The sequence below is a fragment of the Henckelia pumila genome, unplaced genomic scaffold (assembly GCF_033568475.1).
Source record: "Henckelia pumila isolate YLH828 unplaced genomic scaffold, ASM3356847v2 CTG_466, whole genome shotgun sequence".
In the NCBI taxonomy this organism is placed as follows: domain Eukaryota; kingdom Viridiplantae; phylum Streptophyta; class Magnoliopsida; order Lamiales; family Gesneriaceae; genus Henckelia; species Henckelia pumila.
In genome coordinates, this window is record NW_027331833.1 from 2,101,377 (window position 1) to 2,169,607 (window position 68,231).

Sequence of the window (68,231 nt, forward strand, 5' to 3'; positions counted from 1 at the left end):
TCTATCCGCTTAGGGCCTTTTCATCAACCTTCTTATTATGAGTATAAAGATTTGCTTGCGCATGTAAATATTAAAAGTGTAAAATCTCCTGCAAAGAATAAGGGTTAATTGTTCATGTCACTGCTGGGTGTTTCCCAGAATCTGCAAGTGGATAGGAAATCAAATAGTTTCAGTAATCAAGAAAACACATCAAAATTTTATATTCTTCAATAGGATACTCAAAAGTTGATTTATTTGTACAAATTTTTTGAAGCAAACAAGAGAATTTGATACAAAAGACTTGTGTTTTTCAAGTCTTTATGCTTTTTTCAATAAATTTGCAGTACCTTCTGACATAAATGAAGAAATAATAGAAAGTTTCCTATCATGATCAATCCTCGTGCTGATCTTCATCTTCAGAATCTGCACATGGCAAAAGGGACATGGATTATCGTTTAGATTTCTTGTCAACAATTAAAAGGCTGAAATATGATGTATAGTGATGTTATTTTATTTTCCTTCTACTTGATAACAACGTCCATATTCGAGTATCTGAATATGTTTTTTAACTTACCAGATCGAACATCTTCACTGATTTGGCCCCTCGCTTGGACTTGTTTGACAAGCATCCGAAACATCAAAATCCACCAGTAGATATGAAGAACAAGCAATGAGAAAAGAAGAAAATTGAAAATGTAGTAGTAAATCGGTCCATCTGATTTGTGTTTCTCTTTATCCAACATCTGGACAACTTCGTAACTGCGTATTAAGGTAAAGAAAAAAGGGGGGAAAAAAAAAGCTCTGTTTTCAAAATTTTGAGGTACAAAATGAAGAATACATGGAGCAAAAACAGAAACTTGGCTACTTTACGTGGACCGTAAATTATTTCATTGGTATTTTAACATACCTTGTGCTCCACAGAATCCAGAAAGGGTAGTAGATGAGACGAAGTAGGATCCACGATAATACAAAAAGAACAAATGAAACACTAGCAAGTGCTTCCGCACCACTGTATTTAGACATCTTCCCTACTTCAAGAAACACATCACTAGCATCATGAATTGCTAAAACAATTGAACCAACACGTGCAAACCTGAAACAAGCCGAAAAAGGTCTCATGGAACAAGTTTCTAGGAAATTTATTAGTTCATAAAAGCATAATATTGGTTCGACTAGATGCTATTATTTCTGTTGCGGTGTCAATACACTTGCAAAATGCACAATCCAGACAGATAATATCCAGGGAATAAACAATAGGCTCCGAGCATTACTCCGCAGCCATTCTCGCTTTACTACACGTTAACCCAAGATGTTGGAGGATTCATACACAGAGTCTTACAATGCCATTACTAACTGTTCAAAGACACTAGAATAAGTTTTTTTCATCTCTCGAATAGACTATTAATTCGACATTTAAGATCCGATTTCTCATATGATTGAACAATATCTAGCCAAATTATTTTCAGAAATAGCAAACCTTAGGGCTATTCTTTTAAGCTTTCTTCCTCCAGCTAAGCATACCTCCAAGTCGATCTTTTGTATTTAAAATAACTGTCTCACAACTACAAAAACAAACCTGGATACGTAAGAAAGTACGATGAGAATGCAAGTTGCAACATGGTGACCCATAGAAACCCCAAAGTCAGACCGCCTCGTTTCCCAAAATAAAAGAGCAAAGATGGAGTATGTGTAGAATCCACCAGCATACATATAGAGAGCCTTCAGTTTCAACCTGAACAATAGAAGACAGTAATATATTAAATAAAAGTTGCACAAATATGGAACTGGGAATAATAAAATGAAAAGAGAATCGTACTTGTATCTCTGGTCAGGCCATGTTTGATTTCCTGGTCCCAACCAAAAGTACTTGGTATTTTTGAACCAAGGCTCGTCATGCGTCACAGCTAGCGCTAAAATCTCTGCTGAAAGATAGTAAATGAATTTCCAGGCTGACTCCTTGAACTTGTGCACTCTATTTTTTTGTTGTTCTGACTCATTTTCCACAACTTGCAGTCCCTTTCCAATTATCAGTCGCCTTCCAGCTTTCTGCAACATGTGAATTTAGGATATAAGTTCAGGAAATGATCTTCAAAGCAAGTTAGAAAAAATATCGAGTTATTATCTATTACCATTTGCAAATTGTCTCAACCGTATGTTGACAAACAAACACTAGAGAAACTAATTCTCAAACTGTAGCCAGAATCACATCAATAATGCCAATAATTATAAAGAACACATGTTTGTGACAACTTGAATATGAAACCAAAATTATAGTTCTCCAGAGGAATTATATGTTAAGTTCACACAAAAATTTAAGATTGGTAAGTAATCTAGATATACTAATAACAGATAAATGTGAGCGCAAGATCATTAACAGATTTAATGAAACTATGCTTATGGATGCATAAAAATTACAAAGGGAACTAAATAATAGTGTTTCTATTAAAAATAATAAATATCATAACACTAAACATTTACAAGTGAATACAAAAGTTAATTCCCAGGAAATTAAGCAGAGTCACTTATAGACTAATATATAACTTGAGAATAGAAAAATAGCAAACCTAAGCTAACAAATGTTATCAATGACATCCTGGAACTCCAAATTGAAGTGAGATATGTTAATCATTTGAAATAAAAAAGGAGGTAACAGAAGTTAATCCCGAAGATGTTTAAGACAATAAAGCACTCTATTTAGAAAATTGTACGAGTTTAGCATGCTACCCAAGGTTGACATTCTTAAGATTCTAATCAGAATTTCACAATAAAGTCAAGCTCACGCATCAGAATGCCCTAGGATTACTTATTTGGCCAAAGCACGTCACTTGCATTTGACTTTCATATTATGCTAGTTTCTTTCATGAATTCGTGGTCATTACTCATTTTCATCTATCTTTCATGTGAACTTAACTCATGGCTGAGAAAAATTGCATAAAAACACTCAATAACCCAAACTCATTTGCCTGTGATAGACAAATCATGATCTTCAAGTTATGCTATCGTTCTAGAAGAGTCTTCTGAAAACAATAGTTCCCCAGGCAGTATGCCACGTCTGCTTAATTTGGAGGGGTAAAGTGAATGACTTGTGCACATTTATCAAATATGATAGCAAATTAAGTGCACCATTGTCAGATCCGACATTACCAATGTCGCTTTTTCTATGTGAATTTTTACTACCAGACGTTCTAGACAACATATACGTATATGAAGGCATGACAACAGTTTTAGATACATATGATGCATTAGGGTGCTGATCATGATTTCAATCTAAATGGCATGCCACATTATAATTATAATAGAAGAAAATAACAGAAAGGGACCAGGCTCAATCATATAGGAAAACTCACACAAATTTTGAGCAAACAAAAGAAGCACAAACTTCATAGAGTGAAAAAATCAATGCTACAACATGGCATAAAAGACCAACGGATGCATAAGCAAATCCAATGTCACAAGAAATTAATAAAGGCCCTCACTTTCCCAGAGGACCTTTTCCCCGCACAGAGCACAATGAAGCAAAATTTTCTTTAGCCAGTCCCATTCGCAAAGCACTAGGAAACATAAGGTTCTTTAAAAATTCCTAGAGATAAAATGGTTTCCTTAAGAAATCAAAGACGCCGCTTTAGATGGTACCGCTGCAGAAAAATCTGTTTTCTGTCAGCTCGACATGTGTTTTGCATGACATAACTAAGAACTAATACGCATTTAATCATTCAACTTCAAGCCAAAACCTTCCTACTTTACCAGTACTACAATTTGATCCTTAATGGTTCCCTTATTCCTCCTAGAAAAATTAAATGAGCAAGCCATTCACATAGTTGTTATCATCTTAATCCCAACTACGAAATTCCTTCAAAATCCAGACATTAGTTGGGACCCTCCAATATTCCTACAATTCTCTGAAACATGTAGAGAATATTTTTATGTTCAGAATTCACAGAACCATTAAATAACGTCTGCCCAACATTCTTGAAAAGTTCAAAACCGGTATTACATAAACATAGCGCTCACATCACTATCAGAGAAACCAACACAAATAAAAAAAAAATGGCAAAAAAAAAAAAAGGAAGCAAAACACGGGCCAAAACAGAACATTTATAAAAATACATCCGGCTATACATCCGGCAACGAAATCAGAGTAATGCGCGTAGGATTCTTGCTCCCAGTCCGCAGATTCCATCAATTCCAGAAAGCCCATCTCGAGAATGAGAGTAACACAAATTCTATATTTATGGTGTAATTGTGTGAATACATAAAAAGATTCGATATTTACATAATAATTTTCTCATCAGTGTTTGAGATTTGAGAAGCAAATGTGAAATGCCACTAGCTCGGCGATTGAGTTTGAGTTGTCGTCTCGTTGGCTTATTTAAAGGATGGAACGTGGGCTTATTTTATATACACGTATATTAAAACAGAAGGTTGACATGATATTGCATTCTCATGTATGCGGAATGAGTAGATTTGATTTCGATACAAAAAGTATACATCAATTTTTATGAGATTGTTTAACAGGTCAATTTTATTTTTTTTATTTATTTTTTTTGTGACGTGAGAACCAAGGGCGAAGCTGTGTATAGCCCGGGCGGCACAAATTTTTTTCAAAATTTTTTATATGTAAATTTTGACTAATTTTGGAATAATTTGATATTAGTTCGGGTAACTCAATTCGAAAAATTAAAGCATTGGAGGGCTTGAAATTCTAGCCCGGGTAGAATGATAATCATGGCTCCGCCATTGGTGGAAACTCGCAGCCGTTACCTTTCAGTGCGCTCTGGGTAAACACTCGAACTAACGCAATAGCCTACAAACTACGCTAGTCAGGTAAACTATACTAGGCAAGCCCTGTGACAGGCTAGTCCAAGAAGGTGTTGGCAGAGGAAATCGAACTCCTGACCTATGTCCAAGAGTTCACCTACTCCACCAACTTGGACACCCCCTTAAGGGCAATAGGTCAATTTTATTAGACGAACCTCTTACTTGACCTATGAAAAAAATATTATTTTTTAATGTAGATATGAATCGGATGAACCCGTATATCGTGACACCGTTTCATAAAAAACCTGCTAAAAAAGTAATATTTTTCATGAATAGATTCAGACCGAAAATCTGTCTGACAAATTGGCAGGTGAAATAATCTATTAATTAGGTATCGTTTGAAGTGAATGATAAGATAAATAGATGATAAATTTAGGATTCAAAGTATAAAAACATAGATGATAAATAATATTGTGTTTGTTTGGATGATAAAGTATTAGATTAAAATGTCTTATACAAATAAAATATCATAAATACCCTTGAACAAATAAATCATTTTTATTTGGTTCATTAGGGAAACAATAAGAAAAAGGTTTATTAGTCCCCTCTCGCCTCCGGATGATAAACTATATACGAAAAATAATAATGAAAATAATATAATAATTTTTAACTTCAATTATTATAAAATATAGATTATAAAAAAATAATGTAATATTTTTAACTTCAATTATCATAAAATTAGAGACGAGCATGGATGTATATAAAGAAAAATTTAACTTTGGTAAAGAACTAATTGTATCTCTATTTTTGAAGGCCAAATCAAAACTTTATCTATCTATTACTCGTATAAATATACCCGTTTTGAATTATGAATTTATTTCATTATCCTTGTCTATTTATTATGTTTTGGTTTTCTCTCCTCGGTCATGTCTTTATGATGGATTAATTTTATTTATTTCTCCCGTGTGTCTTTCAAACTACTGATGCATATTGCATGCATCATGTCATTTGAGTGCTTCCATTTTATTTATTTCTCCCGTCGTTCAAACTACCGATGCATGCATCATGGCATTTGAGTGTTTCAATTTCAGGCTCACATTCACAACATATATATTCGGACATCCTGTTAAAAATTAACTTGAACCTAACTCACCTCAAAAGCTAACTCAGGAGGGGAGGTTTGTCCTTGTCTATATATCAAACTCTCAGGTTATTTAACCAACCGATGTGGGACAAACTAAACATACCAACACACCCCTCGCACGTCCAGGAATGAAACGACTGAAATGTGGAGAAATTAATGGGTGACCCAATTATGGGACGGGCAAGACCAACTATGGGCTGTCTAACACATAAAGGTGGAACCCGGGCTCTGATACCATGTTAGAAATTAACTTGGACCTAACTCGCTTCAAAAGCTAGCTCAGGAGGGGAGGTTTGTCCTTGTCTATATTAAACTCTCAGGTTATTTAACCAACCGATATGCATGGGACAAACTAAACATACCAACACATCCCAATATCCAACTCCAAAATACACCTTCATTCAAATGGATAATGCAGCTTCAATGTTTGCCTTTTGTTTCCTTCTGGAAATCCACATTTCTAACTCCTCAGGTAAGAATTATAGTTTGATTCTTCTGTTTCTTGATTTAGCATATAAATGAGATTTGTTTGTGTATGCAAGTATTTGATTCGGATCGACCCAAATGAAATTTCACAATTGGATGTGTAGAATCATTTCACGTTGATGTTGACATCAATCATCACGTGAAAACTCGTCTTGGATGTATAGGGACAAGCTAGCACTCCATCTTAAGCTTGTTGCAATTGGGTCAGTTTTGGGTGTACAGTTTTTACAGAGTCAAGAATTGGTCTTATCAGTAATTCAATATTAGATTTTTAGATGTCTCAAACCCAAATCCCATCGCTAATTTAGGACAGGAGGTCACCGCTCTCGATCACCTTAATTAGCATGTGAACTTGTAATTAAGTGGTTGATACGATTAAGACAATTATACACCCACATCAAAATGACAAATATCATAATTCTGGCATGATGATTCCATTAATTGTAAAATTTGTTCAAGGTGACGTGTGTATGTATACTATAAACTATGTACGTGCGTTGAACGTGAAATTTTTTTATTTTACTTTTCTTTAGGGATGTTGATTACAATTTTCCGTTTTATTTTTGTAGTAGAATATCTAATGTGTTTTTTTGCTGTATTATTTTTTATGTGGTGTTGATTTTTTTTAGAAGAAAGGAAAAAAATCCATTGAAGAACGAACAAAACCGTCTATACAATTCTGAGAAACTGAATTATGATTCTTGAAATTTACATGGAAGCTTCCTCACTTTATATACTATACCTAATACAGTTGTCACTAATTTGACAGCTAATCTCCAGCTAACTATATAACTAAACAACTACAAATAAATCATCTCTAATACTCCCCCTCAAGATGAGGAATGAATGTTATGTGCTCCCATCTTGAATAGAAGAGTTCGAAACTGAAAAGGCAGCAACGCTTTAGTAAACAAATCTGCAAGTTGTGACTCTGAAGAAACATGCATGAGTTTAATGATCTCAACTTGAACCTTTTCTCTCACAATATGTCAATCAATCTCAATATGTTTAGTCCGTTTAGAAAAAATGGGATTAGATGCAATATGGATTGCAGCTTGACAGTCGCAAAACAAAGCAACCGGCTCTTGACAATGAACTCCAAGATCTTTAAGAAAAGATATTATCCATAAGATTTCACAAGTGGCTGCAGCCATTGACCTATACTCAGACTCAGGTGATGACCTCGCAATGGTTTGTTATTTCTTTGATCGCCAAGAAACCATAGATTTTCCAAGGAACACACAAAAACCAGTTGTGGAATTTCGTGTGTCTAAACATGCTCCCCAATCAACATCAGAAAAGAAGCTAAGCTTAAGATTTGAATCTGAACTATAAAAGAGGCCTTGTCTAGCCGTTCCCTTGATATACTTCATCACATTGATTGCAGCCTCCATGTGAGGAATTCGGGGCTTAGACACATATTGGCTTAGTTTATTGACTGAATAAGCCAAATCAGGCCGTGTAATTGTTAGATACAACAATTTCAATCTTCTGTAAGACAATGGATCAGATAATAATTCTCCATCCTCCTGACTTAGTTTCATGTTAACATCCATAGGAGTGGTTCTTGGCTTACTTCCAAGAAGGCCTGCTTCATTAATCAGTTGTAATGCATAGTACCTTTGACAGATAGAAATTCCATTCTTCGAACGTGCAACCTCTATCCCCAAAAAATATTTCAACTCTCCCAAGTCTTTCAAGCAAAACTTACTGTTGAGAAGAACCTTAAAATCTGCTGCTTCTTCTTTATTATTTGTAGTTATAACAATGTCATCAACATACACCAACAAAGCCAAGAAAACATCTTCACGAATATGAATAAACAATGAATTATCTGCATTTGATTGCACAAAACCAAGGTTTATCAAGGTAGAAGAAAAATTAGCAAACCATTGGCGAGATGCTTGTTTAAGTCCATAAAGAGATTTGTGGAGTTTGCAAACAACATCTCTAGGTAAAATCTCCCCCTCTCTGCAATATCCCGGAGGCAAAGATATATAGACCTCTTCAGATAAATCTTCATGTAAGAACGCATTGTTCACATCTAGTTGGAACAAGAACCAGCCTCGGGCTGCTGCAAGAGCTAACAGAACCTTAACAGAAACAAGTTTAACAACAGGGGAAAAAGTTTCAAAGTAATCAATACCCTCTTGTTGTGTGTAGCCCATAGCAACTAGCCTAGCTTTGTAACGTTGCAAAGAGCCATCAACATAAAACTTGGCCTTATAAACCCAGCGACAGCCAACCACAGTTTTACCCGGTAGCAAGGATACAATAAACCATGTATGATTGTTTTCTAAGGCTCGAAGCTCTTCAGTCATGGCTTGTCTCCACTCGGGCAACACAACAACCTGAGAGAAATTTTGAGGCTCGACAATAGAAGAAACATTTGATTTAAAAGCACGAAAAGAAGGGGACAACTTTTGATATCAAGAACTGAAGATAATGGATGTGCAGTAAATGTGTTGAGGTGATGATTAACAGCATAACACTGATAATCACGAAGGTGAACGGGTCTGGAAGAAATGCGTTGAGAACGAGCCGAACCAGGTGCATTGGTTTGAGTAGAATCATGGCCAAGATTTGCAGGAGTAAAATATGTATGTAACACCCGATCAGAGAATAGATCAAGGATATCCAAATGTTCCAAGGATTTGTCAGGTTTGTCAAGAAATGGGAAAGTATTTTCATGAAATGTAACATCCCGATAAATATACACCTCATTTGTATCAAGATTCAATAGCTTGTAGCCATTATATCCTGGTGGATATCCAAGAAAAATAGATTTGATGGCTCTAGGGGAAAACTTGGAGCGAGAAGAGACAAGAGTAGAGCCATAGCACAAGCATCCAAAATTTCTTAAATGTGAATATGCTGGATGTTTGTGATACAATATTTCAAAAGGTGTCTTGTGAGAAAGAACTGAAGAAGGAGTTTGGTTAATAAGATACACAGCTGTGGTAATACACTCATTCCAATACAACAAAGGGATGCCAGATTGAAATAAAAGGGCAAGAGCAACATTGAGAATATGTTGGTGTTTTCTCTCTACAACAGAATTTTGTTGTGGGCATTCGACGCAAGAGTGATAATGAACAATGCCTGTGTCCGAGAAGAACTTAGTAAAATTAAATTCTGGTGCATTATCACTTCGAACCGATTTGATTTTTGTATTAATTGAGTGTGAACTAAGGAGTAAAAATTTTGAAATATGGTAGACACATCAGATTTCGATCTCAACAAGTATATCCAAGTAAACTTGTGATCATCCACAATAGTAAGGAAATACTTGAACCCTTCAAATGTAATTGGAAGAAAGGGACCCCAAATATCAATGTGTACAAGATCGAAAGCATTGTCACAAATTGTGTTATTTGATATAAAAGGTAATTTTTTTGTTTAGAAAGATGAAAAACAGAACAATATGTTAAATCCTTATCAACTGGATTGAAATGTAACTCAGAACCTATTTCAGAAAGTTTAGTGAAAGATGGATGCCCTAATCTAGAATGCAACAATGCAGTTTTGGATAAGTAAACATTACAGATAACTGCATGAACATATGAATTGGTGAAGACATATAGATTGCTGACTCTTTTACCCATCCCAATCACCTTGGTCCGGTTGATATCCTAAATTTGAAAAAAATCAATCATAAAATAAACTATACACATATTCTGCTTTGTGAGAGAACTTATAGAGAACAGATTAAAATGAAAATTTGGGACAAATAATACGTCACTCAATATGAGGTCTCGTGAAAGATTAACGCTACCTATATGAGTGACTGGAACAGAGAGATTATTTGGTAAATGACTTTAGATGATATGGATTTATAAGAATGAAAAAGTTCTAAGGTGCAACATATATGGCGAGTGGCTCCTGTGTCCATCACCCAATCTGAACGCAAGATTGAGGAAAAAGATTTAGATAAGGAATGAATACCATTGAAACAAGACACCATAGGCTCTTGCTGTTGTGATGTCAAAGTAGGTTTTTCCACAACGTGGAGCTTGGAGTTTAGAAACTCAATAAGTTGTTGACATTGATTCGAAGTTAAATCTTCTGCAAATACACTTGCCACACTACGTGATCCAAGTTCCTGATTGACTTGCAACTTTCCTTGACCTTGATTATGCCTTTGGTTATAATTATGATGTCCAGGTGGATAGCCATGCAACTGAAAGCATCTTTCAACCGTATGATTTGTGAATCCATGGTGCGAACAAAGAAGTTCGTTCTTTCCTTCCTTAGCTCCTCGATTATTTTGGTACTTTCTCACAGCGGCAACAGTAGCCAAAGGAGCAGAGTTATTAGATTGTCGATCCATGAATTCTTTAGACACATTAAATATATTTTGATGGATGGATCTCTGTCTTTCCTCTTGCACAACTAGAGAAAATGCCTTAGAAATCGTAGGCAGAGGATCTGTCATCAATACTTGTGCTCGAACTTGAGAATACGATTCATTAAAGCCCATTAAAAATTGCATTACACACTCTTGACTATGGTAATTCATCCACTCCTTCATTGTACCACAATTGCATACTGATACTGGCTGATAATCCTTCAATTCATCCCAAAGTGTTCTCAAGTTTGTGTAGTAAGAACCGACGTCCATCGATCCTTGTTGTAACACACTTAGCATCTTTTTTATTTGAAAAATTATTGGTGCATTTCTTTGATGAAACCTCTCACGTAGATCTACCCAGATTTCTCGAGCAGTTGTCATATACATCAAGCTATCTGCTATTTCTCGACTTACTGAATTCAGGAGCCATGAAATAACCATACTGTTACATCGATTCCATGCAGCAAATAACAGACCACCAGATCTTGGTCGAGCAATAGTATCATCAACAAAACTCAATTTGTTTTTCGCGGTCAAATCCATGGACATAGCTCTGCTCCAAGTGTTGAAATTTGAATTCGTGAGCTGATGAGATACGAGAATTAACCCTGGGTTATCTCCATTTTGGATATAATATGGACTACTCAAATCCTCCATTAACGCTCGATGAGCTTGATTAGCATTTGCTCCCTTTGCCATGGAAGGATGTGAGAAGAACAGAGCACGAAATCTAGCTCTCTGATACCATTTTAGAAGAAAGGAAAAAATTCCATTGAAGAACGAACATAACCGTCTATACAATTATGAGAAAATGAATTATGATTCTTGAAATTTACATGGAAGCTTCCTCGCTTTATATACTATACCTAATACAGCTGTCACTAATTTGACAGCTAATCTTTAGCTAACTATATGACTAAGCAACTACAAACAAATCATCTCTAATAATTTTTTTCCTAACTTTGCATTATAGTCACCTGTGGAAAAAATGATAGGATGATATCGTGTGTTAAGACTTGAGCTTAAGCGAGTCACAATTCATCTTAAAAAGTCATTTTCACTGTATCAAAAATATTGTTTCTTTTTCCCATGAAGGAATTTGCACCCGATACACAAAGTAATAATCTCTTGAACAATATGAATAAAGATGATTGTAAGTTCTTGTTCAAATTCGACAAATCAATAGACACATGCAAAGACATATTGACTATGGTGGTTGATGGAGTCCAAAATCTAGCCAAATAATTGAAAAACGAAAAAAACGCTACAAAAAGGAAAAACGTACGAGCTATAAATGCAGTGAACATAGGGATAATTATATAATAGAAAAGGTAAAAGAAGAATACACTCATGTACATGTTCTTACCAACAAATTTAAATAAAAAGAAAAAGATAATAGATACACAAGACACCTATGGAGATATTACATAAAGAGAACAAAAAGAAACAGTGCATCAAATAAAGACATTGTATTTGACGCAAACAAGATCATTGTGACGTTCATTTTGCGTTACACGAATCTTAACAAATTGAGTTTGTCATTTGTATTATTTTGATGATATTATATTATATAAGATTATAAAAAAAACAAGATTACTCGTTTAAAGCCACTTTCTAGTTAAACTAAAATAGAGTCACTACAATAGAGTCAAAATTACTTCATCGTCAATTTTGTCTTATGTCTGTTAAATATCTACCATTAATGCACGTTTAGAGTCTTATCCTAAGAATACTTTGAAATTTTTCCTTTCTCAACGCTGTCGTCACTGCTTCTTAATATATATATATATATATATCAAAATAAATTATATCTCCTGGTTCATGTTGATTCCTATGAACACAAAACTATATGAACTCAACTGGGGAAAATCCCGGTTCATTCCTAAATATTTGGATACATTTTCGGTTCAGTCCTAAATATTAGGACACATTCTCGGTTCAGTCCTAAATATTTTTACGTTCCTGGTTTCGTCCCAAATATTTCACAAAAGTTCTCGGTTTGCTCATTCCGTCTACTCGTGGGTTAAAACTAACAGAATACATCACTTGTCATTCACAAATTGTAAAAGACCCAAAATCCCAAATTGAATTCTCTGACTTTCTTTTCACTTGTTCCATAGTTTTGTTTCTCACTCTGTTCACAATTCTCTGTGTCATGGTTGTCTTTCTGGCTGCTCCTACACCGCAAATGACTATCATATGAACATGGTCATCATTCAAAGACTCCATGATTTCTTCCTAGCTCGACCTATCTTTTGGATTCAAACTCCATAGATGGTTTGTCATAGATGGACACCATGGATGGTGGAGGGGCGGGACAAACATAAACGATGGAATTCCCATTTTTTTGGAGTTTTTCAATGCCTTGTGCAGTCCTCTTGGCATTTTTGCCCACCGAGTACCGCACGATTATACTTCAAATATTAAGATCATCGTACCATCGCAAGATCCCCGTGGCCTCCTCGAGATTCAGAGTTCATTCATTTGACCAATAGACGATAACATTCGTATCTCTGTTCACACATTGTAAAAGACCCAAAATCCCAAATTGAATTCTCTGACTTTCTTTTCACTTGTTCCATAGTTTTGTTTCTCACTCTGTTCACAATTCTCTGTGTCATGGTTGTGTTTCTGGCTGCTCCTACACCGCAAATGACTATCATATGAACATGGTCATCATTCAAAGACTCCATGATTTCTTCCTAGCTCGACCTATCTTTTGGATTCAAACTCCATAGATGGTTTGTCATAGATGGACACCATGGATGGTGGAGGGGCGGGACAAACATAAACGATGGAATTTCCATTTTTTTGGAGTTTTTCAATGCCTTGTGCAGTCCTCTTGGCATTTTTGCCCACCGAGTACCGCACGATTATACTTCAAATCTTAAGATCATCGTACCATCGCAAGATCCCCGTGGCCTCCTCGAGATTCAGAGTTCATTCATTTGACCAATAGACGATAACATTCGTATCTCTCTCCGCATGAAACCAAGCCTCTTCAAGCTTTTGATCCATATCATGCTTTCCCTCCATATCGTGCTTTCCCTCTCCAAATAACGGATTTAATCTCGCAGTCCTTGAATGTACGTTGTCTCCGAAGGACCACCAATAACCAACATGGCGCTTGACGAAAGTTCAGAGGCCATATGTAACTTGAGATTGTTTGACTTCTTTGAGAAAGAAACAAAATATACAACAAGTTAAACGAAAGTCAGAGATTTCAATCTGGGTTTTATGGCTTTTACAACGTGTGAATGACACGTGATGTAGTCTCTTAGTTTTAACCCACGAGTAGACAGAAGGACCAAACCGAGAACTTTTAGGAAACATTTGGGATGAAAACGGGAACGTAAAATATTTAGGACTGAACCGAGAACTTTTGGGATACATTTGGGAAAAAACCGAGAACGTAAAAACATTTAGGATTGAACCGAGAATGTGTCCAAATATTTAGGACTGAACCAGAATTTTTTCCGAACTCAACTTGATGAAATTCATGAATCATTAATAATCTCGTACTCGTAGAATTTTTTCCAAAATTCAAAACATTAACTATAATAATGAAAGATATCTTTTCGTGCTCACTCATCTATTCTCTTACCAGATTTTAACCCTGGTAAGCATTACCAAATCATGTCCATAACTTTTTTATTATTATTAATCTTATGGACGAATTACAGTTTTATCATTCTCCTATGATAACTAATCTTATGTTTACTTTTATATTCATAAAATTTGGATTGGATTATTTTTGAGTAATACCTAGAAATATGAAGTAAATATGAAGTAATACCTAGAAATATGAAGGATGGGCTATCACGTCAAATAAGGGTAAATAGAGATGGAATGATGGGCTTTGAAAGTAAACAAAGGATAATATTGGATTAGTAATCGCATCCTACCTTTATCAAGGCAAGTAAACGCAGCATAAATCCCAACAAGATTCATCACTTAATTGCATGTCCCAAAAACAATAATTAAAACTAGTCGTGCTTGCATATGCACGCATTGTGTGTGTGATTAAAATATAAATATATTATTTATTTCAGACATATTATATGTTTGTTTCAAATTAATTTAAATTTGAAAATAAAATGAGTTGCGTATGTGATTAAAATATGAATATTTTTTATTGTATATATGTATTATATTTTTGTTTCAAATCAATTTAAATTTAAAAATAAAATGAAAGCACAAAAATAGAGATTATAATGGACAAATGAAGTTTAAAATAGAGATAGAGATTTTTTTTGCTTCTTTTATTTTATTTTATTTTCGTTTTGTTTTGTTTCGTTTTTTTTTTTTTTTGCTTTTTGAAGGGTATTTTAGATATTTCGTCTTTGGTTTCACCAAATTAATTTTAATTTGGTTACTACGTGGTGCTCTTTTTTTAATAATATAGTAAGTATAGTAAGATTAGACAAAAGATATGAGATCAAAATTTTTTTTTTTTGGGTTATTTTCAAGCTTACCGATCTAATCTTTTTTTTTTTTTTTTAGAGAACTTACCGATCTATTTTAACAAAGAGCAAATAAATCCAACCTCATATCCTCAATAATCAAGGGATTTCGATGCACGCAATTAAGAAAATGCTAACTTAATCTTATTTAGATTTCTATGCTTTTAAAACTTAATTCAAAATATGATGTTTGGCAGGAAAAAAATTACGTCATTACATAAAAAAACACATAAATATCGTTATAAATGGATTTGAAGTAAAAATTTTGTATGAGATGTATATAACATTAATGTTGGAAATCCTAACACAAAAAGAGTTAAGAAACCAAATTAAAAATATTACATTATTTCGACGACAAACCAAAATCCACGATTAGATTCCATTTTCTCTCAAGTTCATCAAACATATATACCCACAAAACCGAAAAATTCTTTTACATTGCATATTATTTTTTCTATTCACTTCTCTCTCTGATTTTGTTTTGCCCAAATACATAAAAGCAGTATTTCCTGAGATTGAACCTTCGCTTAGATCGTGAAATGCAAATGAAGTTACATCAGTGAATTAATAATTGAAATGAAAGCTTTTTGAAACAAAGAATAGCCCGTTTGGATTTTGTAGAGATTTTTTAAAATAAGTGCTTTTAAAAGCTACAATTTTTTGCTTTTGAAAAAACTCTAATTTTGACTTTAAAAAGTGCTTATTTAAGCACTTTTTTGGTCAATCAAACACCTTGTGTTGAAAAACACTTTTTTTAAAAAAAAAAAGTGTTTTTTTGGCCTGACTTTTGAAACCAAACGGGACCAAAGTTTTCTTCAAGTAACGTTGATGTGGGAGAGTATCAGTAATGGGGACAATCTTACTGATAGATCACCCACAAAACAAATTCTAAAATAAACATAATTAATGCATGGACAAAAATGGATAAACACATTTTGATGTCTTTGTCATGTCAAGACAATTTCTATCGTGTGCTCAACTTTTCAAAACAGAACATAATAGATTTTAAGAATGGTAATAATTAAAAAATTATTTTGGGTACGTTGTTCAAACTATTTGCATGTGTTTTAAGTAGGTCTCTTGTGAGACGATCTCACTGATATTTATCTGCAATACAGGTTAATCTTGCTCATTTTTATAATAAAAAATAATACTTTTGGTAGAAAAAAATATTAATATCTTTCATGGGTGACCCAAATAAGAGATCCGTCTAACATAATTAACCCGTGATATTGTCTCATACACTACAAAAAAAAATGGTTTTTAGAAGTGGTTTTTTAGGGGCGTTTGCAAAACCACTCTTGAAAAGCAATCAACAGAATCAGTTTTAAAACAACCGCTTCTAATTTCAAACTTTTAAGCACGGTTTTTTAAATGCTCTTGTTGAACATATTTTATCACCGGTTTGTATAAACCGCTGCTAGAAAGCGCTCTTAAAGTCTTACTTTTAATCGTGGTTTCTTAAACGCTCATGTTGAACATATTTTAGCATCAGTTTGTATCAACTGCTGCTGGAAAATGCCCCTAATGTCGTACTTTTAAGCGCGGTTTCTTAAGCACTCTTGTTAAAAATATTTTAGCACTGATTTGTATAAACCGCTACTATAAAGTGGTCCTAATGCCTTACTTTTAAATATGGTTTCTTAAACGCACTTGTTGAGTACATTTTAGCACCGTTATGTATAAATTGCTACTGAAAAGCGCTCTTAATGTCAAACTTTTAATAGCGGTTTTGTTGACGCTCTAGTTGAACACATTTTAGCACCGATTTGTATTAACCGCTGCTAGAAAGTGCCCTTAGTGTCTTACTTTTAAGGGCGATTTCTTAAACACTCTTTGTTGAATCCGACATTTTGGTGATAACAAACAACAACTCATTGTATAGGAATGTGCTGCCAATCTTTTGTATTTCAGGAATCTACTACAACTCCTACCGCAACCGTCTAAACCCTTCAAGTTATCTACCGGAAGCTTGTCAACCGCCTTTGTCTCTTGACCGGTTGCAGTCACAAGCCTATCGACTGGTTATTCAAACCAGCAGAGGATAAATCTATCTACCGGAAGAATGCCAACTGCTTATCAAGATATCTCAAGACAAATACTTGTGACAAGACGTTCTTTGCAAGATCTTTTATCAAAATCAGAACCGGCGTATCAGAAGATCTGTTGACTCTTGCATCGAGACAGCAGGTTGCACTAAAATGGCAAAAACGCAGAATGGCTACAGATAAAGCATTCGACCGTTTATACCAGTTTTGGACCCTGAAAGTTGTCTGCATTTAAAGAAGTGTACGATCTTCATGCAGAATCATCAATGCATTTATGAAGCATTAAATGTGCATTCAATGCAGCATCAGAACGTTCAAAATAAAGACGTTGATGATTGACCTATATAAAGGGAAGATTGCTCAAGAAGTGACAAGAAGACAAGCAACACGAAAAATCTCAATCAACTCAATCACTTGAATACTATCAGAAGTCCTCATCTGATATACTGAAGCAATACTTGAGCACACTTACAAGATCATTCACTTGCTGCTCAAATAAACCCTCGCCTACAGTTTACATATCTGATCTTCAAGGATCATCCTAGGGTTTCCAAGCCTCTCGGCCGCTCTGCAGTTTGAAAAGCTCAGCCGGACTGTATTCATTATTGAAGAGACTTGAAGCTACTCTGAAAGCTTCCACCAGTCTGATAAGAACTGAGAATCTTATCTGTGTAAATCTAGGAGTTTCGGATTAGGCATTGGATAAGTCCTAAGTCTGAAGTGGGTGTATTGCAAGACGTTGTAATAACCAAAGTCTTCTAGTGAATTCCTTCCTAAGTGGAAGAAGGGGAGACGTAGAAGGATTAAGCCTTCGAACTTCCATAAATCGTGCCTTAGTCTTTACTGCATATTTATCTTATATATTGCTCATACATCGTGTTATAACTTACCTTTGCATCACTAAAACCTCTGAACTATTTCCGCACTATTTTAGTTGTTCAAACCGTTTTAGAAGTTGAGAAAACAGATTAAGTGAACTAAACTTCACTTGATCATTTTAAAAAGAAAGAAAATAAGTTTCAGAGTGTATTCACCCCCCCTATACCCTCTGAACTGATCCCAACAAGTGGTATCAGAGCGGGTTCCTTTCTCAACTGCTGATCTAAAGTTTTAAAATCATGACTTCTTTCAACAAAATTCCTATGTTTTCTAAAGAAGATTATGATGACTGAAAAATTCGCATGCAGGCACATCTTGCAGCACAGGACGATGACATGCTATATGTCATAACAGACGGTCCTATCAAAATCATGAAGGTCAACCCAGCTCTAACCGATGGTGCAGGACAAATGATTGAGAAGCCAAGAGCTGAGTGGACTACTGAGGACAAAAAGAAGGCCAATCTTGACAATGTGGCCCGGGACATCCTATACAAAACACTGGACAAGAACATGTTCAGCAAAATCAAGTCATGCTCCACAGCAAAGGAGATTTGGGAGAAGATCACTCAGCTGTGTGAAGGAAATGACCAGACCAAGGAGAACAAGCTCACCATGGCCATTCAAAAATATGACAATGCCAAAATGAAGCCAGGGAAAACCATGGCTGAATTTGATGAACGGTTCAGTAGTATCATTTGTGATCTTATTGCTTTAGGAAAAATTTATACTAACCGTGAAATTGCTGTGAAGGTTATGAGAGCTTTGCCCAAAGAATGGGAGATCAAGACAGTGGCCATGAGGGAGTCAAAAGACTTAAGCAAGGTTGAACTTCATGATCTCTTTGCAGATCTCAAAGCCTACGAGTTCGAGCTCAACATAAGGACAGAAGATGAACCATCTACCTCTCAACCAACCAAGGCCTTAACCTCAACGATGATACATCCACCGGTCGAGGAAGCTCCAAAGAGATCAGCTGAGCAAATCAGCAACGAAGCCATGACACTCTTTGTCAAGAAATTTGGTAGATTTATGCGTAAAAACAATTCTAAATTTAAAAATTATCATAAATCGGACCATACAGACGATGGTCCTACTTGTTTTAACTGTGGCAAGCCAGGCCACTTCATTGCAGATTGCACCAAGCCTAAGAGCAATGATCAGAAGCAATTCTTCGAAAAAAGAAGGGGCAAGGAGGACAAGAGGACGTTTAGAAAAGGAAGAGACCAAAGGGTTCTAGTAGCAGACGAAAGCAAAAGCAAGTGGGCTGAGTCTGACTCTGACAACCCCAATACCGGAAGCTCTTCAGATGACAGCGATGATGAAAAGGTGGAATGCCTTATGGCTGACATCGAAGAAGAAACTGAGGAGGTATTTGACTTTGGTTCACCTGAATTTACTCACAGTGATCTAGTTACTGCTTTACACGAAATGGCTAATGAATACAAAGCATTATCCAAGGAATTCGAGGAGGTAAAGGCAGAAAGAGCTGACCTAAAAGATAAGTCAAGCGAATCAAGCTGCATGCAGCGAAAAGAGCTTGATGGTCTTAAGGTCAAGCTAAGTCTGCTGGCTACTGAGAATGACACCTTGAAAAGAGTGTTCCAAGCAACCTTGACTGAGAACAAAAAACTACTTGAAACAATTAAGGCTTGGAATAAATCTTCTGTAACCATTGAAAAGATTCAAGAAATCCAAAGACCGGCACATGACAAAACCGGTCTAGGGTTTGGAACAAATGAACAGTCTATGGAATCTTGTATTCAGTCAAGCCTGGACAAAGGCAATCTTAACAAAATAAGATTTGTCAGGTCCAGCACGATATATGAACATGATAAGTGCAGCTTTGACAAAAATCAGAAAGTATCTAACGAACGAAGCTCTAAGCATAGAGGGCTGGGATATGTGGATCTCCAGATCTCTAATCAAAGAGGAACTTGGATTAAACCAAAACCTAATGAAAGAAGAAAGGGAAACCAATCTAATTTCAAAAGGCCATGGAATGAGTCTAACTACTCTAAGAGAAGATGGTCAAAGGAGAAGCCTTACCAGTACTTTAATTGCAGGCCAGTTCAAAAGAGGTACAGGCTAACTGATGAAGATCAAAAAGGCAAGCAGCACACAACAACCTCACAAGCACACACATTTACTGCTTATCGACCGCACAGATTTCTGGACATACACACGGGCAAACCTGTAAGGGTGTTCCAGGTGTGGGTCCCGAAAGGGCTAATCCGACCTGGACCCTACTAGATATGGGTACCAAAAGTTCTTCACTTTTTGCAGGTACTAAAAGTCCAAACGGGCGAGAGGAACACTTCTATCAAGGACACTACCTGGTACTTAGATAGTGGTTGCTCACGGCACATGACAGGGAATCCAGAACTTCTAACAGAAGTTGTGCTGTGCAAAGGACCAAAGATCAGCTTTGGAGACAACTCCAAAGGTAAAACCGTGGGTAAGGGTAAGATTATCCATGGTAACATCATTATTAAAGATGTATTGCTTGTTGACAAACTGTGCTATAATTTGATAAGTATCAGTAAACTATGTGACAATGATCATTCGGTCGAGTTTCACAAACACACTTTCATCATCAAAAATGACAAAGGTGAGACTCTTATGACCGGTGTAAGAGACCTAAATACCTACAAGGTAAACTGGTCTTGCTCACATATTTCTTCACCTACTTGTCTTACTGCTCATCATGATAAACATTGATTGTGGCATAAGCGGTTAAATCATCTAAATTTTAAGTCCATCTCTAACTTGAGGAAGCATGATTTGGTTTTTGGTCTGCCTGAAGGAGATTTTATAAAAGACAAAGTTTGTCCTGCTTGTCAACTAGGAAAGCAGGTGAGAGCAACCTTTAAAAATAAAGGGTGTATGTCTTCTTCCAAATGCTTAGATTTACTTCACATGGACCTATTTGGTCCTATACCAGTAAGAAGCATAGGGGGAATGAGATATGCTCTTGTTGTTATAGATGACTTTTTTCGATTTACTTGGGTCATCTTTCTCTCTTCAAAAGATCAAACTGCACCTCACCTGATTAAACTTTTTAAACGCTTGCAAAATGAACAATCTTCTGTGATAGATAGAATCAGGAGTGATAGAGGAACTGAATTTTTAAACACCACTCTTATGACTTATCTAGATGATCAGGGAATCAAGCATGAGTTGTCAGCTGCTAGATCCCCACAGCAAAATGGGGTGGCTGAAAGAAGGAACCGTACTTTAAAAGAAGCAGCCAGAACTATGATTGCTGATTCAAATGTTTCTCAAAGGCTTTGGGCAGAAGCAGTTAACACAGCTTGCTATACTCAAAACAGATCTATGATTAATAAACGATTTAACAAAACTCCATATGAGATCTGGAATGGCACAAAACCTGATATTTCATACTTCAAAATTTTTGGGTGCAAATGCTTTATCCACAACAATGGCAAAAATCATTTGACAGCTTTCGATGCCAAAGCAGACGAAGGAACTTTTATTGGTTACTCAGCCGTTAGCAGAGCTTATCGAGTGTTCAATCAAAGATCACTAACGGTCGAGGAAACCATTCATGTTGTTTTTGATGAATCTACTCTTTGTACAGAACAAACTCAAGGGAGCATAAATGATCTGAGTCATAGACTGGAAAACACAAATCTACAGGAAGAGAGTGACAGTGATCCATATCCTCCAAGGAAGGATGATCCAGTTCCCTCTACCGTATGTGATCAAACAAGGCCAGAAGAGGATCCACCGGTTGATAACGATCCTCCTGCCAATGATGATCCAGTAAACGAGGACGTTTGTCAACCAATTGATGACAACCCTTTAGGGAATTATTTTAGGTGGAACAAAGATCATCCACCTGGGTTGGTCATAGGTGACCCTTCTGCTCCTCGAAAAACACGTGGTCAAATGATTAATGAATTCTTGCATGCAGCTTTCATATCTCAGGTAGAGCCCAAGAAGATAGATGAAGCTCTATCAGATGCCAGCTGGATTGAAGCTATGCAAGAAGAGTTGAATCAATTCACCCGCAACAATGTTTGGCATCTCGTTCCTCGACCGGAAAATCAAAATGTGATTGGAACTAGATGGGTGTTTCGTAACAAGCTCGATGAACATGGCACTGTTGTGCGTAACAAAGCTCGGCTTGTTGCACAAGGATTCAGACAAGAAGAAGGCATAGACTTTGAGGAATCCTTTGCGCCAGTTGCAAGACTAGAAGCAATCCGCATCTTTCTTGCCTATGCAGCTTTCAAAGACCTTAAAGTTTATCAAATGGATGTCAAGTCTGCATTCCTCAATGGTCTACTTCAAGAGGAGGTGTACGTTGAACAACCACCAGGTTTTGTCAATCCTACTCATCCTTAATATATCTATAAACTTGACAAAGCCCTCTATGGATTAAAACAAGCACCGCGTGCATGGTATGATACATTACTAAAATTTTTACTGGAACATGATTTCCAAATTGGAACGGTCGATAAGACCTTGTTTAAATTTGTAAAAGGTGATCATGTGTTACTAGTACAAATTTATGTTGATGACATTATATTTGGGTCAACTAACCCCAAGTTGTGCTCAAAGTTCTCTAAGATGATGCAGGAGAAATTTGAAATGAGCATGATGGGCGAGCTAAATTTCTTTCTTGGATTGCAAGTGAAGCAACTTGAAACTGGAATATTTATCAATCAATCCAAGTATGCCAAGGAATTGGTAAAGAAGTTTGGAATGGAACAGTGCTCAACTGTATCTACCCCCATGAGTGCATCAATCAAGCTTGATAAAGATGAAGGGGGAATCCCGGTCGAGGTAACAATGTATCGAGGCCTTATTGGCTCATTGCTTTATTTGACTGTCAGTCGACCGGATATCATGTATTCAGTTTGTTTATGTGCTAGATTTCAAGCAGCACCTAAGCAATCTCATTTCATTGCCGCCAAACGAATAATTAAATATATTAAAGGAACTACTAATGTGGGTCTTTGGTATCCCAAAGATTCAAATCTTAATCTTATTGGCTATTCAGATGCAGATTATGCAGGTTGTAGAATTGATCGCAAAAGTACAAGTGGCACATGTCAATTCCTTGGAGATAGACTAATTTCGTGGTCAAGTAAGATTCAGACATCAATTGCTACCTCGACCGCCGAAGCAGAATACCTTGCTGCTGGCAGCTGTTGTGCTCAAATACTCTGGATTCAACAACATCTTAATGATTATGGAATCCGGTCGAGTGAAACTCCTATCTACTGTGACAATACAAGTGCCATAGCCATCACTCACAATCCAGTGATACACTCTAGGACAAAGCACATTGATGTCAGGCATCACTTTATCCGAGATCATGTCTTAAAGAAGGAAATCCGGCTGGAATACATCTCTACCGACCAGCAAGTAGCAGACATATTCACCAAGCCTTTACCGGACGCTAAGTTTTCATATTTTTGAAATATTCTTGGCTTAGTAGATCTAAGTTAGTATGCATGTTTTTAGGGGGAATGATTGCTAGTATGACGTTAATAGCTTAGCTGTTACATTGCCATAAATATTGGCATATCATCCGCCTTTAGCTAGTCTCTGACAGGCTCCGTACTAGCAGCTTTGTGCTCTGAACCAAATGACATTAATTGGGCGCGGTGATTATACTCTTTAAAACTTTTTGAATTTCAAAAATACTTTTCATGACATCACCATATGGCCCATAGGTTCCTATATATACTTCTTTACACTCGTATATCAACCTTTCACCATTGCTAAAGCTTTCATATTGCATTAAAAAATTCTATCGTATTACTATCAAGCTTTTGCTTACTCTCTGCTCGAGTTCTTGTCTACAGCTATCATGTCGATCCAGAAGACTTGTCTTGCAATCAACTTTGATTCCGTTATTGAGGCAAACAATGCAGGAATCACTGAGGTCTTCACCATGCTTGAAGCCTCTGGACTGAAGAAGTTTTTGGGAAGCAGCGCCATCTGCGATCTGCCTGTCTTGAAGGAGTTTTTTGCAACCGCTCAAATCGAGCATGGGACTGTCAAATGCTTGATTCGGACAGAGTCCTACTCCTTCAATCAAAAGTTCTTCGCCAGCACATTTGATCTGCCCTCCAGGGATTTGACAAAATGCGCGGATCTTCCCGATGGTAACTGCTCATACTGGTTGAAGGAATTCTCAACCACTGATGCTCCGATCAAACTGCCGGCTCAGAAGACATCTCTTAAAGCTCCATTCAGGCTATTGACCAACATCGTGGCCAAGAATATTCTTGCCAAGGCTGGATCGTACGACAAGGTGACGATGGAAAAATTCCAATACATGGCTTGTATCGCCTCTAAAATCAACATCAACTGGTCAGACATATTGTTCACTACTTTATGTGAAATGATCAGGGGAAAAGGGCAATCCGAGGGATTTGCTCTGCAAATTTGCCACATCTTGAGCGTTCTTGGAGTAGACTTCTCCAAGACTGAGCCTCTGCATCCCACCAAATGGCTCAACAAGTCTACAATCTTCAAGTTTCTGAACAAGAAAGAGGTTGCGGTCGACACTCTGCCTTCAACCGCAAGTGTTGTTGCTGTCACTCAACCGCTTTCAACAGTCCCAGTAGCGGCCAAACCAGCCCATACCAAGAAATCTGCCAAGCATCAACTTATCATAGAATCTGACTCTGAAGAAGAATCACGTGAGAACGTTCCACTGATTCAAGCCTTTTGTTGGAGAACGCGGCGTTCAGATCAAACAAGATTGATACCCGGTGCAGCGGAAGTTTAAAATTATTTATTATATGGAACGATTCCATATAGGGTATCAAATCTTTACGATTAAATTACGTGTGTGTAAAAATTTAAATAACAATTATAAATTTTTACCTTTAATCTCGAATCGAGATTCTGGACACCAACAGATTTCTCTGCTCTTGTTGTATCTCCCTGGAACCGATGGACGAACAGTTCTTCTATCAGGTCCACGAATAGAGATTTAATCCCTCTGATAGATTGCACTAGAAAATCTATCAGAATTTTACTACGAAGAGATTAACGAATTTGATCCGTTAAACCAGACTGTAATTCAAAATCACAGGCTGGATTTTCTCGAGCAGAGGGGAGAGGGGTCGGCCACTTTAAGAAAAATAGCTTAGGGTTTTCGAAAATTTTGTGCCTTGTTTTGTGTAATTTCTGTACTGCAATAACTTATTTATAATGTAGGCCACTAACAGCTTAGGGCCCATTAGTCATAAGTTCAGGCCCGACAAGCAAAGCCTGCATGTTCAGAAATTAATATAAAATTCATCGTGACTCCGATTGATAAACCGATTTTACCAATGTGCACAGAAACCATTTCTGCACCTTTAAAGTCAAGATAAATTTTTCTGAATCCGAATTCAGTGATTTCCAAAAATGCCCATCACTATGTCATTTTAGGAAATCTCACTCCTCTACTCTTAAATAAGAAGTCCAACTTCTTCATTCATTAAATTTAACTTTTTAAATTTAACTATCTCAACGGGGATTAAAAATCCATTACACTGTGTGACCCTCAATGGTTCAGGGATACAGCTAGCCGTGGGCTCACAACTCCTTGTGACTCGGAACAACAATTTCCGACTTGCCCATCGAATCATGGTATGAGCGCCTAGCAACATCGCCCCATGATTCCCTAGGTATCACTGATAGTGCCTACAAGAACCAGTAGATTTTGGTTAGCGTACAGTACGGTCCCTTCATCCATATATCCCGATCGAATCAACAACCATTGGTATATCGAGAGTCGCTCGAGATTCGATAACTATGCAATGCATCTTGAAGATCAAATAGTGACATCGCATGTGCTACTAAGAAACCATTTCTTAAATCACATCATGTACTCTGGCCAGAGATTCGTCACACTAATATCTCCTCAGATCGCATAGGATATCCACACTCGCAAGTATGTGGTGAATCCTTGACAACAAAGCATCGACTCCTACATGTGTTGTAACTGTACCCAATCCCGACACCTGATGACCCCAATAGAGTCGGTAAACGAGTCAAAGCACAGTACTAGCATATAGAGTCTCAATGATGTCTCAAGTAGTAAGGACTAATGGTGTACAACCAAAACCGCGGACTATATCCACTCGATAAGTGATAACCACTTGGAAAGTCCGGATAGGGTAGTTCGATCATTCATCATATGAATATCCATTTGCATGCTTCGAACATCTCTATGTTCCCTACCAATGAAACATGGTACTCTGCATCGCAAATGCTAGTCTCACACTCGAGCGATCCTTATCCTTATTATCGGACGGCTCAATCGACTAGGAACAGTTTAGAATATACAGTGACTATAAGATGTGTTTCATGATAGACATCCCCATGTTCTACCACATCTTACATACACTATAGTATATTCAAGGTCTTTATCAAAACAACAATAGTATATCACAATATAACAATATGAAGAAAGATAAAGTCATTGCCATTAATAAAAGTGTAAATTATATTAAACAAAAGATTGTTTATACAAAGAGTCATCAAAGCCCTTAGCCACAAGTTGGCTCACTGGGCACCCACTCTTTCAATCTCCCACTTGCCCTATAGCCAACTAGTCATACTACGTAGACCCATTGCTTCGCGATGTTTGTCAAATAATGGTCCTGGCAAGGGCTTAGTAAGTGGATCAGCGATATTGTCTGCAGAGGCCACTCTTTCGACAGTGATGTCTCCTCTTTCCACAATCTCCCGGATGATGTGGTATTTCCTCAGTACGTGTTTGGATCTTTGATGAGACCTTGGTTCCTTTGCCTGAGCAACGGCACCCGTGTTGTCACAGTACACCGGGACTGGACCAACAACTTCAGGAATGACGCCCAACTCTTGGACGAAATTCCTCATCCAAACGGCCTCTTTAGCAGCAGCTGATGCTGCAATGTATTCTGCCTCAGTGGTGGAATCCGCTGTGGTGTCCTGCTTGGAACTCTTCCAAGAGACAGCACCGCCATTGAGCATGAACACAAATCCAGAGGTTGACTTCGAGTCATCCACGTCACTTTGGAAGCTAGAGTCGGTATAGCCTTCCAATTTTAGTTCTCTTCCTCCATATACCATGAACATATTCTTAGTCCTTCGTAAGTACTTAAGAATGTCCTTCACGGCTTTCCAATGCATTTGACCGGGATTAGCTTGATATCTGCTCGTGACACTCAGAGCAAATGCTACATCCGGTCTGGTAGATATCATCCCATACATGATACTACCTATGGCTGACGCATATGGTACATGTGTCATTTTCTCTATCTCTTCATCTGTCTTGGGACACATAGACTTGGATAGAGAAACTCCATGACACATGGGTAGATGTCCTCTCTTGGACCCATCCATTGAAAACCGTTTCAATATGGTGTCGATGTAGGTTGATTGAGTGAGTCCTATCATTCTCTTAGATCTATCTCTATAGATCTGTATCCCAAGAATATAGGATGCCTCACCCAAATCCTTCATCTAAAATCTACCTGATAACCATATCTTTGTTGACTGCAACATCCCTACATCATTCCCAATGAGTAGGATGTCATCAACATAAAGTACTAAGAATGTCACAGCATCCTTAACTACTTTCTTGTACACGCATGGTTCCTCCGGATTCTTGATGAAACCAAAAACTTTTATTGTTTCATCAAATTTTTGGTTCCAACTTCTTGATGCTTGTTTTAGACCATAAATTGATCTCTGAAGCTTGCATACCTTATGCTCGCTTCCCATGGATGTGAACCCCTCAGGCTGCTTCATATAGATTTCTTCCTTAATGTCTCCATTAAGAAAAGCAGTCTTCACATCCATTTGCCATATCTCATAGTCATACCATGCAGCTATGGCAATAAGGATTCTTATGGACTTGAACATTGCAACTGGTGAAAAGGTTTCATCATAGTCAACTCCTTGTCTTTGAGTATAACCTTTTGCCACCAATCGCGCCTTGTAGGTCAATACCTTACCATCAGGCCCAAGCTTTCTCTTGTAGATCCATTTACACCCTATTGGAACAATTCCATCGGGAGGATCTACTAAAGACCAAACTTAGTTTCTATGCATCGAATCTATTTTCGACTGCATAGCTTCAAGCCATAAATTTGAATCCGCATCAGAAATTGCTTCCTTGAAGTTTCTTGGATCACATCCAACATCGGGTTCATTTTGATCCCCTTCAAGAAGAAGACCATATCGAATAGGAGGTCTAGAAGTCCTCTCGGATCTTCTAGGTATAGGCGTGTCCAGCAATGGTTCCTGAGGTGTAGGATCGTTATTTTGTATTTCGGGTTCTTCTCGAATTTCTTCGAGTTCCATCATCTCGCCTTTCTTATCCAATAAGAATTCCTTCTCCAAGAAGGTGGCATTCCTTGAAACAAACACCTTTGTTTCAGCAGGATAATAGAAATAATATCCGATTGAATTCTTCGGATACCCTACAAAATAACATAAGCTGGATCGACTATCCAACTTATCTCCCACTGTCCGCTTCACGTAAGCAGGACATCCCCAAATCCTCAAGTACGAATACTTAGGAGCTTTGCCATTCCATAACTCGTATGGTGTTTTGTCCACTGCTTTAGTGTGGACGTTGTTCAACAACAATACCGCCGTTTCAAGTGCATAGCCCCAAAACGAAGGTGGAAGCTCAGTGAAGCTCATCATGGATCGAACCATGTCCAACAAAGTTCGATTACGACGCTCCGATACACCATTCAGCTGTGGTGTCATAGGAGGAGTCCACTGAGAGAGAATCCCATTCTCTTTCAGATAGTCCAAAAACTCGGTACTCAAGTATTCTCCACCTCGATCCGATCGAAGTGCTTTAATACTTTTACCTAGCTTGTTTTCTACTTCAGCCTTGAATTCTTTGAACTTTTCAAATGCTTCAGACTTATATTTCATTAAATATAAATACCCATACCTTGAATAATCATCAGTAAAGGTAATGAAGTAGGTGTGGCCATATTGAGTCCCAACTCTAAATGGACCACAAACATCTGTATGGATCAAATCCAACAGATTTTGACTACGCTCAGGTTTCCCCTTAAAAGGAGATTTAGTCATTTTTCCTTTTAGGCAGGATTCACAAGTAGGTAGAGAGTTAATATCAGACATATCAAACATGCCCTCTCCCACTAGCTTGTTCATCCTCCTTGAGGAAATATGACCTAGACTAGCGTGCCAAAGGTTTGCCGGGTTTTGGCTATCGATTTTCCTTTTGTTTGTTGTTGCCGGTTTATTAACATAATTTATTGGAACGTCTTTTAGTTTTAAGTTGTATAGATCGTTTTCAAGTTGTCCATTTCCAATTAAACATTCATTCTTGTAAATATTGCAAATCCCATTCACAAAATTGCAAGAATAACCATCTCTATCAAGCATAGAAACAGAAATAATGTTTTTAATTAAATCTGGAACAAATAAAACATCTCTTAAAAGTAACTTAAAACCGTTCTGCAAAATTAAATAAACATCTCCCACGGCTTTTGCTTCAACTCTGGAACCATTTCCGAGCCTCAGCTGGGTCTCACCCATCCTAAGCCTGCGACTTCTTGTCATCACCTGCAAATCATTGCAAATGTGAGATCCATATCCGGTATCCAATACCCAAGAAGTAGTATTAAGTAAAACATTTATTTCAATATAGAACATACCCTTTGCAGTTCGCAACTGCTCTAGATATTCCTTGCAGTTACGCTTCCAATGACCGGGCTTCTTGCAGTAATGGCAAACATCCTTGGATTTTTCCATGTTTGAAGCCTTTGTCTTGTACTTCTTCTCGGGTTCGACTTTCTTGGGTGGGGCAGAACGTTTCTTACCCTTCGTACTTGGCCCCTTCTTAGCAGAAGAAGAGGAGCCCACCAAGAAAGCCGGTTTATCCTTCTTTAATGTGGATTCATATGTCACAAGCATATTGACCATCTCTTCAAGGGAGGCCTCTATCTTGTTCATATTGAAATTTACCACAAATCCGTCAAACGAAGAAGGAAGAGGCAGAAGTAGTAAGTCCACGTTGAGTTCATGCTCCAACACCAAATCAAGGGTTACCAACTTCTGTATGAGCCAAATCACTCATACCCCATGATCACGGACCGAAGTCCTTTCACGCATGCGACACGTCATTAGCTCCTTTATAGTAGCGAACCTTTCAGCCCTTGATTGAGCCCCAAAAAGTTTCTTGAGTTGAACGTGAATGTCAGCAGCATTCACGGTGTCCTCAAATCGCCTCTGGAGTTCATCAGACATCGAGGCTTGCATATAGCATTTGGTCTTGATATCATGGTCCCACCATGTATCAAGTTTGGCTAACTCCTCCGGACTTACGTCAGCTGGTGCTTCCTTTGGAGGAGATTTCTCTAACACGTAGAGCATCTTCTCCGAAGTCAAGACAATCTTCAACTTACGGAACCATTCCGTATAGTTTGCGCCAGTCAACTTATTTTGTTCGAGGATCGAGAAAAGTGGATTACGCGAATTCATTGTATGAAATACTGAAAAGAAACAGACAAATATCAGTGATTGTTTAAGCAATTTACTAAGACATAAAATAGGCGAAATTTATTTTATGAATCTCACTCCCACTATTTTAACGATTTCACTACCCTCTAGTGAAAACGGGAAACTGTTTTCCTTAGTGAGAACATGGAGTCCAATTGACAAACTTATAGTCCCGAATAATATCAGCCAACCATAATTTTCAAAAGATAGAGCCCAATTGCTTCCAAAGCAACCTCCACGTTTTTACCTCATGTCCAATAAGGGCCCAATAATATGACGCCGATTATTGTGACATGTCAAGATGACCCATCAATATTAAGTTGTGATGGACGGTCGCCATGTGGATCCCCCAATAATATGAGCCGATCCCATGGGAGTTCCACCCAACTTACAACATGTGTCGATCCAATGTACAGCTTTCCGACGAACGGGCCCCCCCCAATAATATGAGCCGGACCGTATCCGCGGGTAGCATCTCATACATTGATCGTTGATGGAAGGTAGGAACATTTAAACAAATTTAAATTTCCTTTATTTATCTTGATATCAATTTTAAATCATATTTAAAATGAGGGATTTTTAATTATAAAAATTTGTCTCATCATTTTTAAAATTTTGTATGCTTGTCGGATTCACACAATTTAGTATAAAACATGCATACAACCATAATATCACATATTATATAGGATGATCGATTCCATTTCTAATCGACCCGTGGTTGCCAATCACGAGTCTTAGTCCAATCCTAGGTAATATGCAGTATGCAATGCAATCCTATTACATTTGCTTCCAATTTACATTTCTTTTGTCTTTATTGTCTGCTGGGCCCACCTCCATCTTCAAATCTTGATCTCCCACTAAATCTAATGTATTTACAATAAATAACAATGACAAGTAGGGGATACATTTTTAAGGGGTGGGAACGGGCCATAAACCAAGCCCACTTTTATTACATATGACATTCATATTGGGCCATAAACCAGGCCCATTAATAAAACCAACAACAATAAAACAAATGTAAATTCCTAACATACACCTACAAAATTGGTCATGGCAATCGATCATCCTTATCCAATAACATTTAATTCAAAATTAATTTATTGGATAACATGCAATGGCAATTTAAATTTAAAAAGATAAAATCATATCTCATACATAAAATCTTATTTTACATATAAAATCATATTTTATCTTTTTATCAAATAAAATCATATTTTATCTATAAAATCCAATTTTATACATAAAATCATATTTTACTCAATATATCCATAAGATCATATCTTATCATCAATTGTACCAAAAATTAATTAATTTCAAAATTCAATTAAAGGATAAAATATTAAAATTTTCCAAAAATTCAAATTCATCCAAAAATCAATTTTAAAATTTTCGGACTCGAACAATTCGATCCGACGCCTCGTGGACCAATCAAAACAATTTTCGATCGGACCAAAAATAGAATTTTAACATATTAAAATTTAATTTAAAATTAAAAATAATTTTTTTTCGCGGGCCGCCCGGGACGTTCCCGGGCCGGGCAGCCCGGCTGCCCCTAGGGCAGCGCCGTGCGCTGCCCTGGATCGCTGCCCGGGTTTTAACCCGAAAAAAATATTTTTATTTTAAAATATTTATTTTGTTTCAAAAACCGAGGCCTAAAAAATTTTTTGTACAATCGATTAATTTAATCGCTTGATCTGAGCAACCTGGCTCTGATACCACTGTTGGAGAACGCGGCGTTCAGATCAAACAAGATTGATACCCGGTGCAGCGGAAGTTTAAAATTATTTATTATATGGAACGATTCCATATAGGGTATCAAATCTTTACGATTAAATTACGTGTGTGTAAAAATTTAAATAACAATTATAAATTTTTACCTTTAATCTCGAATCGAGATTCTGGACACCAACAGATTTCTCTGCTCTTGTTGTATCTCCCTGGAACCGATGGACGAACAGTTCTTCTATCAGGTCCACGAATAGAGATTTAATCCCTCTGATAGATTGCACTAGAAAATCTATCAGAAGTTTTCTACGAAGAGATTAACGAATTTGATCCGTTAAACCAGACTGTAATTCAAAATCACAGGCTGGATTTTCTCGAGCAGAGGGGAGAGGGGTCGGCCACTTTAAGAAAAATAGCTTAGGGTTTTCGAAAATTTTGTGCCTTGTTTTGTGTAATTTCTGTACTGCAATAACTTATTTATAATGTAGGCCACTAACAGCTTAGGGCCCATTAGTCATAAGTTCAGGCCCGACAAGCAAAGCCCGCATGTTCAGAAATTAATATAAAATTCATCGTGACTCCGATTGATAAACCGATTTTACCAATGTGCACAGAAACCATTTCTGCACCTTTAAAGTCAAGATAAATTTTTCTGAATCCGAATTCAGTGATTTCCAAAAATGCCCATCACTATGTCATTTTAGGAAATCTCACTCTTCTACTCTTAAATAAGAAGTCCAACTTCTTCGTTCATTAAATTTAACTCTTTAAATTTAACTATCTCAACGGGGATTAAAAATCCATTACACTGTGTGACCCTCAATGGTTCAGGGATACAGCTAGCCGTGGGCTCACAACTCCTTGTGACTCGGAACAACAATTTCCGACTTGCCCATCGAATCATGGTATGAGCGCCTAGCAACATCGCCCCATGATTCCCTAGGTATCACTGATAGTGCCTACAAGAACCAGTAGATTTTGGTTAGCGTACAGTACGGTCCCTTCATCCATATATCCCGATCGAATCAACAACCATTGGTATATCGAGAGTCGCTCGAGATTCGATAACTATGCAATGCATCTTGAAGATCAAATAGTGACATCGCATGTGCTACTAAGAAACTATTTCTTAAATCACATCATGTACTCTGGCCAGAGATTCGTCACACTAATATCTCCTCAGATCGCATAGGATATCCACACTCGCAAGTATGTGGTGAATCCTTGACAACAAAGCATCGACTCCTACATATGTTGTAACTGTACCCAATCCCGACACCTGATGACCCCAATAGAGTCGGTAAACGAGTCAAAGCACAGTACTAGCATATAGAGTCTCAATGATGTCTCAAGTAGTAAGGACTAATGGTGTACAACCAAAACCGCGGACTATATCCACTCGATAAGTGATAACCACTTGGAAAGTCCGGATAGGGTAGTTCGATCATTCATCATATGAATATCCATTTGCATGCTTCGAACATCTCTATGTTCCCTACCAATGAAACGTGGTACTCTGCATCGCAAATGCTAGTCTCACACTCGAGCGATCCTTATCCTTATTCTCGGACGGCTCAATCGACTAGGAACAGTTTAGAATATACAGTGACTATAAGATGTGTTTCATGATAGACATCCCCATGTTCTACCACATCTTACATACACTATAGTATATTCAAGGTCTTTATCAAAACAACAATAGTATATCACAATATAACAATATGAAGAAAGATAAAGTCATTGCCATTAATAAAAGTGTAAATTATATTAAACAAAAGATTGTTTATACAAAGAGTCATCAAAGCCCTTAGCCACAAGTTGGCTCACTGGGCACCCACTCTTTCACCTTCAGCAAGTCATCTCCTTCTGTCTCCAAAGCAGCTGTGCCATCCACGCCTGCAGGCGAAAAGAAGAGGCATCACAAGAAGTTAAAGTCCCTTTCTGGACTTGCTCCTACCGTTCCAACACCAACTCTGCCAACGGTCGAGACTACTACCACTACTGCTACTACTGCTCCACGTCCTACCAAGGGTGTGATAATCAGGGAAGGTGCCTCATCAACTCCAAAGGTCACTCTCGCTGATCCCAAGGACAAAGGGAAAGGTGTGATGATCTACTCACCTAAGGCTCAACCAGCAGCTACTGTAGAGCTCAACTTGATCATCTCTCACGTTCTCCGCACTGTCAAGCGTCACCTACAGCGCTTTGACAGATGGCATCATTCCCGTACTCACCTGACGCTTGCTCAAATATTTCCTAAGTGGAAAGCTCTGAACGTTATTGAGCAGAAGATGCTTCTTTTTGCTGACACTGAAGACATCGTGGATGCTCTGGGAAGAAGACAGCTCATCGACTTGAAGCTTCGAGGAAGTCTGATATCTCTGTTGATTTCTGAGCGTGTCAAAAACTTCAAATCCAAGAGTCCTACCGCCACCGATGACTTTGTGATTTTGACTGGACTACAGAATAGTCTACGTCAAATCACTCAACTACTTCAGCACTTCCAAGCTCTTAACAACGTAAAGACGACAGCTTCCGCAGCTTGTATACAGGCTTATGGACTGGAAGCACAGGTGATGATGAAGACTTTTCTTACCCAAGATCAGGGTGAAGAAGACGTCTCTGCTATTAATCTTTCAGATGGGATTCTGACCGGTCTCATCACTGCTGACCTGTTTCAATCATCCGCTCTAAGATCGAGTGTGGCAGCATCTTCATCGATCGACCCCGCCTCAACCGCAGTCCAAGCAGTAATTCAACCGGAAGCAGCTGTGACTGCTCACTCATCTCCAGCGGCGACCGCTCACACCTCTCCTAGTCGTCTACAAGATTTTTTAGAAGTGATTGAACAAGAAATTCCTGTCACCTCTGTGACAGAGGCTCCTTGCAGCAATGAAGCAGTAGTGCCCCCAACAGAGATACCAAGCACTATTGTATCACTTGCACCTCCAGAACAGCCAGTGACTGATGCTGGCCCAGCACTTCAACCGTCTCCATCTACTGAAAAGTTTGTGGAAGATCTCCTAATGGATGAACCGAGTGCTGATCCTGCTACTCCACCAACCATTTTGGCTGCAGTCGAGACCCCTATATCTCCAACTGTACCACTATTGGAAGGTCCATCAGCTAGCTCACCAGCCAGATCACCAGCACCACATCATCTTGAGTCTGGCCCAGCTTCACCAAGGAATGACACACAGAGTCAAATGCTTCAGACTGATGACTCATATATTGAAGCCATGGCAGCAGCTCTGGATCACACATTGATAAATAGGCTTCATGAGCTCATGCAAACAGTTCGCTCCTTTTCACAAGCCATCACAAATACATCCTCATGGGTTGACAATTCACGCACGACGATGATTCGGCATTTTGAGACCGTGTCTAGCGACCTTGCTCATCCGTCCAAAGAGATCACTGCCCATCATCGCACTCAAATCCAAACGCTCTCTACCGTCTCCGAACAAGTTGTCAGATCCGAAAACCGCCTTCATAGGCAGTTGAATGATCGGATGGACACTATGCAAGCTACTCTAATTGCTCAAATAGATGCAAAAATTGATACTATGCAAGCCTGCCTTGACACTCAACTCACTGAGATCATCCTTCGACTCAACTAAGGTGATGCCAAAAAGGGGGAAGAAGAGCAACGAAGAGCAGCAGAGGTAAGAAGACGTGAAGAAGAATCCAGAAGAAAGGAAGAAGCCGACAGAAGAAGAAGAGAAAGCGATAGGTCAGGAGGAGCCAGTTGGTTCAAAAGATGAACAACTTGTCTCTTCTTTACTTATCGCAGCTGTATCTCATTTTGTTTTTCTTCAGAAGGTGTAATAAGAATTCTTATTGTAATTAATGAAATTCATTCTCTCAATGAAGTTCATTTTAAATGCTTTCATATTGTTTTCGGAGCACTTAAATTTTGTCATCACCAAAAAAGGGGAAATTGTTGAATCCGACATTTTGGTGATAACAAACAACAACTCATTGTATAGGAATGTGCTGCCAATCTTTTGTATTTTAGGAATCTACTACAACTCCTACCGCAACCGTCTAAACCCTTCAAGTTATCTACCGAAAGCTTGTCAACCGCCTTTGTCTCTTGACCGGTTGCAGTCACAAGCCTATCGACTGGTTATTCAAACCAGCAGAGGATAAATCTATCTACCGGAAGAATGCCAACTGCTTATCAAGATATCTCAAGACAAATACTTGTGACAAGACGTTCTTTGCAAGATCTTTTATCAAAAGCAGAACCGGCGTATCAGAAGATCTGTTGACTCTTGCATCGAGACAACAGGTTGCACTAAAATGGCAAAAACGCAGAATGGCTACAAATAAAGCATTCGACCGTTTATACCAGTTTTGGACCCTGGAAGTTGTTTGCATTTAAAGAAGTGTACGATCTTCATGCAGAATCATCAATGCATTTATGAAGCATTAAATGTGCATTCAATGCAGCATCAGAACGTTCAAAATAAAGACGTTGATGATTGACCTATATAAAGGGAAGGAAAATTGCTCAAGAAGTGACAAGAAGACAAGCAACACAAAAAATCTCAATCAACTCAATCACTTGAATACTATCAGAAGTCCTCATCTGATATACTGAAGCAATACTTGAGCACACTTACAAGATCATTCACTTGCTGCTCAAATAAACCCTCGCCTACAGTTTACATATCTGATCTTCAAGGATCATCCTAGGGTTTCCAAGCCTCTCGACCGCTCTGCAGTTTGAGAAGCTCAACCGGACTGTATTCATTATTGAAGAGACTTGAAGCTACTCTGAAAGCTTCCACCAGTCTGATAAGAACTGAGAATCTTATCTGTGTAAATCTAGGAGTTTCGGATTAGGCATTGGATAAGTCCTAAGTCTGAAGTGGGTGTATTGCAAGACGTTGTAATAACCAAAGTCTTCTAGTGAATTCCTTCCTAAGTGGAAGAAGGGGAGACGTAGAAGGATTAAACCTTCGAACTTTCATAAATCGTGCCTTAGTCTTTATTGCATATTTATCTTATATATTGCTCATACATCGTGTTATAACTTGCCTTTGCATCACTAAAACCTCTGAACTATTTCCGCACTATTTTAGTTGTTCAAACCGTTTTAGAAGTTGAGAAAACAGATTAAGTGAATTAAACTTCACTTGATCATTTTGAAAAGAAAGAAAATAAGTTTCAGAGTGTATTCACCCCCCCCCCCTCTACCCTCTGAACCGATCCCAACACTCTTGTTCACACAAACACTTTAGCACTGGTTTGCATAAACTGCTGCTAAAATGTGCTCCTAATGTCGTAATTTTAAGAGCGATTTCGTAAACGCTATTGTTAAAAATATTTTAACAACGGTTTGCATAAAACCGCTGCTAGAAAGAGCTCCTATTGATATAGTCATTAGAAGCATTTTTTAACTACTCATAGTGGATATTTTAGCTACAGTTTTCAAAAAAAAAAAACCGATGCTATGAAACACTTTTATTGCTTTATTTTTTAGGATTATTGTTGAAATTATACCTATTGAATACATTTACTATCATTTGTATAAACCACTGCTATAAATTGTTCTCACTGATATAATAACTATTAAGAACAGTCTTGAAATTGTTCTTAGAGAATATTTTTTTAACAATATTTTACACAAATTCGGTGCTCTAAGACACTTTTATTGCTCTATGTTTTGAAGCACCGCTTTAAAAATTATACAAATTGAATATTTTTAATACCGGTTTATATAAACCGTTGTTATAAACTATCCATATCGATTTAACTATTAGAACTATCATTGAAATTGCTTACATTGAATATTTTATAGTGTTTTTCATAAAACTGGTGATGTTAACCTCTTTTATTGTTGTATATTTTTAGAATTGATTTAGAAATTCTACCTTTTGAATACTTTTAATATCACGTATGCTACTTTCAAAATTTTACATTATTAAACTTGTGACTCGTATTAACTAACAAATTTTGGTGTAATAGTTCGTGCTTTGTCCATTTGCATTTACCTCCCTTACAATTCATATATTTGTCACTTATCTTAGCATGTTATAATTTTATACTTCATATTTGATGAGAGAGGTGAATATCAAATGCATAAAATATATTAGAAGCGAATGCAAATAACCCGTCAATCTTTTTATTCAATGTTATTTTTTTAATTACTAAAAAGGTTTATTTTCGTAAACTTATCATCACTATATTATTATAAAAATATTAATTAACTTATGGTGCATAGTAAAACTTTTTATAATTCTCCAAACACTGCCTCAAAAAAAAATTCTCCAAACACCTTTTGCCACACAATGTCATATTCCACATTTTTCTTTCAATTTTATTTTATTTCGTACTATTTTAATATTAAAAAATTAATAAATTTCATTAATTCATATTTGTTTTTATATAAAAAAAACTTCATTCTCTATTTTTATCATACTACACGCATTGCGTGGTCCACGAACTTAAGGTAACTAAATATTGACACATTGGTGAAGGTTTTTATATGATCCTACTTCCTAGAAATATTATTCAATCACTCAACATATTAAATTTGTTTAAATCATATTATTCCTTCCCTTTCAATTTCAAAATATATAAAATTTCATTTTAAAATATCTAAAAAAATGGCAAAAAAATCTTATGACATAATCTCATTGGTCAATTTTATGAAATGAATATTCTATTTGATCCGATCCATGAAAAATGTATTATTTTTTTGCATATGTGAAAAGTATCACTTTTTATTGTAGATATGGGTCGGATTGACTCTTCTCGGCCTCGGGATTCCTACGGGAAAACAATAGAATCTCATTAACCCTATTTTTCCTAAAAAATACATGAATAGCGGTCACGATATACTAATTGCAATAAAATGCATATGGTAAATTGTCTTATAAATTATTATCAATTAAATTTTTATTTGTTTAATCTTATTAAATATATATATATAATTATTAATAAAGAGAATGATAGTCCAATGGTCATATAAATTATTATCAATTAAATTTATATATATATATATATATATGAGTTCTTTTATGATGTCCAACAACTATGCCCAACTTTGTGCCCACCATGTACAATAGTTGAGTTGACCATCACAATTGATGAGTTGACTTATACATGGTGGACACGGAGTTGGGCATAGTTGTTGGGCATCATAAAAGAATTATATATATATATATATATATATATATATATATAATTATTAATAAAGAGAATGATAGTCCAATGGTTGAAACCGAAATCCACAAATAACAAAATGTAAATCATATATAAATAGACAACTGAAATGAAAAATTTTCAATTATAAAACGTTCGATACAAATCATTCTTGACTAATTAATCGTATATAGATCTAAAACATTTTTTAATATTCTAGAAAGGTGCTTTATAGAGGGTGTAATTTGATTTTGTAGAATCTGAATGTTTTCTTTTGGAATATGAAAATTTCGTTAAATCTGAAAGTGATAGTATAAATCCATAAAAAATAAATATTATTTTATCAATTAATTAGATGATGAAATTGATTTCTTTAACAGTATATTTAATTTCACAAATGCCAAAATTTTGGCGTATACCATATAATATTTACCGCCAAAATTTTCATTTCACCAATTCAATTACAAAAATCTCTCCACCAAATATTGCCTACACTTAATTTTGAAAATTATAGTGATAAAGATAAGCCGCTAAAGCTTCTCTTGAAAACTTTCATTCGTTAATTTTTAAAATTGTTAGTGATAAAACTTTTAAAATTGTAGTGATAAAAAAACTTAAAAGATAAACTTCCATCTAAAGTGTCGTGTGTTATCTAGAAAGTTTCCGCCTTCATATCTATTATAAAGCTTTTGCCATCATTTTCATTTAATTCTCATCCACTTCCATTTAAAGTGTCGTGTATTTTTCTCAAATTTCTTCTTAAAATTTCCTCGGTCATTCACTTCTTATTTCTAATGAACATTTCTTTTCGTTTGAATTTTGGAGGTAATTTATCTCATGTTGTTACTATCTTGCACTGCCAAAATATGTAGAACCTTTCTTACGTGGTTTTACTGTTTTATTGAATCTTAATCAGTTATAAATTGATATATTAATGTAATATGAAAGTTTTTTTTTTTTTCCTTTTCTACGTTTAGTATCAAGAAAATTGTAGAAAAAAAACTCGTATTGAATATTACCTCTGATCCGACAAAGTAAAAAAGAAAGGAGGTGCTTCTATTGATGATGAAGCAAAACGAGTTCAGGTAATAATTGGTTCAATCTTTTGAAATAGCTTTTCAATATTATTTTTAATTTATTGGAATTTTTTGTTTGTTATGTTTTGCTAAATGATACAGTGCAGCGTCGCCTCCGGGGCAAGCCCAAGGGAAAATAATCAACAGATGATTCCGGTTATTATCTTTGGGCCAGATAATTCTGGTCGGGTTCGATATCTAGGAGTTGGTGCATTGTGGAAGAAGAAAGGCATGAAGAAAGAGTGGAAGAGACATATACATGCTCATCAACTCCAAAATTTACAAGAGTCATTCAAAGTATAATATCTGAAACAGATAGAGTATCTCGTGAACCTGAATTATTACCTATACGGGTAGTAACATATTGCTACTAATGATTGAAGTAAAAGTACTTGTATACATGTATAGTATTGAATTAATTTTATTTTCTATATAGCAGATATTATGCAACAACACACTGATTAGATGAAATTTGAAAACATTTCTATTTTATCCATTTAATTTGAAAAATTTTCTTTTATTTTATATTAGCAATTGGGGTATTATTGATATTTTTGTGTGAATGATAGTTCTTTATTAATAAATGCTATCATTTATTTTATAGATTGAAATATTGAATATGAAGAATTTTATTGTTATTCAATGAATATTTATTTTCAAGAATTAGAAACCGTTCTAATATGCTCGCTCGAGAACATGTTCAAAACCGTTCCTAAATCCAGTACCTTTTCAATAGAGGTTTACAGTTGCTCCTAAATTCCTACCTTCGACCACTCCCATATCTACGACATATAGGAGTGGAAGAAAAGCATTCTTACAGCCAACGATTTCTAAAGCGGTTTGACATCGGTCCTATATTTCTCGCTCCTATATTAATGCATGTGTAAGAGATATTTGAAACCGCTTTTAAACCACTAATATCAATGGCGGTTGGAAATCACACTTATATCCATGGCGTATAGGAGCAGTGTAGGACCGTTCTTAAACCTCACAACTTTTAGTGCACTTTGAAATTACTCCTACATGCACAACTACAAGAGCGGTCCTGAACCATTGTAATAAGCATAACTTGTGCGATCGGTTTCAAACCGTTCTTTAATTTATAACATTAGTAGCGGTTGCAAATCACTCTTATATTCATGGCATGTAGGTGCAGTGTATGACCGTTCTTATATCTCATGGTGTTTAGAACGCTTTGAAACTGTTCCTACGAACACAACTACAGAAACGGTTCGGAACCGTTGCAATATGCGCTACGTATATGATCATTTTCAAACCGCACCTAGAATGAACAATAGAAGCGGTTTTGCAACTTGTACCACCGGTTGAAAAACCCGCTTCTATAAGATATAAGGGCATTGATAAGAGGAGCGATTTTGTAACCGATGGTTAAAGTTCTGGAGCGGTTAAAAATCGCTCTTAAAATTCAAAAAAATCGCTTTTATACGACTATTTTTTTGTAGTGATAGGAGTTTTTGTGTTGTGATTTGAGTAGGTCTCTCGTCAGACGGTCTCACGGATATTTTTTCATGATACTAGTATTTACAATAAAAAATAATATTTTAGATTTTTGACATAAAATGTAACATTTTTCATGGGTAACAGATAAGAGATCTATCTCACAAAATTAGCCCATGAGACTATCTCACACGAGTTTTTGTGTTGTGATTTAGTCACAAACGTGTCAAAATGAGTTAGGTCCGTCGGATTGACCCGTCTCGCCATATCAAATAAGTGGGTTGAATTGTCAATTTTTCAATCCGCCTAAAAAGTGGGTCGTCTTGTTCCACTCCGTCTAATGATGGGTTATGATGGGTTGAGGGTCGGCCCGTCAAATTACACGTAAGCTCATTGGATTGGCCGTTCCACCACCTAAAATAGGTGGGTTGGGTTGGTGTTTTCTCAATCCATCTAAAAGGTGGACCGATCCGCTCAGTCCTGCCCAGTCTAATTGTGGGTTGCGACGGGTTGTGGGCCAGCCCGCTAGCCCGTTTGACACCTCTAGCTTTAGAGGTGCCAAATGCAGTATATCAGTCAAACCATATAAAATAAAACCTTTTTAAAAATAATACCGTTGGGAACTTGAAATTTTATTAATTTAAAAAGTTATTAATTAATCGATAAATTAATAATTTATTATTTTAATTTTTTTTATTCAGCTAACATTATTTTAATCACATAAAAAATTTGTGTTTCACCAATACTTACATCATATTATTTGAATTAGTAGATAAATTGATTATGTATGAATGTATGTATGTATATAAATAAGTGCTACTCATAATTGTTTTTAATAATTAAATAATATTAATTGTATTGACTAATCAAATTAAATTCATTGTATAAACAAAAAAAAACAGTAATAGAATTAAATTTCATGAAAAAACAACAATAGAATCATACTTTACTAAATTGTACTAGTTATTTTTGTAATTTTAGTGAATTATTAATTTATAAAATTGATGGGACTATAGGTTTATACAAGGGTCTTCTTAAAAATTATTATCCTATTAATTTAGTACATCAACTCAATTCGGGTCTGAGAAAAATTATTGTTTTTAGAGAGATTATTAATTTATTGAGTATTAAATTATAAAAATTTTATATCTATCTTATAAATTATAATTAAGAATGAGGGCCTTATACAAACTAATTTTGACCTATTACTTACCCAAAAACATTGTTTCAATTATACCCTCGTATCTCTTCTTAAAAAGTTGAATTCTCCCTCCCACTCACATCCCTGTGAGAAAATCATCCAATTCAATTATCAAATGAATATGAAGCAGTAATAATTATGAAATATTCACGTGTTATATTAGAATTTATGTATTATATCACATACACAACTTGCGTGCAATGTTTATCTAATATATATATAGGTTTGATCTTATATGACGTTCGCGTTGGACACCTATGTGAGCATCGGTAAAATAACGTCCACATAATGTGATGAAACAGTACATCCAATAAATGCACGTTACCTTAGCAATACTCTCATAGATATCCATCGTGACTCTTGAGTGTCCATAAAAATTGAATGTGGAATGTGTTTACTTTACGAGTTTTACCTAATTAATTGTTAATCTAATGGTTCTACGATTTACCACGTCAGCTTTTTAATATTAATTATATTTATGTGTTAAAATATAGATCATTAGATCCATGATTTAAACAATATCTTAAAGGCCTTATTAACAGTCAAACACATGGAAAAATACATCTCCAATTTTACCTTGAAACTCTATTGTATGTAAGTTCAATTAATGGGTCAATTAATGGGCTTAATGGGAATATTAACAACTATGGTAATAACTTATATTTTTCAATAACTATTTTTGCAGTTAAAAATTGGAAAACATGCAGTTTTGAATTTTGACTTTCTCCCACCCTTCCTTTTCTCCGCTGTTACGTTTCCTCCGTATTATGCCGTTGTGATTCATTATATTCTTTTAAAAATTAAAACTAAGGGATCCATATTCATTGTTCACCTCCTTCATCGAACATAGGAAAATTTCCCATTTTAGTCCAAATTATTTTTCCTATACACGTGGAAACCGCATGCGAGTATACAGTAAAAATGAAAGATTTAACCTTCATGTAATTGATAACATATAATAAACCAATAATTGGATGATTCGTACAGAGATTTTTTATTTTTTAAATAAACGTACACATATATATTTTTTGATTACCACTTACATATGTTGGGCCCTAAAGCCTCACAAAAAAAAAATAAAAATAAAAAAAGAGAGAAAGCAATGAATGATACTATATATATATATATATATATATTTCATTTGCGGCAAATGAATGAAGTTAAAGTACTACAACAGGAATGGGCGGTTGTGTGGCCAATATCCTTGCAAGCACCAGCCCAGCTGACACAGCCAAACCAAACAAAGTGTGCAGCCCCACGCAGAAGTATTTGGTCTTGAACAGCTTCACCTTATTCTGTCAATTTCACACAAATTAATAAATTCTTTTTAAAAATTAATAATTAAAAAAAATGTTTTCCATCAAGCCATGCATGTATGTAATGTTTAATATATAGTATATTATAGTTTTTTTTACCCTAATGTAGACATTGAAGGAAATATATAAGTATTCATGAGTTCTCACCTCGTAGTTCTTTTGGACAAAGCTGAGTAGAAGATTTGCTATTGGAATTGTGACACAACCAAAAATCTGAAAAACCAAAAAATTAAGTTAATAAATAAATAGGTGTTAACAATATTAAACACAAAGAATATATATATATATATATATATCCTGGCCAAGAAATGGATCGGACTTACCACACTAGCCAAAGGAATAGTGTTGGTATATCCCAAACCAAATAAGAGTGCATAAAGCCCCACAACACCATATTGCAATACTTTGGAAGCTTTTTTAGTGCCCAGCCTCACCAAAGGAGACATTTTTCCAACAGCCTTGTCATCCTCTATCTGCACGATTCGAATCCGAGCTCGACTTTAAGATCAGATGATCATATCATGTATGCATGCTCATTAATTAATTTTTTTTATTTATATAATTAACTAAGATGTACTTATAATATAAAATAAAATATATGGATGGATCACCTGATGAAAATGACTGCAGAAGAGGATTAAGGTTGTGGTGTAACCAACCAGAATTGATGACCAAACAACTGTGTTGCTAATTGGTAGCTCACCCCTATATCATCATAATATATATACATGATGATCAAAATCAGACGTGCCAATCATTTTAGACTAAAATTAACTAATTAATTTTGTACGATTAATATTTTGTTTTTCAATTTTATTTTACGAGAAAAACACACCTAGCCGAGCTATGAAGCAGATAAAAACCGATGGTCGCGAGCGGGCCGAAGCCTGTGAACAGCGTGGGCTCTCCCAATCCGTCGTAAGCTACACGATAGGGTGGACACTGCAAAACATTGAATCATCGAACATTGGTTTAATACATATATATAGGCCTTAATTATGGATGACACGAAATTTAATTTCGAACTGATATATGTTTTAATTACCTGGTAAATATAAAAGCAAAACACCGAAGCAGCTACCAAAATAAAAGCCCGAACACTTTTTGCAGCCACTGCTAGCCCAGTAAAGCCCGAAAACCCGATGGCAAGTATTGTCCAAGCAGCGTAGTTTATGGCATTTCGGCTTCACCGTTATAAAAAGAAACAATATATATATATATATATAATTAGTCCTTCATTTTCCCATACTAACTAATAATAAGTCACAAAATCCAGTTATCCTCACCTGCCAAAGATATTGACAACCGATTCTTTCTTGTTCTTATCTGCTCCGGTGTCGAAATCGTAAACGTCGTTGCTGCATCAACAAATTAATTAATTCAAACCCGTAAACATAACTATTAATCGATATGATGCAAATTTATTTTAGAGAAATTTAATTTATTTAGACCACAAATTAATGTTCGATCTAGACAATTAAGCACGTGTCTATATTAATTACCTCAGTTTGATCCAAATATTGACAATGACAAAAGAGGCCAAGATCATGAAATAACGCCCCAAAGCAGCCTGTCCCGTTTGCCAAAAAGCTAATGCCGAGGCCACCTGTTATATATATATACATTCCACACATCATTTCTCATTATAAAAAAACAAATAATATATGAATATTTTCCTTTATATTTTACTTAAATTAAAACATGATGAAGGCTTACGGTTGCGGGAACGAGAGCAACAGAATACAAAGGTATTTTGGCGGCTCTCCATAATAAAGTAGCTCTCGATAATTCTTCCTTCTCTACTAATTTAATCTCTTCATGAACAGGAGCATTATTCAACTCTGCTACTGCTCTGCACTTGAGCACCAATCTGCTATTGTTTACGATCTTCGTGCTAGATTTCAACACATCCCCTGCAAACATAATCTTGTTTGAGTCAATTCTCTGGGGCAATCTCGGCATATGCAGAGCTTGTGGAGGAGCAGCAGATGACACCGAAAAATTCCTGAAAGATCAAAATAATATTGGGTCAGCATATATAATAATCAACAAAATAATGGGACTTGCATGAAAAATAGTTTTATGTGGCCGGAGCTAGCTGCATGCCTTTTGGGACGAAGCAGCAAGTGATCTTGGTTGATGCCACAGCCATTAATGTTCACGTTCAAGAATATTGTGCTTGCTGCCATTTTCAAAGGTTAATTAATTATAATGTCGACTGATTTGCTTGAGATATATTGGTTGTGTGGGATGATGTGCTTTCGTTTTTTTCAGAAGAATCATGTGCTTAAATAAGCACTGCATGGCTCTCCTGGTGTGCGCCCACCGCTAGGCAATCAACAAAAAAGTCAAAAACAATAATGTTTTTAAAATTAATTATTGCTCGTGGCGGCTTATGAAATTTTAATTTTGGTTATATTAACGCCCGCCAGCTCATTTTGTTAGCTAGCAGAAGTCGAGCTATGTTGAACAGAAATCCTCCTACATGAATATCATTTTAAATTTCTAAGTTGAACAGAATTCCTTCTAGGCAGTGTTACATATGTTACACATGTATATTTTTTTCACGTACATATATTACTTGTGTCGTGCGTACGGGTCTCCAATTGAACCTAACTCATGGAAAAAAATATTTTAAATTATGAAAAGGACTTATCAGAATATACATTCGTGAGACCGTTGTGTAGAAACCTACGCTATTTTTTTATATAATAATAATTACATAAGATCGATAATGACATATATGCATTAAATATCTACTCTATATATAATAAACTATTTACAATCAAATTATATAATGAAAAATTTGAAATCAAATTTCATTTATTTCAATTTAGTATCAATTATCCATGTGGAATGCACAAGCTGCGAGCTAGTTTGCAATTAGAACTGCCCACTCATAATAAAAATTAAAACTTAGAAATGCAATTATTTTGTCACTAGTTTTTGGACATGCAATCGCATGCATGAAATCGGAGCTTCCGAAGTGGAGATCGGATTTTCTGATATCGTCTATAAATAAGTCATCCGAAGGTCTCATTTATTACTTATAATCACAAAAATTTTTGGACATGCACAAGCTGCGAGCTAGTTTGCAATTAGAACTGCCCACTCATAATAAAAATTAAAACTTAGAAATGCAATTATTTTGTCACTAGTTTTTGGACATGCAATCGCATACATGAAATCGGAGCTTCTGAAGTGGAGATCGCCTATAAATAGGTCATCCGAAGGTCTCATTTATTACTTATAATAAAAAAAACTTCTTTCCCTCTTTATTTAGAATATATTTCTTTTGGAAGTCATGATTCCATTCAAAGATAACCTAATACCCGCCAACTCACATTGGGCCAAGTGCCCAGGTGGTTTGCCCAATAGTGGGCAAAGAAATATTGAATGGAGATGTGGGCGGGGTTTCGAGGAATAGAAATAACCTCTATTTTTTTTTTTTTTCAAATTGATCATTTCAGTTGGCTAGAATCCATTACTTGAACGAAACTAGATTTTGTACGCAATCATATTGAATATTTGACGATACATTCCGTATATTTCTAAACGATGGAATACATATATAGTTAAACAATGAACCTAATAGTGCACACGAAGAGATGGATTTGAAATCCATGAATTTTATTAATTATAGTTTTATAGTTTACAATGAAACAATAGATCAAATATATAAATATATGCGACTTATTTATTCACGCATTAATAATATAAAGTATAATCGATCTATATCTAGCTATTATAAAAGTGTGAACCAAATTCAAAGTTTTATATTGTGTATTGTCAATTTTATCCTTTGTTTAATCATACTTGAGATATTTTGTGAGGTATTTTGAAAAAATTATGTATTATAATGTTGTCAAAATTATCAAACTACATGCATACTAGATAAAAATCCAATTTCTAAGAAGAATATTGAAATTTCAAATTTTTTTGATATTTGTTTGTAAATGAATTGAACATATTTTTTCTACGAAAATCTTAATTCAAAAATATTGAAATTCTAAACTACGTTGATTTTATTTGTTTGTAGATGAGGTTGAATTAATTTTTCCACAAAAACTTAATTTGTAGAATATTGAAATACCGTAATATTTCACACCTATAAAGTTGATCCTCATAAAGCTATATATGCAGCTAGATTGGTGTGATGGGGGTATTAAGAGATTATCGAGAATCATGCCAGGCACTTAGCAATCTATTTGATCGATCCCAGTGTTTGTCCGAGAAGAAGTGGTCAGCTCCTCCTCTTTCTCAGTTGCGGCTCGATGTCGACGCGGCATTTAATGAAAACATGAATAGCTTTGCAATCGGTGGAATACTTCGTAACCATGATGGTCAGCCAATTATTGTTTTTGGTCGAAGAATTGTACGTCCTCAATCTACAGTTCTTGCAGAGCTGGCTGTGATTGAGGGTGGTCATTTTATGCGTGATCGACAGATTCAACCTCATATTATTACTTCTGATTTTCTCTTTATCGTGCAAGCAGTCACGAGTCCATAAGAGGATCATAGTTATGTTGGTGCCCTTGATTTTGATATTAGAAAATTCTTGATGCAGGGTGATGCTATCTTTTTATGCTTCGTAGATCAGCAAATAATGTTGCTCATTCGATTGCTTCTTTTGCTCTTTCATCCCCCGACCCTTTTGTTTGGGAGCGTTTTTCTTTTTGGTTGATTGATCTTGTTATTAAAGACTTGTTACTTTCTTGATTTTTAATAATACAAGATCTTTCTCTCTCTCAAAAAAAAAAAAAGAAATACCGAATTTCTTTTGTTTAATTTGATTGTAAGTTAAGTGAAATTTTTTTCCCATAAAAAACTTAGGCTCTGTGTGAACGTGTACTTGTAAAAATTCACAAAAATCCTAATCTAACATCATCTCAATTTTCTTTTCTTTTCTTTTATTTTCTTTTTCTTTTCTTTCCTTTTATTTTGTTTGATTTGACTTTAATTTCTACTATTGGGAGAAAAACACTTTTTTTTATAACTCAATTGATCAATTTTATCTATTTTTAAAAATACATATTTTATACACAATATTTTTTATAATTGAAAATTGCTCTCATGTGAATCAATAATAATTTACAATATTCAACCATATTCAATCCAAATTATATGAATACAAAATTAAATACAAGTGTATTTATCATAGTTGGGGGTAAAACTGTAATTCGTTCGTCAATCATTATTTCAATCCAAAATTAATAACTGAAAGTAAACATGTTATTGTTTATCAATCATTATTCAACATTTTTCAAAATCATTTTAATAGTCCGAGTATGATTATCCACATGTAATCACATTCCACTAAGTAAAGTCTTACAGAATTTGAAATGGTTTCAATTTGTGATGGGATCGCACAATGGTGGTTTTTGTTGAAACTGAAGTGTCTGCAAAGCTGGCTGGTCTCAGTTCAGAGGACCAAAAAACTGAAGTGAGAAACCGGGACTGGAAGTGGCAATTGAATTCCGAGTCTAACTGAAGTCACAAGCTAAACTGGACACCAAAACAACTGATGAGATCAGCTAAGGAAAGTCTCAAGTACTGGAGACGAAACGTAGACACTCTTGTTGGCGAACCACGTAAATATTTATGTTTTTGAATTTTTGCATTTTCGTTCTTGTGTGTGTGAATTACCGGAAAATGATCATATCACTTTTGACAGTGATTTATTGAATTTCATCTCATACTCGGTTTCTTGATCCTAACGGTAATTATTAATCATTTTGTTTTTTATTTTTTTTAAAATATCACTTCTTCTTTTTTTAATAGTAAACTTGTATTCTTTATTAAACCAAACTGATCATTATCAGGCTACAAGTCGTACTAGCCATAAAAAAAACATTCTTACCCTCTCACAAAAAAACAAGAAAAAGTGGGAATTTCACTATCCATGGACCATAGATAAATTAGAGAAATTTCACTGCTATACGACTGCATGTTTTTCATTAAATATTATGAATGAAAGATACACAATTTGTTATGACACGTTCTATGATTTGATTTGAAGGTTATATATGTACTTTAATTAAGTACAGTCAGCAGACACTTGTCGAGAACACTAATGACCACTTACCTCCCTCAAAGATAAGAATGAGGAGGAACTCAAAGAGAAATAGCCTACGTACGTTGTTTTGTGTTGTAAAAATGAGAAATTTAGAATTGTTGGAGTTATTAATTTGGTTTCCGCTGTTCTTATATATATTGTATAATTTTTAGTTTTCTTTAATATATTTAGCTTATGTTTTATATTTTGTGATGTAACGTAAGAGCATATTTTGTTATGAAATAATATACTAATTTTGATTTTACTTAGTAATACGAAGATTTTTGTTTTCAAATTTTATTTGAAACCAACATGAATATCGTGTCAAAGTTCTATAACTCTTAGTATTTTTTTTTTTTAAAAAAAAAATCATTAATTTAAAAATAAAAACTTACATACTCATTTTAACTTAATAAGCACGTAAGAAAAATTATCATGTTAATCTAAATGAATTTCAACATATATATGTATATATAACATGGATGATACGTATATCACAAATGAATTATGACTTTTAAGGTACCGTTAATTTGAAGTTACAGATAGGATAATAATAGAGAGATAAATAATCTAATATGATAAAAAAATACAAAATTTTAGTATATGGTTTGATTGATAAATAATAGTTTGTTTGTTTTTCTTGATAAAATTTTAAATAAGATGATAGATTACCATTTTGTCCTTTTAAAAATTAAGAAAATTTGAATAATATTATTTATTAAGGGTAATATAGCAATTTAAATTCAATGATTTGATTGATGTGAGATAAATAATGAATAATTTGATCGATGTAAGATAAATATTTAGTAAATAAGATAAATAATATAACAAACTAAACATGAAATTGAATAAGATAAGTTAATAATATGCTACTGCGAACGGTGCCTTATATATATTTGGACACTCACAAATCTGAAAAACAAAATAATGAATGTAAGGCTGTAATTTATTAGCGGCAAATGAAGTTAAAGTGCGACAGGTTGTCTCGCCAATATTCTTGCAAGCACCAGCCCAGCTGAAACTGCGAGGCCTAACAAAGTGTGTAGCCCCACGCAGAAGTATTTGGTCTTGAACAACTTCACCTTATTCTGTTAATTAAATTAAAATCAAAACAAAACTATTATTATTATAAAATGGGATTTTTGCATATGCATGCATTAATATTTTTCGTAATTTTATGAAAGTTTTTCTCTTGAATCATGCCATATATGATAATTAATTTTAATTAATTTCTTTTTGATGTTGACATCAAAGGAAATATATTGGTATTCATGAATTCTCGTACCTCGTAGTTCTTCTGGACAAAGCCGAGTAGAAGATTAGCTATTGGCAGTGTCATACTACCAAAAATCTGAAAATAAATTAATAAATAAAACCAGTTAAAAATAATGAACTAGGTTAAGATGGATAATTATATGTATATAACAATTATGGTACTTTTTTTAAAAAAAAAAACTTCTAAAAATGATTAATATAAAGTCTTTTGAGAAATTAATTATATAATAAAACTAATTACTTTTAAAATTTATGAATAAATAGGTGTTAACAATAAACACAAATTAAGAATATATATATATATCCTGGCGAAGAAATGGATCGGACTTACCACACTAGCCAAAGGAATAGTGTTGGTATATCCCAAACCAAATAAGAGTGCATAAAGCCCCACAACACCATATTGCAATACTTTGGAAGCTTTTTTAGTGCCCAGCCTCACCAAAGGAGACATTTTTCCAACAGCCTTGTCATCCTCTATCTGCACGATTCGAATCCGAGCTCGACTTTAAGATCAGATGATCATATCATGTATGCATGCTCATTAATTTTTTTTATTTATATAATTAACTAAGATGTACTTATAATATAAAATAAAATATATGGATGGATCACCTGATGAAAATGACTGCAGAAGAGGATTAAGGTTGTGGTATAACCAACCAAAATTGATGACCAAACAACTGTGTTGCTAATTGGTAGCTCACCCCTATCAAAATAATATATATACATGATGATGATCAAAATCAAACGTGCCAATTATTTTAGACTAAAATTAACAAATTAATTTTGTTTTTCGATTTTGTTTTACGAGAAAAACACACCTAGCCGTGCTATGAAGCAGATAAAAACCGATGGTTGCGAGAGGGCCGAAGCCGGTGAACAGCGTGGGCTCTCCCAATCCGTCGTAAGCTACACGATAGGGTGGACACTGCAAATTAAAACATAACATATTTGTTAGTCTCAATCCCTGATGAAGTCGATCGCATAATATAATAATAGTTGGATTAATTTGATGTATGTTTTAATTACCTGGTAAATATAGAAGCAAAACACCGAAGCAGCTACCAAAATAAAAGCCCGAACACTTTTTGCAGCCACTGCTAGCCCAGTAAAGCCCGAAAACCCGATGGCAAGTATTGTCCAAGCAGCGTAGTTTATGGCATTTCGGCTTCACCATTATAAAAAGAAACAATATATATATATATAATTAGCCCATCATTTTCCCATACTAACTAATAATAAGTCACAAATTAATCCAATTATCCTCACCTGCCAAAGATATTGACAACCGATTCTTTCTTGTTCTTATCTGCTCCGGTGTCGAAATCGTAAACGTCGTTGCTGCATCAACAAATTAATTAATTCAAACCCGTAAACATAACTATTAATCGATATGATGCAAATTTATTTTAGAGAAATTTAATTTATTTAGACCACAAATTAATGTTCGATCTAGACAATTAAGCACGTGTCTATATTAATTACCTCAGTTTGATCCAAATATTGACAATGACAAAAGAGGCCAAGATCATGAAATAACGCCCCAAAGCAGCCTGTCCCGTTTGCCAAAAAGCTAATGCCGAGGCCACCTGTTATATATATATACATTCCACACATCATTTCTCATTATAAAAAAACAAATAATATATGAATATTTTCCTTTATATTTTACTTAAATTAAAACATGATGAAGGCTTACGGTTGCGGGAACGAGAGCAACAGAATACAAAGGTATTTTGGCGGCTCTCCATAATAAAGTAGCTCTCGACAATTCTTCCTCCTCTACTAATTTAATCTCTTCATGAACAGAAGCATTGTTCAAATCTGCTACTTCCACCGCTTCTGCTCTGTACTTTAACACCAATCTAGTACTATTGTTTATGATCTTCGTGCTAGATTTCAACACATCCCCAGCGAATGTATTCTTGTTTGAATCTTTTCTCTGAGGCAATCTCGGCATATGCAGAGCTTGTGGAGGAGCAGCAGATGACACTGAAAAATTCCTGAAATTATCAAAATAATATTGGGTCAGCATATATAATAATCAACAAAAATAATGGGACTTGCATGAAAAATTATTTGATGTGGCCGGATCTAGTTGCATGCCTTTTGGGACGAAGCTGCATGTGATCTTGGTTGATGCCACAGCCATTAATGTTCACGTTCAAGAATATTGTGTTTGCTGCCATTTTCAAAGGTTAATTAATAATGTCGACTGGTTGTGAACTTGTGATTTCAAGCAGTACTGTGTTTGGATCGAGCTTGTGTGGGATTTGCTTTCTTTTCTTCAGAAGAATTATGTGCTTAAATAAGTACAGCTTGGATCTCCTGGTGTGCGGCCTCCGCTAGGCAGTCAACAAAATAGTGAAAAACAATAATGTTTTTTATATTAATTATTGCTCGTGGCGGCTTATGAAATTTTTGTTTTGGTTATATTAACGCCCGCCGCCAGCCCATTTTGTTAGCAGAAGCCGAGCTAAGTTGAACAGAATTCCTCCTATATCAATATCATTTTAAATTTATAAGCAGTGTTACATATGTTACACATGTATATTTTTTCACGTACATATATTACTTGTGTCGTGAGTACGGATTTACAATTCGACTTAACTCATGAAAAAAATATATTATAAATTATGAAAAAGACTTATCAGTCTCACAAATATAGATTCGTGAGACCGTGTTATAGAAACTGTTACGAAATTACAGCCCATAATAATCGATGACCGATAGATAATCAATAAAACCTTTTTAATTAAAAATAATACCGTTGGGACCTTGAAATTTTATTAATTTAGAAAGTTATTAATTAATCGATAAATTAATAATTTATTATTTTAAAAAAAAATTTATTCAGCTAGCATGCATTATTTTAATCACATAAAAAATTTGTGTTTCACCAATACTTAGATCATATTATTTGAATTAGTAGATAAAATGATTATGTATGTATTTATATAAATAAGTGCTACTCATAATTGTCTTTAATAATTAAATAATATTAATTGTATTGACTAATCAAATTAAATTCATTGTATAAACAAAAAAAACAGTAATAGAATTAAATTTAGGGAAAATTGCGTTTTTGGTTCTGTATGTTTGTCACTTTACGATTTCAATCCTTTATATTTTCAGATTTCAGTTTTAGTCCGCTAACTTTATTTTTTAGGCAATTTTAGTCCTTTTTCCGACGTGGTGCTGACGTGGCACCAATTCAGTGCTAATGTGGAGCTGACGTGTACGATGCCACGTAAGCATTTTTGAATAAAAAGGAATTGCCAAAAATCAGAACATGCAGGACTAAAATTGAAATGTGAAAATATAGAGGACTAAAATCGTAAAATGACAAACATACAGGACTAAATTTGCAATTTTCCCTTAATTTATATGAAAGCCTCCGCATTATGTAGCCGACATGGCGACTGGCGTCCAATTTATATGTTTGAACAAAATTCCTCGGATAATATTTAAAATTTTTGCCGTAGTGTAATGCGACCCTTCCCTGTGACTTGTTAAATTTTGATTGGTCTTGTCTGACGGCATATTCATGCATGGCTTTTTTTTTTTTTTTTTTAAGGATATTCATGCATCCTCGGATAATATTTAAAATTTTTGCCGAAGTGTAATGCGACCCTTCCCTGTGACTTGTTAAATTTTGATTAATCTTGTCTGACGCATATTCATGCATGGCTTTTTTTTTTTTTTTTTTAAGGATATTCATGCATGGTTTTAACTCTGATACTATTTTGTCTTTTCTCGGACAATCTAGAGGTGGCTTCAATAAGTCCGCTCTAATATCATTTCGTCACTTCCCCTGCCTAGGACCCTGGATCCACCAACCTGAGCCAGCTTTAATTTGATACTCTTCGGTCACTTCTCCACCTTGGGCACCGTGTCTGTACAATGAGTTCCCATAGGAAATTCGACTCTACAGTTGTGGTATTGTCCCAACTGTAGTTAGGGGTGACAAATTTTACATAAATTCTGACCCGTCCCGATTTCCAACCCGTTCCCGTCCCGAATTTTTCCCGACCCGATCAATTTCGGGATAGGCAACCCTTTCCGACGGGATTTCCGACCCGAACCGAATATAAAAATAATATTTTTTTAATAATATTTTTTAATTAAAAAAATAATTTTTTAAAAAATTTTATTTTTTAATATTAATGTTTTATAATTATATACCATATAATTTTTTTTATATTTATCTTTTTTAATATTAACATTGAGTTATAAATTTTTATTTTGTTTTTTTTATTATTATAAATAATTATATGTTTTTTTATTAATCAAGTAGTTGTTTTAGTTTATTTGTAATGTACTAAAAAAATGTTTTAGTTTTTTAGTGGTTATATATAAAGAAATTTTAATTTATTTGTAATGTATTAAAAAATTGTTTGATTTTTTTCATAAATTTTTTTCAAAAAAATATTTTCATAGAATTTTTTTTTAAAAAAAATTATTATTCGGGATTACTCTCTCCCGACCCGACGGCATCCCGAATGTTTGGGATCCCGAACTTTCGGGTCCCGACACTTTTCGGGTGCGAGATCGGGAGAAAAAAAATATCGCAATTCCTATCGGAACGAGAATCGGGTAAGGGGGTTACGGGACGGGTCCCGACCCGATTCCACCCCTAACTGTAGTGTGAAGGATCCAAATTTGATTTATTTTCATGTGAGGTCACATGATAATAATTATGTGTGCAAATTTGGAGCCTTCCCTTGCAGTTGGGGCAATACCACAACTGCATGGTCCAAGCTCCCAATTCGTATATGAGCCGACTATAATACTATTATGTCACTTTCCGGTCCCAAGGCCTTCGATCCACCAATGATGAGAATCTAGATCTAGGTGGCTTCTGTGAGTTTGCTCTAATGTTATTATATCAATTCCCGGGTACAAGCTCGCGACTGTACATAAGACCCTAGGCGAATTTTTAGGTTAAGGTTTTATATATATATATTTTAAAATGATACATCGATATAGCTAATTACTTCATCTAATAATCAACATTGCTAATTTTTTAAACTAAAAATAATGACATAAAATATTACTTTGAAAGAATTAAAAAAAAAACTAAAAATAAAAAAATTCAATGAACTCCTAAATATCACCAATCTTACATAAATCAGTGCATAATACAAATAGAATTAGAATAATCAAACTAAGGAAGTATAAATAATTTATTTTTGTCACAAAAAATCTAACAAAAAATAAAAATTATAATTTCAGTACTAAAAAATGCAAGGGATAATTATAATTGAATGGGGTAAAAATCAGTCTAGCTAAGAGACGAATAAGTAAATCACGAGATTGTAGACTCTCAAAGACCAAAAACTAAATTAATTATTAAAAATAAAAACACCATCCACAATACTAAACTAGAAAAAAAAAATCATATTCTATAAAAAAAAAAACGACGATGGATAGTTAATTGACCCAAGTTGAACAACTTAACTCATTTGATTAGAGAAATTTAACGAAAATGAGATTTTTTTAAAAAAATATATAATAAAAAGGTTTTTAAGAAAAAGTATACAAAATTGATCACCATTTCAAATTTTAAACAAAATAATTAAAAAAACTCTTCAAGGTTAATTTAATATAAAAACTTTTTAAAAAATAAAAATGAAAATAATTTTGAAAAATTGAGGTCCGATCAAGGAGATGTCCTAGGCGGTTGTCTAGGCGGCTTCCCCTTGGAACCGACTATGAGGGCCCTTATAGCAACTGACGGATATATCCGTTATCACTTTACAAAAATTCTTAATTTAAGTTGCAATAAAAGTCGATTGTATATCATTATAAATGTTTTTTTAAATTTTGAATTTTCTCATTTGGGAATAGAATATTACAATTTTGGTTCTAGTTTTATAATAATATAGAAATCTATATCATTCGAGAAATTTTATTTAATTTCTAAATTATTGGTGAATGAGGTAATCATCGTTTAATTTTTGTTATATAATTTGTTGGTTAAACATCAGAGATATAAAAAAATACAATAACTATAATTGATAGGTCTAACTTGTCCAAATCCCTAAACTTCTGGGATTGAATCGGGTCGGAAATGTGTTTAACTTATAATGAATTGGGACAGAGATAAATCACCCAAAAAAATAATTTTTTTAATATCAAAAAAATATATATATAATTTTATAAAAAATGATTCTTTATTTTTAATAATAATAAATTCTATATCATCCATAATTTTATTTTAATTTGAATCCTATGTTGCTCGAGTCTCGACAAACATAACATGATGATGAAAGTGGATTATTTAGTCGATAATAAGAACTTTAATTAGTTCTTTAAAATGTATTAGGTGGAGAATATTTGTAGAATTTGAAATGAATTCAATTCATTAGAAAAATTGTGATGGGATCGCATAGAATGTTCGGTTCTAGTACAATATTTATTTATCAGTTTCCTGCTAGAATCTTGATGTTGGAACATTTGGGTGCCTTAGTTGACCAGTTTCAAGTTTCAATTTTATAAAACAGTAACGTAAATGACTTGCACACTTACATTGCGACGACCCATTGACCACACTAACGTCCAACGCCATACAGTTTCTGCTGCTCATAATTACAAGGATAATAATTGTAAATTCGGTGTTTCATATTATATATCTCCCCACAATTTTGGTTCTTTATTCATCAAATTTCAAAAAAAAATTTTTGAAATCAAACGATTATATCAATTTAAATCTATTATTTTTATTTCTTCGTAATTATATTGTTTTTGACATGTGTCTCCAATATAGGGGAAAATAAGCTTTTTTTTGGGTCATTAGTCTAATTTTTTTTTCATCTCACATATGTCTTTTACACGTCTTTCATATATTTTCTATCCCTACAATTTTTCTACTTTGAATCCTATACTTACTTGAGCGTCGGAGTGGCTTCGTCTTTGGGCGAGCCAGCTCACATGTTTTCTTTGATACACATAAATATTTTGGTATCATTCAACTCGAATTATTGAAAAAATTGGTTGGTTGGTTACCGGTTCGAGATAATTTATTTGATGTGAAATTTTTGAAAGCATCAATTCGCGCCGTCTGTGAGAACGAAATTTATTCCCATGATTATTCTCTACGGTTGAAAGAAGAAGGAAAAAAAAAAAGAAAAAAGAAAAAGTAGGCTACTCGTACTCCATGTCGAACGAAGATCTGTGTGATTTTTTATTTTCGAAGATAAGACAAGTTCCCATATCACCTAAAATTCAATCACAAAGTCCAGCACCACCCAGACCACCCCTTAAAGTCGTTCCGCACCGCCACCAGCAGCCACCAACGGGCGAAGTCCGATCTACCACCGCATAGCCAACTCACAGGAATCAACAGTTCAAGATTTCACCATTTCATGAATTTGGATATTATAATTTTTTCTTGATATGTTAATGTCATTCATCCATATTATTATTTTGGATTCCTTCTGCCATGGTTTTGTCTTTTGGTGCAAAACTCAAAACATGTCATTTTGGCTTCATGGACATTGTTTGGACTTGATTCATGGCACTTTTACTATCAGGCACCACATCTTGACATCTTGTGACAACCTAATAGTCAAGCCTACTCGACAACTTGAGAAACAAAGATATGTTTTGTAAGTGTTTTTATTTTTAGCAAACTATTCTTGTTGTTGTGACAAATCTGGAGATATCTCATAATAAATTTTTTATGTGAAGTCATGCGTTTAATTAGCCCAATATTGTATTGGATTTCTATTGCCTTTTACTTTTGTTTGAGTCTTTTTACAGATATCGGGCATGCAATCTATCAATAAGACACAATCTATGACTCGACACTTTATAAGCCCGATCCGTTCGACACCTTGTAATTCCACGCAATTCGTGGTTATCACGTAATCCCACGCAACTCGTGGTTGTCGCAAAATCCCGATCCGTTCAGACCCTGTAATTTCACGCAATTCGTGGTTATCCCAAAAGCCCGACCAACTCGGCACTATAAGCCCATTAAATTGGCAATGAAGACAAGTCCATTAACTTGGGAAAAATCACAAGCCCGACCATCTTGGCACCATATAAGTTCACTCCATCACGAATGCTCAAAGGAATTGTAAACAACCAGAATGTTGTCTTTATGCTCTAAAATATAAATTCAACCACTTCAAAGTTCCTCCTCGTTTCACTCGTCGTCAATTCTCTTCGGAAGGTAGTATTGATGATATGATAAAAATCTTATCATATCTTTATTTATATTTTAGAGATATATCAAAATATTGCATGGATATCCATAATTCTAGTTGACTTATAAATTAAAATTCTACATGGACTGAAACTCTCTTCCTATAAATAGGGGTCTCTAACCCTTATTACGGTAACCTTTTTCTTACACATCTCACATATGTCTTTTACACGTTTTTCACATATTTTCTATCCTTACAATTTTTCTACTTTGAATCTTATACTAACTTGAACGTCGGAGTGACTTCGTCTTCGGACGAACCATCTCACATGTTTTTTTTATACACAAAAATATGTTCGATTTATTGAAGAAATTGGTTCGTTGATTATCGGTTCGAGATAATTAATTTGATGTGAAATTTTTGAAATCATCAAATTAAGTTTTTAAATTTTGGTTTTGATACAAAAAAATTTAATTTTCGATATGTTTGATGCAATTGCTGACATGTCATTAGACAAGTCAAACAGTTTTAGTGTTATGTCAACATTTTTTCAGTGTCACTTCATCACTCCGGCAAAATAGGACTGAAGCCTAAAAAAAATTGAAAATTAAAGTACCAAAACCAAATTTTAAAAATGAAAAATTGTTTTTTTGGTCCTGTATGTTTGTCACTTTACGATTTCGGTCATCTATATTTTCAGATTTCAGTTTTAGTCCGATATCTTTATTTTTTTTGCAATTTTAGTTCTTTTTCCGATATGGCGCTGATGTGGCACCAATTCAGTGCTGATGTGGAGCTGGCGTGTACAGTGCCAAGTCAGCATTTTCGAAGAAAAAGGACCGAAATTGTCAAAAATCGAAACATATATGACTAAAACTAAAATATGAAAACATAGAGGACCAAAATCACAAAGTGACAAAAATACAGGACCAAAATTACAGTTTTTTCTTTTAAAAATAATAGTAAACCAAAGCTTAAAACAACAAAATTTAATGGAGATATAATGTTATTTTTCTTCAATGTAACGCTATTTCGGGGTTGACGTGATATCATGTGCGCGTAAGCACTTCCATGGGAATAGGACTAAAATATCAAAATAAAGGATCAAAATTGTTAACATGAACGATTTATGACTAAAAATCAAATTCGATAATACCAAAGTTGCTAAAAATCATATATTAATTAGTATGAAAACAAATTCCAATTATAATGAGGATTAACTTCTTTTCAATATAAATTTACGAATAAATTTTATATACAAGGTGAAACTTATAAAAACAAAATAATTACAAATAATAGGACTCTTCTAGATCGAGATATATATAAAATATTGCCATAATTTTGGTTGGTGTTTAAAAAAATAATTGAATTCGATCGACTTCACGAAACAACTCAATATATTTTGTAAAGGTGGTTGTCAAATATTTGATCCAGTTCCAACTATAGATATTCAAAGGTTGATTTAGAAATATATAATCCGATATCTGAATTGGTTTATTTTGGATCGTTTTTTTACTAAAACATGCAATTCAGTTATTTAGGCGTGGTTTATTTGGTTTTGAAAATTATTTATATTAATAATTAAAGTATATAATTTTAAAATATAATATATTATCTTTTTAGTTAATTTTTTTTATAAAACCTTTAAATAAATATAAACTCAAAATGAATTAAATAAACATTAATCAACCAAAAATTATTCTTAGTTCACTAAATATCTTTATATATATATAATAAATAATATATATAAATAAATTTATAAATCTAATTAAACTTTGGTTTTGAGAAACATGATTCGAAACTGAAACATATAAACTTTTGTTTTAATATTTATATCAAAATAAAAAAATCGAGGTTTTGCCGATCGAATGTACTTAACTTCCGATTTGAACATAGATTTTCCCCGTAGAAAGGACAATATATACTCTTTGATCATGACTCATGAGACTGAATTTATTAACGTTGCGTTTGGAATTCTATGAATCCAATTAGTGCAACCTAACAATATTTTAAATGATAATCTAGAAGAAAATGATATCTTCCGTAGAATGAATGAAGTTGAAGCGGGGTGGAATTAATTATAAGTCTCGACGAGAAATCAAAGAATCATGATTGATGTATGATGTATCCGTGCTGCTGCATAGTCCAAAATGTCCAAATATTATATTCGGTGCAGATTTATAATTTGGGACTCGAAAACAACATCGACAGATATTTCAACATTCATCAGTTTGAATTATAGTTCGCGATTAGGGTTAGGGATGACAATGGGGCGGGTTCGGGGTGGGTTTGGGCAAACCCGAGACCGGCCCCGTCCGTGGACCCGGCGGGTCCAATCCGGGCTAGACCCGTTGGACCCGCCAAATTAAATATAATTTAAATTATATTAAATAAAATTTTAAATAAGTTAAAAAAATTAACAAATCATTATTAAATTTATTTTTCAAATTTATATTAATAATATTTAAAATAAAAAAATGTTTTTACAAGTTAACATATATCATTTTAATTTAAATAATAATTAATAACTAAGGAAAAATCATAATAATATATTTTCATATTAAAAATATCATAATATATTAAAATTATTTAAATCCAAAAATATTATAAACTCAAATTAGGGACAGAGTATTGATTATGTAATATAAATAATATAATTATATATTGATATATATATACATAATTTATATTTATATTTAATATATATATTTTTTGGCGGGGCGGGTTCGGTCAAACCGGGGACCCGCATCTGGACCCACTTGTCCGAGTCTAAACCCGCTCCACCGGGTCGGGTTCAATGTGTGGTCGAGCCTAAATCCGATCCATTGTCATCCCTAATTAGGGTCGTTGGGGGCTACGTTTAAACATGCACGTATTTGAATACATTGTCATTTATCATAAACAAAATTTGAGAATAGTATCATGTGATACGGTGTTTCACGTATTGGCGGAGCCAAGATTCAAAATTATCTGGGACTAGCTCTGTCCCGTATTAGTAATAATTAGGTGAGCATTTTGTTAAAACGAAACCAAACTTTTTAAATAGAATCATCGACGAATTAAACCGAAATTTACTACAAAACAAGAATGAACCAAGCCGAAAAAAAATTGGTTATTTCGGCCGAAAACTGAATTAACCGAACTTATAGAATTGTTTTTTTTTAAAAAAAATCAAGTTTTAATTAAAAAACTTAGTATAAAAACTAAATTAAATATTTTAAATTTTATTTATTAATTTATTAAAAACAAATATTTTTTCAGGTCTAGTTCTATATTTCTATTGTCCAATTAAATTTTATTTAGAAATTTGTAATTTAGTTTGTTCGCTTATTTGTATTGAAACTGATATTTGCTTGTCTCTAGAGTCTAGCTTTAATTGATGTATGCTATTTTGGTTAAAATAACTTATTAATTTTTATTTTCTGGTTTCCATAAGTTACTTAATTATAAATCTAACATCCCAAAAATTTTCAACAAAGAATTATTTTTCAAATCTCATAATTATTCAATTTTTTGTTATTCTAAATTGAAAATTAGCAATACAAGCCCAATAATAATTATAACATCAATAATTCTGAAATATTTTAACCAATTGATTATTTTCTCAAAATTCGCAACAATAAAATTTTAGGGTAAAAATCTAAACTCGAAATTCATATACAACATTAATCAATATTATCGTAATTTAAATAATTGCAACTAAATATTCAACACAATTTTAAACTTATCAAAATTTACCTCGCAGTAGCATAATTGCAAAACATACTATAATAAACCAAATATTGAATGGAAATAAAGTGTGATTTGTGAGTGTTGTTATATTTTATTTTTTTTTCTCATGGGACTGAAAAAAAATTAAAAATTAAAACTAATAATTTATTTTTTAAAAAAATAGGTGGGGTTGAAGCCCGGCCTAGCTTAAGAGTGGCTCTGCCTTGGTTTCACACATATATATTTGTTAGACGAGTCAATATTCTCATATTTATAATGAAAAATAATAATTTTTGCATAGAAAGTAATAATTTTTTATATATCAAATCAAATAAGATATCAGCCTCACAAAATTGACTCATAAAACTGTTTCATACGAGTTTTTTGTTTTGTTAAATACTCGGGTGCTCACATATTGTCAAATTAAATCAGTCCCACAATAGATCGAAAATGTCTTGGGTTAGTGTTTCTCTCGTATGTGTTGTCAGCTGGACAAAAAAATCATCACCCCCATGATATATTCTAGCAGATCGTAACACAAGATGTGTGTGATCCATGGAAAAAATAGGAAACAAAGTAGGATTATTTTATGCCACACTTGTAGTATTTTTCTCGTCAACACATATGTCAATTTCCATAAAAATATATGGATCCCACGTGATCTAATGATATTGAAATAGGGGAAGAAACACTCCCGGTATAGCATAGATTAACCCAACAAAGTAGATATTTTTTTGGTAAATCTAAATTTTATACATCCTAATATGTTGTGTATTTTGAGGGTAAGCTCCCGGTGAAGATTGTTACACGGATTTAAATAAAATTATTTGTATTTTGTATTTTATTTATTTATATTAAAAAATTATGAAAATTTACGTTGTCTTTAGAGAAAGTACTGATCAATATTTTATTTATCCGTCATAAATGGGATAATATTATTTATACTGATCAATATTTTATTTATCCGTCATAAATGGGATAATATTATTTAAGATTTAATTAAAATATCTTGGTATTTTATATTTTATTTATATACCATAATAAAATTATGAAAATTTTAAAAATATAATAGCTATTGATACATAATAATAATAATGCATTTGATTTTTGACGGGTTGGGTAGTCGAGTCTAAGATCCACCTCTCAAAATTGACCATTTAAATCATCTCATAAGAACTAATTTTGTGTTGTCTTTTGTTTTTAAAGGTAAATCAATATTTTATAATACAGGGAAAGTTATAAGAAGGTTAATTTTACCTATAATTAAAGTAAATGGTTTTTTTTTTCAATTATAATTAAAGTAAATGGATAACGCAGTTTGAACATGTAGATGTCATTAACAAAAATAAAAATTTGAAAGTAAATCAACTTCTCTAAAAATTTTAAATCTTGAAGCTAAATATTTCTTTAGATTTAGTAATGTGCATTTATCAAATTTGATAGTGTACGGTCGAACGTGCTTATAAAAAAGGTAACTAAAATATTTTAAATCATACAATAACTCGAATACTACCTTTTAATTACTTTTTGGGACAATGATAATTATTGATTTTCAACTATATATAATTGTATTCGCTGCTATCTATAGTAGTCTAACAATTGTATTCTTTGCTATCTATAATAGTGTAACATGTGATTTTGGAGAACTTGATCAGTCATCGAATAAAATATATATCAGTTTGATTTTTTGTTTGTTTGACTATCTTCTCAACCTGTAATTATTTTACTGTTTAGTTTCGATCATATTTCCGACTTAAGTGAATTTTTTATTTTTTATTTTACCTAATTCTACTAATTTATTACCCGTGTGAAGTCATTGCACTTGTAATACATCGAGGTTATACGACCTTCATGCATCACAATCAACTCAAATAACGTACCTGTAGCGAGTAGGTACATTCTATCGTGAATCACAATATATATTTTTTGTATTTAATTTGAGGGCTAATTGCAAACATGCATTATCATTGTGAAATTACGATATTGCTGAAAACCTCCTATAACTGTGAATTCTTTGTGTTTTCAAAATTTGAGCACAAACAGTACCCCTGAAAATACGTGCAGACAACGGGGTGAATGATCAAAATTTAAAAACATGGGGATGCATGTGCTCAACATTTGAAAACACAGAGTTAATAGTTCATTCTTTTTTCATATATAAGATTTCTTTAGCAATTTTGAAATTTTTGTAAGGATGATGTATGAAAGTAATCCGTATTTTGATCGTTTTATGTCAAATTCGAGGAACTCTAAATGTTTGGGATAAAAAAAATAAAAAAAAAGAAATTTAGCTTATATAATAAGATGAATATAATATTTACGTTATAATGACTATATATATATATATATATTTTCGGCCAATTATGTTGATAGAAATCATATTCAAGTTTAACAACGTTCCGTTTTTTTTACGGGTCGAGCTCTAAGATAGTGTTTGAGAAAGTTTTTCAAAAGCAATTATCAGTTTTTTCTTCACAAAATTTTGAAGTTTTATTAGCTACATACTTGTTTAGTTCATGGAATACGTCATATAAAACATAATGTACAAAAGAAAGACAATTTCATTAATTAAAAATCAAAATTTCAATTTTCAGTTTTCAATTTTCAAATATTCCTAGTCACGGGACATAAAAGTATGATTCGTGATCAATAACTATCTTTATTGATAGCCAAGAGACAGAAGACAAACTTTTTAATGTATTTTAATTAAATTTTGAACTTGGTGTGTAGCTTTTTATCCAAACAAAAGATAACTTGTAGGATCTTGATATTATTATTTTTCTTAACAACACTAGTCATTTTAATATCTATCTATATATATATATATATATATATATATATATATATATATAATTAGTGTTAATACAATTTGAATCTTTTAAATCGTGTAACGAATTAAATAATAGGAGTAATTGCATGCATTATCCCTGTGAAATACCGAGATTACTTAAAACGTACACCCTATAAAAAAAAAATGATCTATTAGCTTTTTGTGTTTTTTTTTAATCTCGAGCACATACCTCGCTATGTTTTCAAATTTATGTGTTTTCAGGGGTTGTTCACAAAATTTAAAAATACAAGGGGTTTATAGTCATAATAGGTTTTTAAAAATCTCATGATTTCACAAGAATAATATATACAATTATCACTAAATAATATGATTCAGTTGCTCGCTAACAATTATTAATATCATAGCCCAGCATAAGTCATAACCCTAATGATTCTTTTAAAAATGATCGTTTTGTTAGGACTGGTTTGAAATCGGTTTAAATCATGTGTTTTATTGTTTCATTAGCAACCGATGAAACTAATCTTAATCTAAAATGATCAGTCGGATAACTAAATGTTAAAATACGGAAATAACTTAAGTTGATGATGCAACAAAAATTTTGGTTAAACTTTTATAGGGGATTATCATCAAACTCGGGATTTCACCGGGGTGATCAATGAAATTTTCCCATTATTATATTTTGGTACGAGATTGAAGTTTATACAATAAAATTGTTTAAAATGTAATATCATTATAATTTAATAACTTTACATTGGTTTGTAACTAAAGGATCCTTGAATCTAGGCCAAATTAATTAGTTCACCACATAATAAATAAATATTTTAATACCCGAATCAAATGAATATTTCCGAATTATTTATGAATAATTTGAAACTTTCTAGTGAAATGTATGATAAGAATAGTTTGCATCAGAAAACTCCTGGCCGTCTTACCAAACCTGATATATAATTGATTAATTGTAGCCACCAACCTTGACCTAGCCAAAGTGCAGTCTAGAGGTGTTATCGAGCCGAGCCAAGCTCGAGTAGCACACTACTCGAGCTCGAGCTCGAGCTCGAGCTCATATTTTACTACTCGAGCTCGAGCTCGATCGAGTAGTAAAATATGAGCTCGAGCTCGAGCTCGGTTGTAGTTCGAGTACTCGAGCTCGAGCTTTTATATTATATATATATATAAATTAAAAATATATAAATAAATAAATAAATAAAATATTATATTATATATATTATAAAATAAATATATATATAAATATAATAAATAAAATAAAATTAATTAAATATTATAAATAAATATATAAATATTATAAATAAATTAATATATAAATATAATATTATATTATATATTATATTTATATTATTTTTTAATATATATATATGTGGCTTATCGAGTAGCTCGTTTCAAAGCTCGACTCGAGCTCGATTGTATGCTCGAGCTACTCTGTCACTTTTATTGAATATTTTAATTAAAATATTAATGCATTAACTTATATACCCAATTAGGTTTATTTAAAAAATTACTTTAATTAATTTTAAATAATAAATTTTATTTTAAAAAAAATAAACTTATTAGTTAATTTAATGTAATAATACAATTTAATATTAAAATTATTTTACATGCACGTAAAATAAGATAAAATAATTATATATAATTTTTAATTTTATTAATTAAATTTTGATTATTTTATTCCATTAAATA

The 68,231-nt window shown here is 34.1% G+C and overlaps 3 protein-coding genes and 1 long non-coding RNA gene across 4 annotated transcripts in view; 1 reads left to right on the forward strand and 3 right to left on the reverse strand.

Moving 5' to 3' along the window:
* The window catches only part of LOC140872505 (ASC1-like protein), a 4,510-nt gene extending 154 nt beyond the window's left edge, over positions 1-4,356 (reverse strand). Inside the window, exons 1-7 of the mRNA XM_073275350.1 lie at positions 4,087-4,356; positions 3,456-3,530; positions 1,796-2,042; positions 1,556-1,711; positions 887-1,072; positions 554-738; positions 1-402 (exon numbers count right to left, since the gene is read on the reverse strand). The exon at positions 1-402 is cut by the window's left edge and continues 154 nt beyond it. Coding sequence (XP_073131451.1) covers positions 371-402; positions 554-738; positions 887-1,072; positions 1,556-1,711; positions 1,796-2,042; positions 3,456-3,530; positions 4,087-4,177 — 972 coding nt within the window. The 5' untranslated portion in view covers positions 4,178-4,356 and the 3' untranslated portion in view covers positions 1-370. The remainder of the gene's footprint in view (positions 403-553; positions 739-886; positions 1,073-1,555; positions 1,712-1,795; positions 2,043-3,455; positions 3,531-4,086) is intronic.
* Positions 4,357-40,237: 35,881 nt separating this feature from the next.
* On the forward strand, positions 40,238-41,045 carry LOC140872680 (uncharacterized). Its single transcript, XR_012147883.1, has 3 exons — positions 40,238-40,322; positions 40,475-40,582; positions 40,676-41,045. It is a non-coding gene; the product is annotated as an uncharacterized lncRNA (long non-coding RNA).
* Positions 41,046-44,392: 3,347 nt separating this feature from the next.
* LOC140872671 (2-carboxy-1,4-naphthoquinone phytyltransferase, chloroplastic-like) lies at positions 44,393-46,789 on the reverse strand. Its single transcript, XM_073275559.1, has 10 exons — positions 46,655-46,789; positions 46,265-46,553; positions 46,051-46,154; positions 45,835-45,906; positions 45,594-45,732; positions 45,384-45,490; positions 45,160-45,253; positions 44,872-45,021; positions 44,696-44,761; positions 44,393-44,527 (listed from the first exon to the last, which is right to left on the reverse strand). The coding sequence occupies exons 1-10, from the start codon at positions 46,735-46,737 to the stop codon at positions 44,393-44,395; spliced, it is 1,239 nt and encodes a 412-aa protein (XP_073131660.1). The 5' UTR covers positions 46,738-46,789.
* Positions 46,790-51,394: 4,605 nt separating this feature from the next.
* LOC140872665 (2-carboxy-1,4-naphthoquinone phytyltransferase, chloroplastic-like) lies at positions 51,395-54,140 on the reverse strand. The gene is made up of 10 exons (XM_073275553.1): positions 53,988-54,140; positions 53,581-53,884; positions 53,367-53,470; positions 53,151-53,222; positions 52,911-53,049; positions 52,703-52,809; positions 52,494-52,587; positions 52,210-52,359; positions 51,889-51,954; positions 51,395-51,691 (listed from the first exon to the last, which is right to left on the reverse strand). Exons 1-10 carry the CDS (start codon positions 54,068-54,070, stop codon positions 51,569-51,571), a joined length of 1,242 nt encoding a protein of 413 aa, XP_073131654.1. The 5' UTR covers positions 54,071-54,140; the 3' UTR covers positions 51,395-51,568.
* Positions 54,141-68,231: the final 14,091 nt, after the last annotated feature.

Coding starts and splice junctions, on each gene's coding strand:
- LOC140872671 (XM_073275559.1), bottom strand. CDS start 46,737: ATGGCAGCAAGCACAATATTCTTGAACGTGAACATTAATGGCTGTGGC. Junction 45,907..46,050: donor AATATTTGGATCAAACTGAG/GTAATTAATATA, acceptor TTGTTGATGCAG/CAACGACGTTTACGATTTCG. Junction 44,528..44,695: donor TTGTCCAAAAGAACTACGAG/GTGAGAACTCAT, acceptor TGAAATTGACAG/AATAAGGTGAAGCTGTTCAA.
- LOC140872665 (XM_073275553.1), bottom strand. CDS start 54,070: ATGGCAGCAAACACAATATTCTTGAACGTGAACATTAATGGCTGTGGC. Junction 53,471..53,580: donor TTGCTCTCGTTCCCGCAACC/GTAAGCCTTCAT, acceptor TATATATAACAG/GTGGCCTCGGCATTAGCTTT. Junction 51,692..51,888: donor TTGTCCAGAAGAACTACGAG/GTACGAGAATTC, acceptor TTTAATTAACAG/AATAAGGTGAAGTTGTTCAA.